This window comes from Durio zibethinus, chromosome 14 (assembly GCF_047325235.1).
Source record: "Durio zibethinus cultivar Kanyao isolate XHJ-2024 chromosome 14, ASM4732523v1, whole genome shotgun sequence".
In the NCBI taxonomy this organism is placed as follows: domain Eukaryota; kingdom Viridiplantae; phylum Streptophyta; class Magnoliopsida; order Malvales; family Malvaceae; genus Durio; species Durio zibethinus.
Window position 1 is genome coordinate 6,560,024 of NC_143175.1, and position 56,288 is coordinate 6,616,311.

At 32.3% G+C, this 56,288-nt stretch overlaps 3 protein-coding genes and 2 pseudogenes across 7 annotated transcripts; 2 read left to right on the plus strand and 3 right to left on the minus strand.

The window, feature by feature from the left end:
* Positions 1–9,112: 9,112 nt before the first annotated feature.
* On the minus strand, positions 9,113–9,872 carry LOC111294741 (germin-like protein subfamily 1 member 7 pseudogene; annotated as a pseudogene).
* A 4,613-nt stretch (positions 9,873–14,485) lies between these two features.
* Positions 14,486–16,451, minus strand: LOC111295187 (polygalacturonase-like). Its single transcript, XM_022888577.2, has 4 exons — positions 15,719–16,451; positions 15,270–15,559; positions 14,945–15,173; positions 14,486–14,858 (listed from the first exon to the last, which is right to left on the minus strand). The coding sequence occupies exons 1-4, from the start codon at positions 16,175–16,177 to the stop codon at positions 14,640–14,642; spliced, it is 1,197 nt and encodes a 398-aa protein (XP_022744312.2). The 5' UTR covers positions 16,178–16,451; the 3' UTR covers positions 14,486–14,639.
* Positions 16,452–27,476: 11,025 nt separating this feature from the next.
* On the plus strand, positions 27,477–29,084 carry LOC111293896 (protein ELC-like pseudogene; annotated as a pseudogene). Its single transcript, XR_016327465.1, has one exon. The product of XR_016327465.1 is annotated as a protein ELC-like pseudogene (transcript).
* Positions 29,085–36,278: 7,194 nt separating this feature from the next.
* Positions 36,279–41,842, plus strand: LOC111294010 (uncharacterized). 4 transcript variants are annotated; one of them, XM_022887131.2, is made up of 4 exons: positions 36,305–36,579; positions 40,008–40,063; positions 40,480–40,835; positions 40,965–41,842. In XM_022887131.2, the coding sequence occupies exons 3-4, from the start codon at positions 40,482–40,484 to the stop codon at positions 41,538–41,540; spliced, it is 930 nt and encodes a 309-aa protein (XP_022742866.1). In that variant the 5' UTR covers positions 36,305–36,579; positions 40,008–40,063; positions 40,480–40,481; the 3' UTR covers positions 41,541–41,842. The 4 variants fall into 4 exon arrangements, with proteins under 4 accessions (XP_022742865.1, XP_022742866.1, XP_089599474.1 ...); XM_089743349.1 differs by having other exon boundaries at positions 36,448–36,579; positions 40,923–41,767; XM_022887130.2 differs by lacking the exon at positions 40,008–40,063 and having other exon boundaries at positions 36,279–36,579.
* Positions 41,843–45,397: 3,555 nt separating this feature from the next.
* LOC111293944 (ubiquitin-ribosomal protein eL40 fusion protein) lies at positions 45,398–46,928 on the minus strand. Its single transcript, XM_022887020.2, has 5 exons — positions 46,790–46,928; positions 46,605–46,691; positions 46,071–46,173; positions 45,786–45,852; positions 45,398–45,639 (listed from the first exon to the last, which is right to left on the minus strand). Exons 1-5 carry the CDS (start codon positions 46,890–46,892, stop codon positions 45,613–45,615), a joined length of 387 nt encoding a protein of 128 aa, XP_022742755.2. The 5' UTR covers positions 46,893–46,928; the 3' UTR covers positions 45,398–45,612.
* Between the last annotated feature and the right edge of the window lie 9,360 nt (positions 46,929–56,288).

The window sequence follows — 56,288 nt, forward strand, 5'->3', positions numbered from 1 at the left end:
AGATAGAACCTTGCCACCTTCTTATAGAGAATACCAAAGTCCAAAACATATAGGAATAAAAGTTGTGTATAATATAAAAATAAAACAAAACAAAAAAAATCTCAAAATTTTTTTTATCTCAAACCACCTCTTCACATTAACTCAATTTTGTTTTGTTTTTCTTTTTACATTAATCATATCATACAGTTCTGCATGAAGGTATTTGCTTTAAGATATCTTTCTCTCGAGAAGTCTTCATGGATCTTATAGAACTATAGACTTGCTCAAATCTCATGAAAAATTTCTAGTATTGAAATTTATCCAAAAGTAAATATCTCCCACTTGCATTCATGCATCATGTACACCATTTTTATTTTTTAAAAAAATAAAAAATAAAAAATAAAATTTTGAACACATGGCATTTTAATTTAAAAATAATTTTTTTTTGGTGATGAAGGTTCAAGAGTAGCTCATCCACCAAAAATTTTTTACTCAACCTATTTACTATTCATATAATACCAGAGCTCAAACAAGAATCATGAAATAACAACAAGTCAGTTGATTTGAAAGGATTGAGAAAGCTTAAGAAAGACTAAAAGAGGATCTGTATAGGATAATGGACATGCTCAAGAATCCGAATAAAAGAAAAGTAATGGAAGAAAATCTTAGCCTCCAAGAACAATCGCCAGACATGGTAGATCTTACATACCCTTCAGGGTTTGAACCACGACCAACTCAACATTCTCAAGAGTCAAAATTCAAATTCTTACCCCCGAAAGATATGCTGATCCTTATCCAGGGATGCCATCCACGCTTGTTTCAAGATAATTCTAAAATTTTACTAATCCTGTCATGGTAGAAAAATCATCTGAGCCAATCTTGATTTCATACTAGGATGATTCCAAGGAGAGAGAAAATCTAGAGATAGAGACATTTAAAAAAGTAGAAGATACCAGTGCTCAATAAAAGATAGAATTATTAAAAAAAAAACTTAGGGCCATAGAGGGAATGCATTTTTATGGCTTCATAGATGCAACTGAGCTTTGTTTGATTTCAGATGTGGTCATTTCACCTAAATTCAAAGTCCTTGAGTTTAAAAAATATGATGGCACAAAATGTTTAATGACTCATATCATCATGTATTATCGCAAGATGGTGGCACATATTCATGATGAGAAGTTGTTGATGCATGTATTTTAGGACAGCCTTACAGGATTTGTAGTCAGATTATATGTTCAACTAAACATGACTCATATTCGTTCCTAGTAAGAGCTCTCAAGGGCATTTATTACACAATACTAGTATGTCATAGATTTAGCTCCAGATCATGTATCTCTACAGAACATGAAAAAAAGGTAACCGAAAGCTTTAAAGAGTATGCACAGAGATGAAAAGATATAGCTACACAAGTTTAACCTCTTTTTACTAAGAAAGAGACAATTGTCTTATTTGTGAACACCTTGAAAGCATCGTACTATAAAATATTGATAAGCAATGCCACTAAAAACTTTATAGATATGGTGATATTTGGTGAAATTATTAAAAATACCATAAAAAATGGCAAGCTCAATGCAGGAGAGACAAGCAAAGCAAAGATAGGCATAGCCTAAAAAAAAATGAAGCCCAAACAGCGAACTATGTGGGGTAACAGTTTATAAGTTTCACTCTATACCCTACACCAGTATACCAAACCCATTACCTTCCTATAAATAATGTTACATCCATTCCTTATCCTTGTCAACCGTATCAGCCACTACAATAACCAATTTATTCACTCCATTTTTAACTATCTTTTCAGACACTCAGCTATTCATACAACCATTCTGTTGTACCTACCAGATCAGAACAAAGATCCTATCCAAGTAGAGGTCTGAAAGCCTAAAAAATACTAAAAAAGGAACCACTTTTGACCCTATTCCTATATTTTACACAGAATTGTTACCCCAACTTATCCAGAATCGACTTTTAGAACTTGTGCATCTAAAACCCCTTTAACTCCCTTACCCAAAATGGTACGATCCTAATGCAAAATGTAATTATCATAATGAAAATCAGGGTCACTCAACAAAGAACTATCCTGCACTGAAATACAAGGTTAGAAATCTCATTAAAGCTGAAAAAATAAAATTAAAAACTAACAGTGATCATCATGTTGTTGAAAACTATCTACCTTGATATATTAAAAAAGAGATGAACCAAAAGTGTTAAAGCATTGATTTGATAGACAAATGAGGAATTGAAGAATGATTCTATGGCTTTTCTCAAGAAATGATGGATACTTCATTTGGTGTTGCAAAGAGGTGGATTGATTTAAAATAAAAAGTGTGCCTTTTTTGTTTTCTTTTTCACTTTTGTATTAGACATGTGTATGAACTTCATGACTTGTATGAAAGTTGAATCTGAATGCTAAGAGCCTTATTTTTTTTTTTTGTCTCAAGTTTAAGAAAAAATTTTTTTTTTATAATAAAAAGTCTTAAAAAATTTGGTGGTCGTTATTATGAATCTACCCGGATAAAATATTTTGATGTTCTTTTATGTCCCAAAATCACTTAAAAGAGAACCTTAATACTCTGAAAGATACAAGTTTAAACTTTGTGATGTTATCTCAAAGCAACAAACACTGAAATGATCAATCTAAAAAAAAACTTTTAAATTCATTAAAAATCAGGTAGATATGTGCTTTTTTATCTAGATGTTGGTGATTTGATAGGTGTTAAGACTATGTTTCAAACAAAAAGTCATCTAGATAGCTATGAATACACAAACACACCATTTTTTTTTCGTTTAGGGGGCATATTGACAGAAAAACATGATTTTTAGTTGCCCTTAATATTACCTAGTTTAGGGTACTAGATAATTTCATGATGATGTACACAATTGAGATCCAAATAAACCCTTTCAACATGATTTCCATTGTCATATAAACCTTGTTGACTTATCAAAATAGGACAAAGATTGGTTGTGATGTGAGTTATGAAAACAAGAAGAAAAAAAATATTGATGGCTACATCGTGCACTCTAGATATTCAAACGATCCCAAAAGGAAAAAGAGAGGTGATAAAAATAAAATTTTAATTTTTCAAGGAATCACTCTTCAGTACAAGTGACCAGATTTGATATGACAAATGATCATCTTTTCTTATCTTTTCACAAATAAAAAATTATCCATTTGCTACCCATTTGAACCTAGTGAATTCTTTCTAAATGAATCTTGATTAATGATTACCCTTTACATTAGGAAAAAAATATAAAGAAAGATTTATTTGATGAAGTCATGAAAGAATACCTTAAGTTGCAAGGGCAAATGTTAAACAAATTAAGTTTAGAAATTTTGAACATATTTCAGCAAATGTTGAAATATGCAAGAAAGAACAAAAGTGAAAACATAAAAAAAAAAGAGAAAAAATAGATGATTGGATGTCACGACTGAAGAAATAAAAGGGATAAGTGGCAAAAAAAAGTCCTGCAAAATGATCATTGGTTTGATCACCTTCAAACATATGTTTTGAGCTTATTTATCCATTCTTTCAGAACCTCGAACCCTAACCTATGTTACATACCCTGAAAAGTCTATTTTGATCAAACATGGATGCTTGAACTGAAGAGTTTGTTTCTTGTAGAATCCTTCATGAACAACTTTGCTTTTGTCTTTTTTTTTTTCACAAGAATACTTGAGTGCATGATGAAATCATAAAAAAAAACAATAAAAAAAAACAAAAAAGGCAAAAAAAAGAAAAATAAAAGAATGAAGCTCTAGGGTAAAAATCCAAAAATGGGCTATCTAGAGCAAGAATGGGATTGCAAAATAAAAACTCATCACAACTAATGATTGAGATGTATGTAAGGGTTATCATAAAAAATCTTGGCCTTGCCTAATATGATCTTGAATTAACTACAGCTGGTCTTGACATCTATTAAAATATCACATTGTGATACTAAAAAAGGGTGTCAAATCTGATTTAACCACAAAAGACCTTTCAAAAGAATTTGTTGTTAAGCCTAGATAAAAATTCAATTTTTTCATGCAGACCTTAGTTTGACAATTGATCATCCCAGCCTTTTGAAAAGATAGAATTGCCATGTGCATAATAATGATCACCTTTTTTTAGAAACTTAAGAGTCACATTATTTTATAGAAGATGACTAAGGCAATTTTTTTTTCATTAAAATAAAATGTTTTTAGAGATGAAAAATAAAATTTTGAAAATTTTTTTGAGAAAAATAAAAAGGCAATATAGGAATACAAAAGTATGTTTAATAAGTTGAGTTTTACCACCATTCGATAGCTCATTTTCTTTAATTCCCTTTCATCAAGTTTGAATTGGTTAGATGCATGTTTGATTTGAAGATGAAAAAATGGAAAGAAAAGTCGAGAAATCCAAATTGTGAAGAAAAAAAGCAAAATTGATGAAAAATTAACAGCAAAGAAAGGATTTGGAATTGAGATGGAAGATTCAGGATTGAATCAAATAAAACTTTGAAGAAAAAAAGATTTTGGGTAGTAGCATATCTTGACCTTTTTAAAAAAAAATTGAGCATTTGAACCTTTTAACATTGATTTGCATCATTAGCTTGTCATTGATTGATAAAGCATGTGTGTATTGGTATTTTTTTTAAAAGATATTTGCATTTCATGTGCATCATTTTAAGAAAAGACATTTTTATTTCATGTGCATCATTTTAGGAAAAGATATTTGTATTTGCATCCTTATTTTAAGAGAAGACATTTGCATCATAATGGTGTTCACCAATTTTGGAAACATTAATGAAGAAAAAAAAAAGAGGGCAAAAACATACTTAAAAGATCAAGATGAGATGGCATAAGATGAGAGCTTTAAGCCTAATCTAGCTGGCAAAAAAGTTATTAACCCCAGTGAAATCGAGATCAATCAAAGAAAATATTACGATAAATTATTTTCAAAGTTCTTAGTAGTGATATCCGAGTATTAAAGTATGAGTTACATTTTTTTGGTGGTGATATCCAAGACATTTTCAAAATCACTCGGTGGTGATATCCGAGTTTAAAGTTTGAATTTGCACTTGCATTCTCTTGGTGGTGAAATTCAAGACATTTTTAAAATCACTAGGTGGTGATATTCGAGTATTAAAAAAGTCATTTGTATTTTTTTGGTGGTGATATCCGAGTATTAAGATTTTAATTGCATATTCTCGGTGGTGATATTCGAGTGTAAATTTTGAATTTACATTTTTTTAGTGGTGATATCTGAATATTAAAGCTTGAATTGCATTTTCTTGGTGATATTCGAGTTTTCTTTGGTGACAATATCCGAAGTCATTTGCATCTTCTTGGTGGTGATATCCAAGTTTACAGTTTGAATTTACATTTGTATTCTTTCGATGGTGATATTCGAGTTTTTTTTTGTGACGATATCCAAAGACATTTGTATATTCTCGGTGGTGATATCCGAGTTTAAAGTTTGAATTTACATTTGCATTCTCTCAGTGGTGATATCGAGTATTAAAGCTTGAATTACATTTTCTCGATGGTGATATTCGAGTTCCCTTCGATGGCGATATCCGAAGACATTTGCATCTTCCCAGTGGTGATATCCGAGTTTAAAGTTTAAATTTGCATTTGTATTCTCTCGATGGTGATATCCGAGTATTAAAGCTTGAATTACGTTTTTTCGATGGTGATATCCGAGTATTAAAATTTGAATTACATATTCTCGATGGTGATATCCGAGTTTAAATTTTGAATTTACATTTTTTCGATGGTGATATCGAGTATTAAAACTTGAATTGTATTTTCTTGATGGTGATATTCGAGTTTCCTCCAGTGGTAATATTCGAAGTCATTTGCATTTTCTCAGTGGTGATATCCAAGTTTAAAGTTTGAATTTGCATTTGCATTCTCTTGATGGTGATATTCGAGTTTCCTTTGGTGATGATATCCAAAGTCATTGGTATATTCTCGATGGTGATAGCTGAGTTTAAAGTTTGAATTTGCATTTGCATTCTTTCAGTGGTGATATATGAGTATTAAAGCTTGAATTATATTTTTTCAATGGTGATATTTGAGTTTCCTTCGGTGGGAAAATCCGAAGACATTTGCATTTTCTCGGTGGTGATATCCGAGTTTAAAGTTTAAATTTCCATATGCATTTTCTCGGTGGTGATATCTAAGTATTAAAGCTTAATTTACATTTTCTCAATGGTGATATTCGAGTTTCCTTTAATGGCAATATCTGAAGTCATTTGCATCTTTTCGATGGTGATATTCGAGATTATTTATCCTTCGATGGTGATATTCGAAGTTATTTTTTTAATAGTTTAATTTAAAGTTATTGAGCCTCTGCTATTTTTTTCAAGATAAGATTTTAAAGTTGTTGAGCATTTGCTGAGAGAAGCCCTTTTTCAGATGAGAATATTTAAAGTTGTTGAGCCTTTGCTGAGAGGAGCTTTTATCAATATAAGATTTTAAAGTTGTTAAGTCTCTATTGAGAAGAGTCATTTTTCAGATGAGAATTTTTAAAGTTGTTGAGCCTCTACTGAGAGGCGCATTTTTCAAATTCTAAATTTTCAAAAGTTGTCGAGCCTCGAGTAAGATGGGCATTTTCGATTTGATGAGAAAAGCTTTCTGATTAGTTTAAGTATATAAAAAAAAACTTTTTCGAACAAAATTGATGTCTTTGTCTTTACACTATTCCTAATTCTCAGCAATATACAAAGAGGGGTAACTGTAGACATCAAATTTATCCGAGCCTTTGAGTAGACCTTGATTCTAAAATCGGGTCTAAATTTGTCATTTTTATTTTATTTTTATTAAATAATATATATTAATAAGATAATAATATTATTATTAAATATAATAATAATACAAAAAATAGAAAAAACGAAAAAAAAATAAAAGGGTCGGTGGCAATGGGTGCCGTGCACGGCACCACTGTCACCCTCTGTTCACCCTTGCATACACTGTCACCCCTGTTTACCCCATGTTCACCCCTGCATACACTGCCACCCCCATGTTCCCCCCTGCATACATTGTCACATCTCTGTTCATCCATGTGCCTTTGTTCACCAAAGGTTTATAAAGCATTAGCATTTATGCCCCATAGAAGGAGGATCCGTGCCCTTCCCAGTCACAGCCACCGCACATCTTTTTTTTTTTTACAAAAGAAAAATCAAAACAGAACCAAAAAGTTTGCCAGAAACAAAAAAAATAAAAAAAACACAGTCTTCCCAGTAGGGAGAACCATCAGCGCTAAGCCCCTGCAACAAAAAAAAACCAAAAGAGTTAGTTTTAGTTTATAAAAAAAAAAAAAAAAAGAGATCGAAACTTTAAGCCCCAATCTATGCCAATCGAGGTTGTTCCTAGTGAAAAGGAGATCGGATCCAGAAAGAATGCGTCGAGGAGAATATTTTGGTGTATTTTAAGATTTTTCGGCACTGATGCTGGCGGTGGCGATAGGCAACCGGTGGCCAACGTGACGAACGGTGATCGGTCTAGAGAAAGGGGGTTTGAAAGTGTAGAGAGAGAGGAAAAAAAATAAGAGATTTTTTGGCTTTTATAGAAGGTTGAGATTTAAAATGACGTCATCTAAGAAAATGGCTGAAACAATGTCGTTTTACTGAATGAGAGGATCCACGTGTGGACCAGGCTCTGACCCGGGATTCGCGCAAACTGACCCATTAACCCGACTCCCCTTAACCCCAAGCCTGACTGGTCCAACGAACTAAAATCGAACTGTTGAACCTGATTCGGACTGAACCTGAGTCGGACTGGCCCCAAATCACTGAACACGATTAGACCACCAGATCAATGTTGATCGGACCGTTGACCGGTCTGGTTCAGGTAAAAAAATTTATTTTTTTTAAATTTTTTGATTTTTTAAAAATATTATTTTTGTTACTTGAAATTTTATTATTAATATTTATGCATGTTAAAATGTTTAAAATTGCTATAATAAATTTTTATTATTTTATAATATTGTTAAAATTTTTATAATTATGTTATTTTTAAAAATAAACCTAATAATAATACAAAATTTAAAAAAATGTATGAAAAAGAAATTTTTATCCGATGATGATATTTCAAAGATATTTTGAGTAGTGATACCTATAAAATCTTTAGATGAGAAGATTTTTTTTAAAATACTACCAGTGTATTGGAGTATTTATAAAATTTTTTTAATATAATAAATTTTTTTTTGGTTATAAAATAGTAAATAATAATTAATTAATAAATTAAGAATAAGTAATAAAAAATAAGGAAAAAAATTTTATCCGATGATGAAATTTTAAAAGTATTTCAAGTAGAGATATTTTAAGAAATCCTAGGTGAGAAATTTTTTAAAAATATTACCAGTGTATTAGAATATTTATAAAAAATCTTTAATATAATAAAAATTCATCTTTTTTCTTTTTTTTTTAATAAAAATATTAATAAAAATTAAATTTCTAAATAATAAAAATAAAATGTGTGCGTTAACATATTATCATTTGAATCGCATGCACATCATAAATTTTTTACGAAAAGTAAATTTGAGCCTCCGAAGATGAGATTTTATGGTATTCCAAGAAGCAATACCTAAAAAATCTCTAGATGAGAAATAGTTCTTTCAATGTTACCAATGTATTGAAACATTTTAAGAATTATTTCAATAAAAAGATTCAAATTTATTTTTCTCGAATAAAATTTGAATAATAAACCTTTTATAAAAAATAATTCCCAATAAATGAAAAAATCAAAGAAACTATTTTTTAAATATCGAAAATAAGACTATTTTCATTAAAATCATAAGATAACATGTTAAATAAGTGGTATCATTTTTAAACGGGCACCGTGAGAGTGCTAATATTTTCTCACATGTAACCGACTCCCAAACTTAGACTATTTCGTAAACTATAAAATTATTTTTTTAATAAATTTTAATTAATTTTAAAATCTTATTAAAATGATAAATTTTAATAAGTAATCAATCACACATAATAAAAAAAAATTGATGATGACTTTATTTTTTTTATTTTTATTTTTAAATTCGTTGGGCGGCTCGTAAACCGTTACAACACTAACACATATCAGATCCCAAAAAAGGTATTTTATAACCCGAACTTTCATTTTTGCACCAATCACTGAGATTCAGACACACCTTGACTTATTGATCCAAAGTTTTGAAACATAATGCAATATTATTCTAATGAAGCTTAAACATATAGAGAGGCTTACATAAGCAGAATAACATCAGCAATCCATTTATTTGTAAAATTCAACAAGAATTGTTAAATAATGAGGGAAACATGTCCAATAATATCCGCATTAAGCTACAACTTGAAGTGTCTTGAAAATAATGCTCTAATTGCTATCCCACCAGAATTGTGACTGAAGGTAATTCACCACATTCTTGTCTAGCTGGAAGGCCTTGACAAGAATATCAGGATTAATCGCTGGATTGGATCCAAAGACTGCGTTTGCTATTGTTATGACACCAGGGTTTTGGCTACTTAAACCAGCAAAGGCAACAGCATTAGTTTTCCTCCCATTGAATAGGAAGTGAATGAGACCAACTGGGAAAACAAAAACATCTCCAGGGTTGAGGACTTTGGTGATGAGATGGTTCTCTGATGTAACAAAACCAACATAGAGTGCACCCTCCATGACGACTAGGATCCCAGTGGCACGACGATGAGTGAGGAAGGTTTAAACCGCCATAAGGTGCAAAGTCAATTCGAACCAGAGATATGCCAAGAGTGTTAAGTCCTGGTATATGTTCAACATTGACAGGGTTAACTTTTGATCCTATTTGATTCGATGTGTTTCCTGGCATGTTGAGTCCTGAAAAGAAGAAGTCTTCTGCTTTGGCAAGTTTAGTCCTTGAGAACTTCCCATTAACAAACACCGCAGGATTGAAAAATATGCTAGTTGCTACCATACTAGTAAAAAATATGTAAAATTTCGTAACTGATAAAAAAATATTATATATATTTATATAACTTTGCTACTTGCAGAGTTGCTTAATTTTAGGCACATATTTGAAGCATAAGTTTAAGAAATAATTAAAGAGAAAAACAAAACATACCACCATCCTTGGGCTCATTGATGGCTATGCGGAAGTCCTAGAGAGGGCCAGGATCATATGCATAAGCAAATGAGGAAACCAGAGCCAACAGAGAAAATGCTAGGAGGAGATGAGCACCTTTCATTATGATAATTTGACTTCTAGCTTATATTCTTCCAAGTTTCATTTGCTTGGAAGGGATGAGAAACTTTACCGGAGAACATGCCTATTTATAGAATGGGGTCTTTGAACTAGTTTATGCCCTATCATTTTCAAGAAGAACTAAGTCTGCTGCAATTTCTTTTTTCCTTTTAAATTTCTGATGAATTGTGCTTCATCTACTACCCATGTCTCTTCTCTTCACCGAGTTGCCTCTTCCCAGGCTTGCATCAGTCGTTTTCTCATGGAAACAGTCATTTCTGTCATTAAACTATGTCTTTTATGCTACTTAATACAACTTGAGCCATCTTGTGGACTTTAGCACAAATAGAAGGTTGCCAATTAAGGCTGCGGGCACTCCAGGTCATATAAGATACAATTAAAAATAAAGTTGACAATAATCCTTGTTAAAAGCCTTTGTCCGTACCTTAATAAATGTTATTAATAGTATCTACTACACTTGACTGTACCGGCTCTATCATCTTTGAAGTTTAATGACAGTATAGGTGCTTTGTGATATTTATCTGATCAGGGCCAATTAAATTTTTATTTAAAATGTTAAAGAGACTTTCATTGTGGTTTTATCTTCTTTTTTTTTTTTTAAATAATTATAATTCAGGAATAAAGGAAGAAGTTGCAGTTGTTGAAATTTAAACTCTTGTCTATTGATTAACATCTTTTAAAAATAAGTATATGAACTAACTGATCTTAGCTTCGGTTTCATTGTGAGTTTATCGCCACTTTCATTTCAGAGTGATTAATACTGAAACTTGTTCTCTTTCTTTTTTTTTTCCTTCATTTCTTCTCCTTTTGTTATTCTTATTATTCACTATTTTAATTATAAAAATAATGATTTCGAGGAGTTGATGCTGCAGGCCGGCTAATGAACCTCTCCCGGAAATTAATTAATGAATTCAAAAAAATAGCATGCATGACTTAAGAAGTAGTCATGCAAGAACGATTCAGTCAGATTTTTTATTTGGTAAATGTTATCTGTTTTCTTTTTTTTTTTTCTCTCTCTCAAAAGAATAATTAAAGAATGACAATTGAATAGACCTGTTCAATGAGTGATGTCTATAAAATGGCATGCTCTTGAAAAGAAGAAAATGATAATTTTAGTGTAATAATTTGTGTTTTATAACGAGACTTAAAGTTTATTTATACTTAGATAAAATATTATAAAATAAAAAATATAATAAATAGAAATAATAATTAAATTAATTTTTATAATCAATTAAATTAATATTTAATATTTTTTAAATTAATATCAAATCAATATCTAATATTTTTCAAATCAATATCAAATCAATTTAAATATTACTATAATAATATTATCAATTTAAAATATTATCAAAATATTACTAGAATATCATTAACATCCCCGTAAACTCAAGATGGTATGAGAAAAAGTCTTATCATCATTTAACAAGTTATGAAACTTAATTTTTGTATATTCAGTCATATTGTTAGACCTGAAGATTTTATTTTTCTAGAAAATTGAGTTTGTATCATATTATTGAATTCACGAAAAATTCATAAAAATTTAATTCTTTGTATGAATAAATATATCCAAGTTTAATGAGAAAAATCATCAATAAATATAACAAAGTAACGTGAACCTCTTAAGATAAATGTGGGAGTTGGACATCAAATATCATAATGGACTAAATAAAAAAGAGCAGATAAAATAGAATCATTTTTATTAAATGGTAAAGCACTTTGCTTTCCAATTGACAAGATAAACAATCAAAAATATTATGAGAAACACTAGTAGAAGCAAGTGACTTTATTCGAGAAATAGATGCATGTTATAGCCTAAAATGCCATAAATCTAAAGAAATTGAAGAGTTAGTTGTTTGAGATGTAGCAGTAGTAATCAAATGTTGTGAAATTTTCAAAGTTTCAAACTCAAATAGTGTTGCAACCTTACGCCCTATCCCAATTTTCTGATATGTTTGAGGATCTTGCACAATACAACTATATCGTTGTCACAAAATTGGACAATAGAAAGAAAATTTAAGGTAAAATTAAGAACAAGGTAAGTGTAAAATATACATAATTTTGAGGTTTCAATATTACCAATGTAGCTAGCTTTTAAAATAGATCCATTTGTTGTTTTAATGATTGGACCATTAGGTACAGGTATCTTGCTTTTGAACAAAGAAAGATCAGCAGTTATATGATTTTCACAGATAGTATCAAATAACCTAACATTACCTGATGTAGTAGCAAGCATGGTAAGAACATGAGATCGAGATAATACTTAATTGAGCAAAGTTTAAAAATCAGTGGTGGAGATTGTAATGATCTCAGAAGAAAACTCAGAAGTGTTTGATTCAGTAGTTGTTATCGTAACAATCTTGTTGGTTCGAGAATCATGAATTAGACTACTATTACAATGATATTTAGCTCTACATTTCTAAATGAGATGATTAGTCCTCTCACATTGTGAACAAAACTTGTGAAAAGTAGAGTTAGTACTTTTTTGAGAAGCAACAACAATAATTGTATCAGCACTATGAATCTGACTCACACCCAACTGAGTTTCCTCAGATATCAATTCCATAAAGATATTATCCATAGTTGGTAAGGGATATTGACACAAAAATGAAAATATGAAATTCTCAAATTCATCTCAAAATGACATTAAAAATTGAATAAGACAAATTTGATTTCGATAAGTAATAAAATTACCAACATCACTTTCATCATTGTATTCCGGCTTAGAATTTTTAAGTATATCCCATAAATATTGCATTTTAGAATAAAAATCATCAATTGACTAACTTGGATCTTAACGAAGACAAGATAAAGTGATCAAAATATTATATTGATGAGCAAGGGTAATATAACTGTATCGTATGGCAATAAAATTATAAACATCTTTAACAAGTTCAAATCACCCAAAATGTAAATTGATAGAAGAAATAATGGTGTTAGTGAACCAAGACAAAATTTGGCGATACTTACTTTTCCATTCCTTTAGATGATCTGCAAATTTATCATCGGATTCTTTTTTTTTTTTTTTTTTTGATGCTTTGCATTCTCCAATAACAATAAGTCATAATTTCATTTCTCTTAGATAACTATGTATAGTCGTAGCCCACTTATTGTAGTTATTTCCATCAAGGATAATTGAAATTAATTGTATATTTTTTCATTGAATACCTACCATTAAGCTCTTGAAGAAAAAAATGAAATGGAAATGTGAGAAGTTATGAATATTGACATAAAAGATTAATCTTAAAGATAAGAAGAGAAACAAAAAAAAATTGAAGTGTGAAAGCAAAAATTAATTTAAAAATGAAAATTAAGTAAAGATGAGAACAAGCTAATATTAGTTATTACAAGGTGATTCACCTTCAGAATGAATCATGAAATCGCTTTGATACCATGAAAAGAAGAAAATTATGAAAATTTTATTGTAATGACTTGTGTTTTATAATGAGGTTTAAAGTTTATTTATATAAAAGTAAAATATTACAAAATAAAAAATACAATAAATAGAAATAATAACTAAATTAATTCTTATAATTAACTAAATCAATATCTAATATTCTTTAAATCAATATTAAATCAATTTAGAATATTACTAAAATATTACTAAATAATATCATCAATCTAAATTATTAATCAAAATATTATTAAAATATCATTAACAGTTCTCACAAGCCAGATTTCTCACTCGTCACCATGCAACAAAACATAGAACAATTTAATCAAGAAAGCTGCTTTACAACAATAAAAGGTGTTCATTTCCAGTGTAGCGTTTGTCCTGTTGGCTCTGCCTTACAACAATAAAGGTTTGCTTTTTCTAATTTCTCAGGATCATGCTTGCTAGTTGCTGTTTGCTTGCCAAGAAAATGGTACAAGGAAAAAGATCTTTAGATTCTTGCATATATTCTGTACCGATGGTAATGAATTTAGGGGGATATAGAGAAGAAACAAACTTCAGAAATTTTGACTAATTGAGATGATTGGTTTTTATCTATTTAGCTTGCATTTTGATAGTGATGTTAACATGTCAAGTTTGTTGTTATATGATGACGGTGAGGATTCATTGCTTGTGGTCTTCCATAAATTATAAAGACAGGATCATTTTGTTATAATTATTTTTATTATAATTTTACAATTATTCAATCACAAAAAAAAAATTAAATAGAATCAATCACTTATAAATACAACTTTCAAAAAATATTTTGATTTCCTACATAATTTTAAAATTTGATTGATTAATTATAGTATAATTATTATAAATAATACACATAGACTGAACAAAAATTTTAAAAAAATAAAGATTTAATATCAAAAGACATGCATGTCAAGCACATTGTTTAATTTAGGATTCCCTTTAGAATCAAAATCAATAAAAAAGAATACATAATTTAGATCCAATCAATCGCTGGTTAACAAATTAAGGAAAAGAAATTAAAGGGGAAATCTCATTTGTCCCCTATACCTATTCATCTCCATGATGATTAATTACAAACAACTATTGGGTCGAACTAAATCAAATGCTTTCCCAACCACATTGCTACAAGATGATTGAGCAGCTTTGTTCAAGTATGTCAAATTCACATTTTGCAATTTTATTCCGGTGCATGGATTTTTGACACTACAATCAAATTTTATAGCAATTGGTGTGGATGATGTTCCTCGAATATCTTCATATATGATATCTTTAATTTTTATTCCCGATACCTACATTTGTTGAAAGGAAAAAAGAACATTAATTAAAGATAATAAGCAAATATAATCCAATCAAAAATTATAAAAAAAATTTATACCTGATCGGGACAATTAAGGTTGTGAGGGCAATAATTCTGGTCAATTACAATGGGATTTTGCACATTTCTCATCACGGAGTTTATAAACCGAACCCCTTGAACAAATCCACTACTAGGCCTAGCCCATGACTTGATCCTCAGCCCATTTTGGGTACCTGAAAATGTTGTCTTCCACACTGTGACATTTTGGACCCCTTTCTCTTTCAAATCCTTGCCTAAACTTCCAATGCTGGAAAGTGCAAATCAACCAAAATCAGTAACAAAATCATGGTTTCAAAAATCAGAAAAAATAACGCATGGCATTTATTAAAACCATATGTGGAACCTAATGCCATGACCAGGGCCGCAAGTGACTTGTTCGATCCATAAATTCTGGGTATCAGGGCCAATTGAGATGCAGTCATCTCCAGTTTTGATGGAGCATTTTATGATTTTCACATTTCTGGATAACTGGACATGGATGCCATCGGTGTTGGGGCTATTACCCGCCGCAATGATCTTAACCCCCTGGACGTGCACATTTTCGCAGCCATTGATCACAATGTGAAACAATTGGCTGTTTAATGACATTAATCCACGGATCTTGATGTTGTTGGAGTTGGTAAAACTCAACGTCTGCTCTCACACACAAATGAAAATTACCCAAGTCAATTTACAAAACATTCATAATTATGATATACGATGATAAAGGGTGTTTTTTTTTTTTTATTGTGTAGTTCAAAATCAAAAGCCAAAAAGAGCTTGCCATTGAAAAATGAATATTGAAACAAGTACCGTGGCTCCGGAAGGACAGTTGCTGTGGGAAGCTTTGCAATCCCAGAGGGATGGTCCTTTGGCATCAAGTGCACCACCGATGATAGAAACATCGCTTACTCCTTCAAAGCTAAGCCAATTGGTAGATTTGCCTAGTACTTGATAATCTACAGGTGCCACCAGGTTGCCATCAATTCTTATAGTGATTTGAGGGCTTTTGCAGTCTCCTTGGAATGCCACAGAACCAAGCAAATATCGCCCTTTTGGTACATATATCATGGTTGAGTCTGCTGAGCCACAGGCTGCGTCCCATGCTTTCAGAAAAGCATTGGTGGAGTCTGTTTTGCCATTTGGTTTAGCCCCAAAGTTTAACACATTATAATTTGTTGTTGCAGATGTTGAATTCACTATGCCTAAAATGACAAAGAGAATCAGAATAATTCCATGAAGAGGACTAGTAAGCTTCATCATTTTCAACATTTTTTGCTCCAGAGAAAATTGAAAAATGGAATTATAGAGAAAATTGAATGAGCAAGCTGAAACTGAAGCTGTATTGTCAATTAGCTGATTGGATATTTATACTTGTAGATGTTGAGGAAGAACAGGAAAGTTGTGGTTTTGGAATTTAGATAAAGACTATAAAAAGAGTGTAATTGTCAAAGTGTAGGATTAAAGAAAGCAGCGATGGCAGAAACCAAAGCATCTTTCTATGTTTGTATGAAATACAGTGTACTCTGCGCAGCTTGCTTGGCTCCAACTTCACAGGCAATTAAACACATACATGCAAACCCATTTGTGTTGAATGCAAGTACAAATTTCATATATCTGAGACATTCTAATTCTTTATTGTGGAGCAGTCAATTCATGGTAATTACTTGCATACAAATTAAACAAATTAGTTTTTATAGAAATTAAGGGATTTCTCACAGCTATGCCTATGTATGCCATGTTCCATGGATTCCAGAATATGCCATGTTTTTTTTATATTTTTTCACATTACTTTTGAAGATACAGGCATTCATACCGGTTTGATCATAATGAGGTGTGCATAAAGTATGAAACAATTAGGAAACATAATAAAGTAGTTAAAACTGAAGGTTGATGGTAGAAATTAGATACAGTAATTTATGTAATTTAATATCAAATATATATAATATAAAAATTATTATATCAAATTTGTATTGATAGTCAAATTTTAAAAATATTTTTTAATTTTTATCAAATTCATGCATTTTAAAAATTTTAAATAGTATAATTTTTATATATTTTTTATTGTTTATGTATTATATAACCGTTGTATGATGCTTAAAATTACACGAGACACTGAAAATCGACAGTGAAAACAATTAGAAAGGGTTGACAGCACTCTTTTGAAGTGAACACTCATGATGAATCAATTATTACTGCTATATAACATATGGAAAAGCCTAAATTTCAGGTAGTAAACAAAAGTAGCAATAAATCACCGACAAGAATGATGCATTACCCAATAACAAAATGATTGCTCCAAATTTTCATGATATGATGACATACAGACGAAAAGGATATAAAGAAAACTACAATCAAATAACACAATGTTCAGAATTTTCCATTTCGTTTTTCTTTTCTAACAAAAATTATCAAAATCATCTCCAGATGTACCATTATTAAATTTTGAAATAAATGGAGTGAGATTTATTTAATAGAAGAAGGGTTTTTTTTTTTTTTTTCGGATTTGTAATTCAATTTTTTTTTTTTATATTTGAAATTGTTAAAAATTAAATTTAATCACTAGAGTTTAAAATTTTTAAAAATATATAATCAAAATCTGCAATTACAGGATGATCTGGGGTTTTATCTACCAACAACTAATTTTTTTTTCTCAAAAACTGGATATAAATTTTATAAAAAAAAATGTGATTATCATAAATCAAAAGGTAGTTTATTTAATTGGTATCATTTATCGAGTAAATAAAAATGATTGTGAAGAATAAAAAAAGAAATGAGAGTAAAGGCAGGCCGTTAACTTCATGTTGAATCAATGTGAAGCCTGTTTTAATTTGCTTCAATATGCATGCTAGCTTTGTACTCTAAATATTCCTGCTGTTGGCAGCTTAGAAATTTGCCTTCATTCTCACGGATTCATTTCTTTTTCCTCCTCACCATTTTCTTCTTATATTTTTGTATCCAAATGTTTATTTTCCAATGAAAAGTAATATATACCAAAAAAAAAAAATGAAATGAATTAAACATTCTGTTAACATGGGGATAAATGTCATATACAATTTAATTTGTTATCATTATTATTTTTTCAGAAAATTTATTTTTTTTTCTTTTCTGAAAAAAAAAATTATTGGTTAACATTTTAAACCATGCATTTGGACTTTCAAGTGATAAATGTTAAGTAAAATTTGAGTAAAAATATTTAAGTTCTAACTAATTCATTTATATAAAAAAATCACTAACTACATAAACAAATGGGATGGTATTTTTATAAAATTACTTTTAAAATATTGTATAAAACAGTTATTGTACGTTAGTATATATCTCTTTCATTATCGAATCATGTTACATAATTATATTATTAAAAAAATTATTTATTTATTACATATTGCATGTTATAATAAAATAATAATATTTATTTTAATAAATTTATATATAATGTGTAATATATAATTAATTGTTTTAAATATTAATATAATTATTAAATGACATAATTCAAATAAAAATAATATATATTAACTTCTATGACCATTTCATACAATTTTTTCCCAATCACCTTAATCATTTATCTAACTCTCGAACTTAACGCCTTAAATTAAGAATAAAAGCAACCATAGAACCACGGCACGAAGGACATAACTCAACAATTTTTCCATGCGGCGGATTATCATATCTTGCTAAACAAAAATGGCGGAATTTCTTACTTTAGGGGGATGGTGGAATCTTTGACTATGAAGGTTGATTACTTTAGGTTTTTCCAATTACTTTTGAGGGTCAACAATTTGTTTAATCATTACTGTAATTCATCAATTAAGATGTAAATTACTCATAGTGATCAACTTCCTTAATCGTGACGGATCCTTTTTTTTTTTTTTTTGTGTGTTCATTTATATAATAAATATAAAAGATTACGGAATAAATACTAATTCTGTTAACAGAAAAATATTCAAAATTTTTTTAAGGTATTCAAGAGAAAATTTTTTTTTTTTTTAATTTTTTAATTCTTGGGTGTCAATAAATACCCCAATGATGTACATGCATCCGCCCTGCTCTTTGATGGATTATTTATGAGATAACAAAATGTATTAAGCCCTTAAATTCCGTACCACACCTGCGTGTACTTTGTTAATGAACTTGCAAAGATTATGGTACCTTCTTCCTTAAAAATATATAGCTTGAAGCAAAATTAAGTAAATCAATACTTGCTTCGACCCACCCATCTCAACTGCTTGCATTTAGATTTTAGAATACAAGCTAAAGTTTGTTTGTTTAGTCCACTTTAGTGTTTGATTTCTTATACTTATAATCATATTAATCATCAAAATTGAATCGAATAATGATTCGTTCAAGACTTAAGGTTTCGAATAGAATAGTTCAGTTGTTGAATGATTAAAATCTAAGTTAAGTTAATAAAAATACTTTTAAAATATTATAAATAACATTATAGATTTATAAATATTTTATGTAAATATACATATATTTTTTCTATATATATATATATATATATATATAAAAGAGATCTATTTATATCAATATAAGTGTTACATTTTTTTTTACTCTTAAATCTAAATAATTAGTTGTAAGTGTTAAAATTTAATTTTGATTAGGGTCACTTTGATTAAAATAGTTAAATGTAAGTGTTATGGATTTAATTTTGATTTAAAAATATATAAAAAATGTAACTCTTACATTAATATAAGTGGATTCTTACCATATATATATGTATATATCATTAATTCTTTTTCTTGTTTGATTTTAGTTGCATATAATATGGTGTTCAAAATGAAGAAATATCAAGTTATATAAGATAATTTTTTCTAGGAAAAATTATAACTAGGGGAGGGGTACTTTAAGTCTTGGTCAAGATTAATTTTTGTTATAGTTTTGGGAAAAGTCATTTTAGCGTGGAGTGGATCGCTGCAATTATTCACAATTTCATGGCTTGTATTTTAAGGGGGAGTCAATCACATGACCAAACTTCTAATATGCAGTTTCCACCAAAATTTCCTGACTTTAACTCAATGAAGAAAACATTCACTGAGAACCAGCAACAAGTCTTTAGATATTTGTAAAAGCTTCAATCATGTCCACACAACAATTATACCATTACTACTTGGAAAAATTAGTCTTTGGTCAAGATTTTGAATGTAAAATTAATAGGACAAACCATTTAATATGCTCCTCACGTGATAGAAGATTTGGAAGGGAAACGGGGGTGGGTCCATGTTTTTAGAAAATAAAAAATTTTTAATTTTCTCTTGGACATCTCCAAAAAAAAAAAAATTTAAGACATCTCCAAAATTTTAATCTGTACACTACTAAATCATAAAAAAGAATGAGAAGAATGTATATGGAAAAAAAAAAAAGTATTTGTTAGTATTAAGAATGATGCAAGTAAGTTTTTTTTTTAAATATGAAAACTCATCGTGGATAATGCTAATAATATAGCATTATATTATTTTAAATTTTTTATTTTAAACTTTTTAAATTATAAGCGAGTATTTTTGAAAAAAAAAATCTAAACCCTTCATTGAAAAAATGAAGGGAAAAGAAAGGGAGGGGAAAGGAGAAACTCAATGCTATATAATACTTAAACAAAGTACAAAAACCATATCAAGGAAAAGATAAATGGAGTTTATAAGCAGTATTATTCAATAAGTCCTTGAATGTTATAAACTTAATACTATATTCTTATATATGGAAAAGAAATTCTTTGAAGACATTAAAAAACTACAATCAGTAACGAAGGATCTCAAGTAGTAGGAACCTCTGTTCTCTAGAACAATTCAACACAATTAATCCAAATGAGCTCAAATAAATTAGGACATTGTTTCCAAGGAAATAGCCTACAACGTTAAAATTTGAGATTTACAACTTAGAAATGTTGAGTTTGAATCTTTAGAAGAATGAGGTAAGCAAAGACTACTTTTTATCAAGCATATAATCAGAGGAGGTAAATGGGTAGGTTTGATTATGATTGGATTAGGTCATTTTAGATTAGATTATTTCAACTTAAAAAATTGATTTATTTCGATAATTTTGAGTTTGGATTATTTCGTGTTCAATTCATTTTATATCTTAATCTTTTGAGTTTGATATTAGAATTATTCAGATTCAAATAATTGGATTTGAGTTATTTCAATTTTTGAAGTATTGACTTCTAAAGCTAAATCAATATAATATTAGATTATTTCAAATTAATCTTTCGTATCATTTAAATTTAGATTATTTTAATTTTGAATTAATTTAGATTTGAATTGTTTTGAATTCGAGTTAGATAAGGTTGTGTTATTAATCTTTTTATTAAATTAAATTAGATCGGATTTAAATTTGGATGATTTGGACAAAATTTTTAGATTAAGATCAACTTTGACAACTTTACACAGGTAACCCAAAATCATGCATACCAAAAAAAATATATAGAAAATGTGCAAGGTCATTAATTTCTACGGTAAGTGACAAAGGAGAGAGCATGAGACACGTTTATATTGATTCTAACTTCCCCAAAAATCAAAGCTGGAAAGCTTGACCTCGAAGAAGACTCGGAGAGAGTCGTGACTCTCCGTGGTTACTTGGCCATACCCCCACAATGATGATCATGAGCCACTTTCTTGATTTGATAGTCTTATATGACTCTACTGCTCCAACTAGCCGGAAAGTTTAATTATTATACGTATCAATAAATTTAATATATTAGTTCAATTGGACAATGAGACTTGGAAAATATTGGAATTACCGACGACACAAGATTTTGATGATCACTGACATCATATAAGTTGAACATTTCTTGATCACTGGTCATTATTAGAGGCTAAATATTTCAGATAAATTTGATAATATAAAATATGATACGATAATATAATATGAAAAAAATATAAAAATTAAAACTTTAATAAAATTATATAAACGTTTGATAAAATAAAAAATATATATTTTATATTAATACGAATTATAACATGTAATTTTTATAATATTATATAAAATACATAAATTATAAATAATTTATATGATACAAATACATAAATTATTAAATCCAATTCCAAATCACCTTTTAAATTATTCTTTAGTGGTCCACATCAAGAGTAAGAAGAAGCTATGTTCAAGTTAAACTAAATTTAATTCAATGATTCACACTTCTGTCTACAAGTTAAAATTTTTCCAATGATTTCATCGATTCCATTTGATAGGAAGGAAAAAGTTATACCATATTGGTTGAATCATAATTTTTTCCTTCCTTAATGTTTTTTTTTTTCTTTTTATCCAACAAAAATATATAAGAGCGAGAGGAATATAAATATTTACTGATCATTGAGAAGTTTAGGGAGACATGAGGATTCCAATACAATGGACGCGGCTAACCTCTTCATAATGCTTGGTAGTTTAATTGAACACCAAAAAGTCTCGATCCCGAATTCAAATTTTAATATAATTAATTTATATAATCATATTTAAGAAATGATATTCAATAAGTCTAAATTACAAATCCCAATATTTCAATCCTTTTTTTCTAGATTCCTAACCGACCTCCTTAATTATCTAAATATGTTTATTTCATGTTATGACTTCCTATTGGAGGCTTTTGCATCAACATCATATAGAATAATTAGCTGTTTAAAAAAAAAAAAAAAGCAATAGCAAATGCTCCCTTGCTATTACTTGTATTGAAAGCTTTAGCTATTTTCTTGTCTCAACAATTTGTCTGGTGGCAAGGAATTAGAAAAATATAATGCAGGGAGAAGAAAAGGGTGAGGAAGGAAGTTTCTATTTGTTTTATCATGTTTAATGTAAAGAATGGAAAATAAAAGGAAAGAAAAAAGCAGTTGAGAGTAGAAATATTGTAAATAAAATGAATTTTAATTAGTTTGAATGAGTAATTTCTTCCTGCTTATGAATAAATTAAATTAGATTTTGAAAGAATGGAAAGTGGAAATCTATACAATTTCCTTTCATCTTCCATTTCTTTCTTATACCATTTCCCTTTCACACGATTTTTCATTCTTAATTACCATACAGTGTAAAAACGTAAGAGTTTCCTCGGTAGTTTCAATAATTTTTATTTTTAAATTGAAAGACTGGTTGAACATCTAGAAATGACCCTAAAAAATAGACATCTCCATCATTTGATTAATTATACTTAGTCAATTCGTCATCGACTATAGGACCCTTTCAGAGAAGTAGCCTTCATAATATAATTTCCCAACTAACCCACCCTTTGGGCTAAATTTGATTGGCACTGGCAAACTAAATTACAAAGAGAAAGACTTGTTGACTTGGACTTGGAAAAATAGAAGCATCCATCCATAGGACTATCTCTGTTTTACACACAATTTCAATTATCACTGGAATAGACACAGCACGTTTTTTTTTTTTTTTTTTGTGATTGCATTTCGCTACAAGTTAACCATATATATATATACATGTAATCGCTACCTGATTTCGTGGACCGAATTCTATACGTGAATTTGGAAACTTCAAGGAAATTAGGGGAAGGAGAGGAAATGGAGCTAAAGGAGAAAGGAGGTGGTAAGGTGGGAAAGGAAGGAAAAGGAATATTGTACTTTACCTACATATAATTAATTAGATTAATCATATAGGGAGACCGAAATAGAAAAAAAAAAAAATTCATACCTTATCATTTTATTTTACATTATGTTCTTTATATGTTGAAATGGAATATTAAAATTAATACATGTAATTTATTCTATATGAAACAAAGTTTTTATTAAGTAACTTAAATTCCTTCCTCTATATGTCAACCTAGAGGGCTTTAAAAAGATTGAAAATTTGAAGGCCTTCCAAATCCCTTCTTAATTTTTTCGTTAAAAGAGTCCCTCTCTTCCCTTCATTCCTCTTATTATCTAAACAAAATATAAGAGTAATTATTTTACACATCCAACATGTGTAGTATTACATACAACTTGTTTCAAATATTCGTATCTGTGTAATTCCAAAGTCAACCATCTTATTCTTCATTAAAAAGAATGGAAAAGTGCCACCTATCGAGTAGTTTTCCTTTTGAAATTAAAAATATAAAAATTATAATTCAAATATATATGTACATAAAAACATGCAAGACTTTGATTAGACTTGGGAGCTTATAAATATACATGCTTGCCTCTCGGCTTTCTCATCACCCCCACCCTCTCCTTGATATAGAAATATGGGGTGCTTGCTTACTGATGGTCTATCAGTTTCATTCTTTTTGGCCCTTCTCTTTCCTTTTATTTTGCTCAACAAAGCCCCATAATATATTAAGATCAATCCACTGTGTCAACTAAGTTTGGTTGGTTTTTCAATTCTTTGGTGCACTTTATCGGATATGAGTCTAGTTTCTCTCTTCCTCGCTGTTTAGTCGGTTTCTCAATTTTGTGAGACTATATATGTCATCGATGGAAAGGGAGAGCTAGACTCATACCCGGTAAAGTGTTACCTGGCTATGTCGTCTCATGTTAAGAATATTTTTGATATAAGTCGTCTTTTTTCCGGTTCAATGGTAAGTACATATATTCTCGTACTTAAAGAGCAGCTGGTTTGGCCAACTGAGCTATAGCTCGGATGGCATGATGTCAGCTGCAATTGGAAGGTTACCAGGGTTTGAGGCATAAGGCCTTCTCTGCAGGTAAGTCAGCTAAGTAGAATAGATGGATTAAGAGGTTCCTAAACAAAAAAGAACAACTGGTTTGAAATCTTTCTTTCTCAAATCAAAAGATACAAGGATAATGAAATAGTAAACTTACCATTATATTCTAACCTAGTCATTTAATGTTGAACTTTATCATTATGCTTTAACTGTGTTGAATTTTGACACCTTTCATTTTAATTGATTTTGTAGAATCTCATATTTATTCTAACCTGAACTTTCCGGTTGTTCTACCATTGGATGGAACCACTCAGTTCTCAAAAATGATTGCAAATTCTTGGAAAGATATCTGCTCTGCATGATCTCAAATGGGATCATTAACCTCCTGAAAGCTAAGAAGATTTCTATTAAAAGTGGCAACAGGGTCACGCAGCTGGTGATGCTCGGAGAAATATACCCATTATGGGATGGGGTGTTGTTTGTTAACAAAGGTCCCTGCTCTCATCCTTATGTAAATAGTTAACGGCCCGTTGAGTAATTATTGATTCTGTTAGAAAAGAGGAAAGAGAGCTGTAGCACTCTCTCTAACAAAATCTCCTGCAAAATTCTCTTCTTCTTCAAACAGGTCCATGGAAGACCAGAATAAGGACATCCTCCACCAGCCACCATTGCCAGTGGATTCGATGGCACTCTTCTTCCCACAATCCGATGGGTTTCGATTCCTACCCAAGCCAAGGTCAGTTTTAGTGTTTTTGTTGCTTGTTCTAGCGATTTGATTGTTGCTTTCATGCTCCTACATTTGAAATTGGTAAGTTGAAGAAAAAAGCTGAGTGTGCAAGTCTCTTAATTGACATATACTGTAGTGCAAAGGCGTTAAAATAGATTGAATCCTGATTATCGAAATTAAAAATTTAATATTTTATTAACAGACATAATAATTTTATTTATCCATTTATATATATACATGTTTGTTTTGAAATTCATTGTCATATTTATTATATTGCCTTTTATGGTCATTCCTTAATATGGCTAATGTTTGTATCGAAAGCTTTAGCTATTTTCTTGCCTTACCCTTTGTCTGGTCGCAAGGAAGCAAAATATAGTGAAGGGAAAAGAAAAGGGCGAGGAAGGAAAGGAAGATATGTAATTTTTGTTTCTTTTCTCATTTTAGTATAAATTAGATGGAAAATAAAAGAAAAGAAAATTTAAGAGTAGAATTTGTAAATAAAATGAATTTTAATTAGTTTGAATGAGTAAATCTTCTTGCTTATGGATGAATTAGGGTTTAGAAGAATGGAAAAGTAGTAGAAGTCTATATATTTTCCTTCCATTTTTTTATAAAAAATGTTTTCATAGAGAAAATTATTATAAATGTTAATATTAAAATTTTAAATCTGTTAAATATAATTTTTTTAAAAATAATTATATTTTAATTCTTTCTTATCAAATATATATATATAAGGATTTTTTTTTTACATAAAATGGATATAATTCAAAAAATAAATATAGATTTGAAACTTAAATTTTTATACTTCATTTGTCCCATTTTTATCCTTTTTTTTAATATCTTAAAATTATGTCTTTTTTTTAACAGTTAAAATTCTAAATTTTTTATATTTTAAAATTATTTTTATATTTTTTAATTTTTTGATATTAAAAATCATGTTTTTTTACTTTTTAACATTAAAAATATAAAATTTTAATTCAAAAAATTTTAAATTTTAGTATTAAATGCATTAAAATTAAAAATTTTTAAATTTAATAAAAATCAATACATAACAAATATTTTAAAATAAAAAAAATATCATTTTAAAAATCTCATCACTAAATAAAAAAGTCGAATACAGTTTTTTTTTTTTTTGTCATTTCGCATTACTTGGCATCAAACACAGTATAACAATGTTACTTGTGAGAGAAGCCTCGCAGGGGTTTCTTTTTTTTTTTTTTGTTAATAATGGATTGTTGAACGTCACTGAAATGTAGGCTACATCCCTCCACCGTCCAATTATAGTTTAGTCAAGTCTTCAACTATAGGACTTGCAGCATGGGATTTTTCTAGCTGAAAAATCCCTTTTGGAAAAAGAAGCCTTTGTAGTTTCCTAAAGATTAAATTGACTTTAATGAATTAAATTTGAGAAAAACAAAAAAAAAAAAGGAAATAATTGGTTAACATACATCCATATGTATATTTTACAATCAGATTCAATAATCATAAGAATAGCTTATCATTTTGTCGATGCATTTACTACAAGTTAATTATATATATATATATATGAGTATGATCTACTTAAAAAATTTATCTCGAAGCAGATTTCATAGTCGAACCCTATGTTTGGAATCAGAAGCAATGAAAAATCAAGAAGAGGGAAAAAGGGACGGGTAAGGTTCCTTAATTTGTTTGGTGGATTAAAAATAAAGCAGGGGAGCTGGATGTGTATAATTTTTTTTTTTTATATCCTGAAGTAAATATTCGAATGTAATTTTTGTTTTTTTCATTATTATTATTTAAAGTTTCACGTTATCTGATAATTCATGTATTAAAAAATAATTATGTCAGATAAAAAAAAAGAAAAAATGATATACACTGACCCCTCCTCGATTAAACAAAAACATGTCAAGATTTTAAATTCACTAAAAAATTTTTTTTATTGTTTTATTTTTTTCCATTTCCATGTGATTGGGAATATCCTTACATTGTATACAAAAAAAAAAAAAAAATTTTTTTTTTCTTACTTGCTATTCGTGACTTATTGATTATAATATTACATGTATTAATATAGATAATTCGTTTTTTTACCCTTTTTTGTCATAAAATCATATTTAAGGAAAAGTTTGATAGTTTTATAATTTATATTTAAAATTATTTTTCTTTTTTTATATTAAAAGCCAAGAAATTATAAATTTTATTAAAAAATAAAATTTTAATATATAATAAATAAAAATTAACTTTTTAAAACTCCTTAAAAATATAATATGCAATAATTAAATTTTCAATCAAAGTTATGATGTCTTTATTTGAAAAAAATTATAATCTCCGTCGCGCAGAACACCTCTGGGAAGCAAGCAATCCTAAAGCACGATATCTATCATTTTCCTCTCTTTCTCCTGTCCTTTTCTCTCCAAATCCTTCCTCAACCAAAACACTCCACCGCCCAATGGTTCCACCACCGCCGAATGCCCAACAAATCGAACAATTGCTGTCCTCCGTCCTCTCTCAACGCGGCCCTTCCTCCCTCCCTTACACTGAAGAAACTAAATGGCTAATCCGCCAAAACCTCATTGCCATCGCTTACCACTACCCTTCCCTCCAACCCAAAACCGCCACTTTCACTCACAACGACGGTCGATCCGTTAACCTCCTCCAAGCCGACGGCACCATCCCCATGCCTTTCCAGGGTGTCACTTACAACATCCCGATCATAATCTGGCTTATGGAATCTTACCCTCGCCACCCGCCTGTTGTCTACGTGAATCCCACGCGCGATATGATCATCAAACGTCCGCATCCTTGCGTTACTCCGTCGGGGTTAGTTTCAATCCCTTATTTGCAAAATTGGATTTATCCAAGTTCTAATCTTGTCGATTTGGTCCTTAATTTAAGCTCTGCATTTTCCCGTGATCCCCCGCTTTATTCCCAACGTCGACCATATACTAACCCAAACCCTAATCCGAGCCCTAGCCCTTCGATGAATTCCTCCATGACGTCTAGTTATGGGCATCCTCCACCACGGCCAAGGGTTGCTGCTGCGGCGGCGGGGTATCCGCCTTCACCTTATGGGAGGATACAGGTGCCACAGCCGTCGCAACCTCCTACTTCACAGACGGATGATGCGGCAGAGGTTCATAAGAGTAATGCGGTGAATAAGTTGGTGGAGATGGTTCATGGTGATATAAATGGGATGAGTAAAGCAAGAGAGGTTGAAATGGAAGGGTTGTTTTCAGCTCAGGCAGTGTTAAGAAGGCGAGAGGAAGAGATTAATAAAAGGTTGAAAGAGATGCAAGATGAAAAAGAAGGGTTAGAACAGCAGTTACAGGTTGTTTTGATGAACACTGATGTGTTGGACGGTTGGGGTAGAAATAATGAAGGGAAAACGAAGAAGCTAGGGAAGAATAGTGTGGATATTGATGAGGCGTTTCATTGCGGTGACGTGCATTCTAAGCAAATGTTGGATTGCACAGCTGCTGATTTAGCCATTGAGGATGTGGTTTATTCATTGGATAACGCAGTGCAAGAAGGGGCTGTGCCAATTGATCAATATTTGAGGAATGTGAGGTTGTTGTCAAGGGAGCAGTTCTTTCATAGGGCTACTTCTGTGAAAGTTAGGGCGGCTCAAATGCAGGCTCAGGTTGATAGTATGGCTGCTAGAGCACCATATTATGTCACATGACTGGTTATTGTTTTGTTTTGGGATCTGTCTATAAAAGGATCATGTTATGGAAGTTAGCTTCTAGCCAATATTTGATATTATCATGATATAGCTGCCTTTTTTGTTTACATAATTAAATTTATGTTTCTTATTATAGATATGTATTATTCATATAAAAAAAATAGCACTTTGATGTTAATAATGTGCTCATGTTTTTGGTTCATACCCTTTTCTCTTATTTCTGTTGTTTTTTTTTTTTTTTTTTATAATGAATTTGGGTTCTTTGGCACAGTCGCATTGTTGAAAAAGCTGAAATAGAATTGTCTACTATATCTGTTGGTATTTTGTTTCTTGTCATTGAGAAGTCGTTCATAATGTAGGAAAGGTCATGTGTAATACTCAGGATGCCTGTTTATTTTGAAGGTTCAACAAGTGAAGAGTAGAGTTGTGGGCAGATCTAATAATGATTGCAATAACTTTTATCTGTTTCTTTTGTCTGACAAGAATTTAAATCGGCACTAGCATGTCAATTCTTTCCGCTCAATTGCCTGTACTGATTTGCCAGTTTTTCCTCTTGATAAGTGACTTTTTTTTTACTTGCATTTAGGTTATCTAATGTATTATGTGGACAACAGATATTTCTCCTTGGATCCTTTGCTTTCTATCAATGATCTACTATCTAACTAATATATCTATCACCATAGTACTTCTTACCTCCCCATCTATAATGGAAGCCCAAGACCTATTCCTGAATGCTGCATTCTTAAGAATGCTAAAAGAAGCTTTTACCTTTTTGATTTCGTATGTTTTCTCACCCTTTGACATCATTATTTATTACGTAAATGAATGAATCCGTTATTTAATCTACCATTGGTTATTCAACTGATCAGCAAAGTCCTTCAAACTATTTCATGCTGAATGGATCCTTATTCTTGGGGGCTAAACTTTTAACCATTTATCACCTCTTATTTCTATGAGCTTTATGAGATACACCAGTAATTTTCATTCCCTAGGCATTTTTCATTCGAGTAAAGATATTAAATAGACCTATTTAATGATTGAGCTAGGTTTGAAAATCCATCCATATTTTTTAAAGGATTTGTACAAAAAATTAAAATTTATTAAACGAATTTTGATAAAATTTTAAAATTCATTTAAATTTTGAATAGGCCTCAACATAAGAATTACAGCTAGGTTCGATTCGAATCATATAAATATAATTAAATTATTATAATTATATATGTAAATTTTTATTTTAATATTTTTTTAAAAAAATATATTTTTATTTTTTATTATATAAATTGAGCTTAATGAATAGATTTAGATTTTAGATTTTTTAATATGAATTGGGTTTAGAAAAAATTTTAGACTCAAATTATCGAATCAAACTGAGTCTAAATAAATATATAAATTATTAATATTAAACACAGGTTTAGCTCGAACCCGGCCTATGAATTTCTCTAGTATCAAATAATTTTTTTTGTTTTTTAAACCAAAATTAAACATGAACTCAAAAGTAAAAAAATAAAAAATAAAAAATGAAAACCCAATGGAAATCAAACATTACCATGCAATTACCAAAACAAGTGGCAAGAAGATTTAATCAGAATTGACCATTAATTCTTGAAAATTTTAAAAGTGAAACTTTGAGTGCATGAGACAAATTTTTTTTACAGGTGAAAAAAAAAGCATATGAAAGAAAAACTTTCTATTATCATATTTTTTTGTTTAAAAAATAAAAACTATGACATGACAATGATGTGTCAAAAAACTAATAATCAGGAAATAAGTTTAAAACTACAATAATGTGAGAAATAAGTTTTCAAAATACAATACTTAGTAAAAATCTCCAGAGTTATTCCACACTATATATGGAAAAATCAAATTCATTATTAAATGATAACTTTGTCTTTTATTCTTAATAATAAAAAAGTTAAATTCTTTAAGAAACATTCAATTTTTTTCAGTTTTTTCCATCCATTAACTTTTTGAAAAAGAAAAATTTTCGAATGTATCCCTTTCATACGTTTTAACTTTTAACCTATTTCTAAGAAAAAATAACATTTTAAAGATTTTTTAAAAATGTAATTACATAAGTCTTTGTCTCATGGACCAAGACTTAAGTTTTTAGCTTGCACGACTTCAAGATATGGGAATAAATTTTTTAACGTCTCAAATCAATCTAATACAAAAAATAGTACACAGACACTCTAGATTACAAAGCTTGGTCGTTCAGTACATTGCAAAATGAAATGACACAACAAGTGCTGAAAAAAAGACTAACAAAAGAATAACAAAAAGTTTAAAGTAATAGTAAGGATGTTATTACTTAATGGTTATGGTCTATGTGTACAATGAGGGTGGGGGACTCTCTATTTATAATTGAGTCCCCTTTACAATTAGTGCCTTTAATACATTCCTAAACTCTAGAAATTATATTGGTTTGAATCCCTTGATTTTAGAAGATGAAATACAATCCCTAATTCTAGGGAATTTGTTGTTGTTGCACAATATTTGACTTGTTGAAATCATTTAAGCATTGGGCCTTCTAGAAGTCCCCAAATCTAATTTTCTTAAGACTTGTTCAGGCTTGCCCACATTTGGGCTTGATCGTGCACTTGCGCCTTGTTCATCAGTGCCCTCGCTTGGGTTCAACTGGGTGCTTGCGAATTGTTCATCAGCGTTTGCCCCTAAGCTTGGCTCAATCCTACCAAACCTAAACATTTTCCCTGAGCCTTTAGAGTCTTGATCACTATCCGTCCTATTGTTCTGGGCTAGTTCTTCACGACCTGGACCTCCAATGCTTTTAGGGCTTCGTACATTTGGCTGTTAGACTCTATCCTGCTAGAACTTAAACTATTTTTCGACTTGGAGAGAACCTTTAGGCCTGGACCAGTTCGTGGACCATGATATTTTTTCGTACTTATTCTAGCAATGCCCTTATTGCTAAAGGGATAATACGTTCACCTTTTATGCTGGGTTTGACTTTTACCTCGTGAACCAATTTTTCAACATTTAGATCTCATACTCGAACATGTACTCTGCTAGCTTTCGCTATTCTTGATCTTATATTTTTCAATACTTTACGGCAATGGTCATTTCCACCCGCATTGCCAACACTTCCTTTGAGTTGCCCGTAATACACATTTTTAAGATAAATATGGTTACATTTGAGGACTTATGTTGTGGCACTCTGCTGCCACTATTTTCCCCTCATTAGTCCTCAAGAGGTCTCAACCCCTAAGTAATCTCAGCTAGTAGTTGGTTGCTCCTCATTGGGCTTATTTTAGTGCTACTTACCCTTAACATTCTTACCTTTTAATAGCCCTTCTATCCACTTGATAGCTAAAAGCTTCAGACACTCCCTAACCTGATGTGGATCGGTACAAAAATAATAACTCAAGGGCCTTTTGCCCCTACTGGCGGCTCTATCGATTTTGTAAAATTTAGGCTTCCCCATAGCCTTTTTTTCCTTAAAAAAACTAACATCGATGTTTCCCCTAATTTGGTCTTTTTCCCTTTGACCTTGGAAACTTAGTGCACTCAATTTGAGTCATTGATTCCATAACAACTTTGACCTAGCTTAACTTTTGTACACCTTTATTGTAGCTTGGTCTTTATCCCTAAGTTTACTTCATTAATGAAATGCTTAGGCGCCTCTATTCTTGGTCCCAAGTCTACATCAACAACCATGATAGTTTGTAATACAGTATGATCAACCTTGAACCTAGCTAGCTTTTCTTATAATGTTGACACCACGGACTCTAACATCTCATTACATTACATAATCTTTTCCATTACCTTATTTGAAGATCCCTCAATGTTTTTGAACCGATTTGTTATATGTAAAATGGCTTTTTCACACTTTGCTAATCAAGTGCTTGTTGATACATATCTTGTTAAAGCCTTCCCTCACTTGTCTTTAAGTGGGCGCACCTTATTTTGGCCCTCTTTTTGGTTTTTCCTAGCCATACCATAGCTCAAAACATACAAACTGTTAAACCATAAATGCACAAACTAAAAGATTACCTTAACTCTAGTATGCACTCAAGCAATCCGATTCTGGTACCCGTAAACCAGCACACCAATCTATTAGCATGGCACATCTGCACAGTTCACATTGTTAGGCATTAATCTACACCATGGTTCAGCATACCAGCTTTTCTATCAAGTACTAGTTTGCACACTTACACACCCATATAGCACATCTAGCACATTTACAGCACACAACAATAATTTGTTGATCACCTATCCTACATTCCAACATGTTTACACCTAGCACACTAAGAGCATTTCAATAACACATGAGTACAATAGCCTTTTTAAAATGTCCACACCAAGTAGCAAGTTGCTTGCACACCACACAGTCAAATGTTAGTATACACAATAAAATACCTGCACAACTTACCATAATACCCATATATCATATCAAGATGCTTGTAAGTAAAGCCCTCGACCTACACCGACTCCAACTCTAGCTCTTACGACAACTCTGGCTCTTTTTGTCACGAGTAGGGATTTGTTGCACACTTCAAACCAAGGCTCTGGTCATCACCTTTGGTCTGATTCAAGCTCCAATACCTTTTGGTATTTAGTTTTGCTTCCTACTCCTACCTCTTTTGAATCAGGTTATGATACCACTTGTCACGAGCTGAAACTCAAGCTCTGAACTTGTGCGACTCCAAGACATAGGAATGGTCTTTTTCGTAACCCAATTAGCCAAACACAAAAAGTGATGCATAGACATTTTAGACTAAGAGGCTTGGTTGCCCAGTTCACTACAAAATAAAAAGGTCATGGTTTATGTATGCAATGAGGGTAGAGGACTCTTTATTTATAATTGAGTCCTCCTTATAATTAGTGCCTAAGATACATTCCTAAACTCTAAATATTTCATTGGTTTGAATCTCTTGATTTTAGGAGATGAGATACAATCCCTGATTCTAGGAGATTTGGTGCTATTGCACAATCTTTGAATTGCTAAAATTATGTTGAGCACTGGGCCTTCTAGAAACCCCTAAATCTAAACCTTTTAGGATTGTGTTCAGGTATACCTACACTTGGGCTCGACCGTGCACCTGTACCTTAATCATCAATATCTCTACTTGGGTTTAACTGGGTGCCTGTGTCACGGATCGAGATTTAAGCTCCAAACTCGTGTGGCTCCGAGATCATGGCATTCACCCTTTCGACGTCTCAGATCAGCTTACCTATCACAGTTCACACTCTTGTGAGAAATTATCCGTTCTGGCCCTTTGGCCTCACGATTTTATCCTACAAAAAGTGCTTCACAAGAAAGAGATGTGTGAACCCTTATATACCCCAGTGATCTTCTTATTATGTTCGATGTGAGATTCATGACTCTTCCTTAGGTCCGTGACATTTTCCCGCACTCAACCTCGTGACGCCCTCGTTACAGAGGCTGGCCACCCTGCCTACCTCCCTCGAGGCGCTCGACGTGGATAGAACAGTATAGGACTGGCTCTGATACCACTTATCACGGGTTGAGACTTAAGCTTTAAACCCGCGCGACTCTGAAATTTGGGCATTCGCCCTTTCGACGTCTCAGATCAGCCTACCTGTCACGGTTCACACCCTTGTGAAGTATTATCCGCTTTGGCTCCCTTGACCTCACGGTTTTATCCGACAAAAGGTGCCTCACAAGGAAGAGATGGTGTGAACCCTTATATACCTCAGTGATCTTCCTATTATGTTCGATATGAGATTCAGGACTCTTCCTTAGGTCCGTGATACCTGCGCATACCTCTAGTGTGCCTCAGGGCTTGGTTTACTTAGACTATTAGACTTTATCTCACTAAAACTTGAATTGTTTCTCGATTTTGAGAAAACTTTTAGACTTGGACCAACTTGCGAACTATGACATTTGTACTTATTCTTTACAAATTCATTTTTAATATCTTTTAATTTGAGAGCCTTTGAATTGCTTAAGTAGTAGATTAATCTAAAGCCTTCAAAAAAACTTTATTTTGAAGTCCAAAATCAAAAAACAAAAAGGATTAAAGCCACTATTAAGGTATTAGCGTTGAACACAAGAAAGAAGAAACAATCAAGTCTTTTAGGGTAAAAGTGAAAAAATATATCTTTCAAGTTTAACTTATTTATAAAAGTTTAACTCATATATCTTTCAAGTTTAACTCATTTAGGTTAAAAAAAGACGAACAAAAAAATTCAACCAAAAATTCAATTAATCCAACAAATCAATTAAAAATATTACAAGAAATAAAATGGATAAAAAAATATATTTAGAGCATCTATCAAGTAACTTAGCTTCCTGCAACTTGTCAATCTCTTTCATCCACAACCCAGCATGGATTCTTTGTATCTTCAACCTATAATCTTTCTTCAAATTCTCCAAAACATATAATCCATTATCTTTCTTTTTTGCTTCTTTTTTCTGTTTATATTTATGTTACTTTCATCTCTCATTTTAATTCCCAGTCATGTTTTCGTCGAGCACCTTAATTTCTACATTAAGGTTCAATCATAAAAAAGAAATTAACTTCAACATCCCAAAGAGCTTTGTGCTTGGGATAAATGTCATTAAAGAGCTAAATTGTTTCCCAAGTGTTGTTCCAAGAGTCATCTTTGTAATTTTAGGGTGGTTTAATGGAATTTTAACTAATTTTGTGTGAATTATGTTGATCTATGGCTTGGTAAATGATTTGACAATCCTAGTAAATGAGTGCATATTTTTTAGTTTTATGAAACTACACAATGAAGTAATTAAGGAAAAAAAATAAAAATGAAAAGAAAAGATAAAAGGGTCAAAAACAAGTTTTCAAACAAAAATTTAATAACTATCTAAATTTTTATTATTTTATTACATTTAATTAAATCATCAAATACTTATTTTCATCAATTAAACTTTCATTAAACAAAAATTAGTTAACTGATAATATTTATTTTCATCAAATTAAAGATTCAATTATAATAAAAATAAATATTTAAGAGTTTAATTGAAATAAAAATAAATATTTAAAATTTCAATTGATTTAAATAAAAAATAAATATTATATTGATTATAATAAAATATCAAAACTTAAATGATTATCAAAAATTTTTGAAGAACTTTTTCTTATTAAAAAAATTAGAGTGAGCAAAAAAGTCAAACAATTATGTAATAACTAAATAATTACAAGAAAAAAATCCTATTTTAAAAAATAAGAATAAAAGTTTTTCATTTTAAGAGTAAAAAAAATGATTGCAAAAAAGAATAAATTTTTAAAACTCGTAAAATTCTGGCTGGGCCAAATAAAAAAAATGTAAAATTCTACTAAATTTCTCTTTTTCTTTCATTGCGAAAAAAGCAAGAAGGAAAGTTGGAAAACCGTGTTGCCAAATTTGGGCTGACGTGGAAGATTTTGAAAGGACCTTCACATTCTTCTTTACTTCAGCCAAAATATACCAATCTGAACTTTTCCCTACACGCGTTTGGTCATCGAGAAAGTGCCTACCTCGAGAAAAATTTTACCCCATTTCCTTCTATTTTTTCCCGCAAGAAATAATTAAAAAAAAAAAAAAAACAGCTAAAAGTTCAAAAAGAAAACCCTAACAAAAAGAAGTTGCTGCCCTAATGCATCTCAAGTTTACTTAGCGAGCGCGTATAGCATCTCACTGACGACGTCGTTTTTATCTCTCACGCCGATCCGATCAGGCTTTTCACCGGCCCGAGATTGTTGCTTTTATCTGCAACTCTTTATCAGGATTCCCAGGTTCCTTTCTCTCTTTCTCTCTCTCTCTCATAAGTACTTTTATTTCTTTGTTTGTTTGTTTGTATGAAGTGTAAATCATTATATGATTTAACTTTTTGTTTGAGTTTTTTGGTGGATTGTTTTGTGTTTATTAGCTTGTTGGTTGCTTATTTGTAATGGGAGGAGCAATGGGTTTGTTTTATTTTGGTAAATTTTACTAAAGAAGCTGAGGTTTCGATACTCTTAGTGTAGACTTCTTTAGAGTAATTTAGGAATGGCGTAGCTGAAATCAGTGCAAAAATGTTTATGTCTAAATGCCTGTCTTTGTCTGAAAGTTAGGTGCCGAACTTGGTTAGTATGGGATTTGGCCATGCCGATTTTATTGGTGCGAATGAATGGAAAGTTTGAGAAGTGGTTATCTTGTTTTTTATAAGCTTATATGTTGGAATGGGGTTGTTACCTCTTACTAGTTAGCACAGTTCCAATACAAATGTCTTGCTGAGCATTGGGATAAATAAACTTAGTCTTTGCAGAGATGGTGCTCAAGTTTATCAAAATTATGTCATCATGGATCTTTGGTTACGGGCAACTGCATGACCTAGGAAAATTCCTGATTGTTCTTAAAGTCAGTTCTTATGTTCTGCAAAGCTGGTATTGGATAACATCCATGACATAGCTTTCAAAGAATGACTGAGCATTGGTTTCAAAGTGTTGTAAAGCAACTAAACTTCTTACTTCTAGTTGGTTATTTTCTTCCCTCTTTCTTTTTCCCACCTCTTAGTTTTTTTGGTTTCCAGTATGATATGAACATAGTGTGCTGATGGTGATTACTGTACACCCTTGGAAACCCATGGCTATTTGTGGAAATGCTTTTTGCATCAAATATGGTGTAGGGCAGTGCTCTACCAAAACCTGTTTGTGGTTGAATTGAGTGTATCTGATGTGTTAATGTATATTTGCATTTTTTTTTCCTTTTTAATCTGAATCTTTGCAAGTATGTTTTGGTGTAATTATGTTCTCATTATGTTCCAAGCATGTATGGAATTTGGAGCCCAGATGCCGATATAGACCAAGAGTTTGCCTTCTGCAGCAATTGGCATATAAATCTGGCATAATGGTTAAGCTAAAATAATTTAACACTTTTCATACTACTGCTTCCAAAATCTGGAATGTCTCTATCTTGTTAAGTTTTATGTTCTTGTAACACGGGGTGGCTGTTCTATCTGTAAGAATCCAATCATTAAGAGCTTGTAATTACTATGGTCTTAAAAGTATTTCTGTAGTTTTGATGAGTTTTATTGAAGATTATTGTTGCCAGCAGTTTTAGATCTTATGTGAGTGTAGTCATTTTTGGAGGTTGGGCAGGTCAGGGATTGGTGAGGAACTCCCTCCAACCCGTTTAAGTCCTACCACCATCCACCATGAACCCTCGACCACTTAGAACTCTAGCCTTTTCATCACCATGAACATAGGAATCAAAGAAGAGACAATTAAGCAAATATGAAATGAGGTAAGAGAGAGGGCATTGTGGTGTAGCATTGATCAGTGATCACTAACTACTCACTTGTTGACAGAGAAATGGTATGCATGATAACTCATATATGTTAAAAGGAAAACAAAAGAATTCCACCCTCATAGCCTTGAAGATCATAAATAGGAAAAGGCAAAAAGAAAAATTATGGAATTTAAGAAATATCTTTTATGTTTTACCTAGGATGGAGATTAATACATAGGTTCTCCCCCCCCCCCCCCCCCTCCCAGTGTGGATATTTTATTTAAATGAGATAAACTAAAAGTGTGAGGCATTTAAGGGCTTTCTTTTTAATTGAGCAGATATGATTAAGGAGTTTAATGTTATTGGATGGTGGTTACGAAATTCATTAAGCAAGCAGAACAGTTAAAATGCTGGGGAATGAGTTGGATTTGTGTATGAGCTTTTGTTGCTGGTGAGTGTGTTATCAGTTCGGTTGGTATATTGGCCCCTTGATTGGTCTGATCTTACAGTTGAACATTTACATCTATATACATTTTTGAAAGCCTTTAAGTTCTCAAACATTTACATCTATATACATACAGAAGGATATAAGTATGACTACTCAATTCAAAATAACAACAATGATCGGGAGAGTAATTTGGGCTTCTTCTGTATGGCATGTTATGGTCTTTCAGCTTATTGGATTTAAATGGAGAAAATCCAGCCGTATCATATTTATTTTAAGAAGAATGATTGAATATGTCTTCTCTTATCTTTTATCATTTCATAAGAATAAATCTGTTTACTTGTAAGAGTAGTGGATCATAATCAATTCCTTGCATTCATTTACTAAATGGTTAATGTCAGTGTTCATATCTATGATTGGAGCCAAGCCTATGTTTAGTCCTGCCTTCCAATGCTTTAACCACCGGATTTGTACAGAATAGCACTGGTCATCCTTATCATTAATTGGAGCCACTGTTATGCCCCACCTTCTTATGCCTGACTAACCTATTTTGCACAGGGTTCTAGGTGCTGATATTTTACTCCCAAAACATCATTCTTTTCTGTTTGATTGGAAGGGTTGGGTTTTTGCATTTGCATGTGCTTTTCTCGTGTTTTACAGATTACAAGTACTGTTAGAATCTTTGCATTTATGGTTAAACAAATATGGCTGTTTGACCATGAGTCTTTCTTGTTATAGGGTATAGGGAGCCATAAATCTTATTATTTGATTTTGAATTTTCAATCTATGATTAGAAAGACATGTAATTGTGTCTTTGGTGTTCCTATCTTCTAGTGCTGGAAATATTGAGGGGAGATAAAGAAATGAAGTTTGAATAGATGGAGCATTGTGGATAATCATATGCAACAAGGGGATGGGATGGGGGCATGATGGGTAATGTCATGATTAAACAGTTTTGTCAGATGATATCATTGGCCCTTCTTTTCGATATTCTTTTTCCTTTTGTGATCACTTTTTTACTTTTACTGAGCAACTGTATAATCCTGAGTGACTCTGTCAATTTGGCCTTTTGGTTGATTGGAACATGGTAAAATTTCCTTCTCTATGATATATTCTGAAACTTGCAAGAAGCAAGGGTAATATATAAAACTTGAGAGCTTATTAATTGGCACTGTGCCCGCAATGAAACAAAACAAATTGGAGGACAAGGAATTAGTTTGGTAATATCAATATATAGTTAGAAGTAAATAATGAAATAATAGTCTTTTAGAATCGCATTAAAAACATTTCACGGAGAATCTCAAACTTTGAAGGCTGCATTTAACTGACTTAATTTAAGTGAAGTTTGACTGAGGATTTTTCTTTCATTCTGAAGCTGATTTAGTTTTCAAGTAGTAAGAGTTAGCATATGTCAGAGAACTACTTCCCTTTATGATTTTCTTTTTCAATGATAGTACTGAATGCTCTGTTAAAATGTCTGATATTAAGAACATTATACATCGATTGCAGGCCAAGAAAGGGTAAAAAGGGGGCACATCTTAAGTTGCATGATCCATAGGTTATAGGTTTGTGACTTGTCATATTTGTTGAATCTTTAATTGAATTATTGTTTTCATGAAATTGCTTTCCTGGCACTTCATTTCAATTGTTATTTTACAAATTAATGTTTGTTGACCTGCCACTTTGCCATCTCTTCAGGTCATCACCGTTTTATATATTAGATAATCGGAACATAATGTGACTCTCCTCTTGGCCTTTGTTGTGTCCTTTATTATCCCTTAACATGGCAAAACAACATAAATATTACTATTTTCTAACTTGAGTCAAAATGTGTTTAGATAATCATTCTTTTTCAAATTTTTTTAGATGATAGTGGCATCATTTAGTCCTCAATTTGACTTATATTTAATTTCCTTTGAGCAATGTTTTATATTGCACCTTAACATGACAATTCCATTCGTTTTTCTTTTTACCGGATTAGGAATGGACCACTATGACCCGCCGGCACAGAGAAGGGAGATGAAGCATAAAGGAAGAAATGTAGTATGGTCGATTGCCATGGACAAGTGTCTAATTGAAGCTTTGGCCATTCAGGCTAAAAATGGGAATAAAATTGATAAATGCTTTAATGAAAATGCATATACTGCTGCCTGTATTGCCGTGAATTCTCACTTTAATTTAAACTTGAATAATCAAAAAGTTATTAATCGTCTTAAGACAATTAAGAAAAGGTACAAGGTAATGAGGGATATGCTAAGTCAAGATGGATTCAGGTGGAATCCAAATACGAAGATGATCGAATGTGACAGTGAAGATCTTTGGAAAAGATATATAGCGGTAAGTGTGTTCTGCATTCTCTTCATTTTGTTTTCTTTTTATAGTACATATATTTAATATTACTTGACATGGACTGCTTTTTTAAAGGAAAAAATGTTTCTATTGCTAAGCTACAATTATACCAAGCAGGCACATCCTGATGCAAGAGGATTTCGAGGAAAACAGATTGAAATGTATGATGAACTAAAGATTGTTTGCGGAAATTACCAAGCCCCTAGCCGTTGGGCTAAGATGAAGGATGGAAGTCTTCCAACTGGGAATAAAAATTTTGAAGAAGATTCTGCTTCTTTCTTATCACAAAGTTCAGACGACCTAAGTGATACAGATGGAACAGAGTCATACACGGGGGCACCTGAGTACTTGCAAGATGGTAGTCAAGATCCTCCCCTAATGGATCCTCCTCTAATGGAGCCTCTCAGACAACTTCCAAAGCGACCCCGTGGCTCAAATGCTCTTCAGGAGGCAATGTTGGCTGTGGCTTCCAGCATTCGGCGGTTGGCTGATGCAATGGAGCAGAGTAAAACTGCAATCAATACCTCAGAATTGCTAGGCGCTGTTATGGAGATTGATGGTCTGGAAGAAGCTAAACAGATGTATGCATTCGAGTATTTGAATGCTGACCCTATTAAAGCTAGGGCCTTCATGACGTATAATGTTAGGATGAGGAAGACATATTTGTTCAGACAGTTTTGGTGGTGGAAATGACTGGTATCCAATTTCGAACCTTTTGGTATATTATCTACAGTACTGCAGGAATATTTAAGGATGTTGGCACATTAAACCTTATTCCATTGATCCTTCCTTGGAGGTGAATGCACAGATTTCAGATGTTCACAGGTTAAACATATATGGCTTTAAGCCAATACTGTAAAGAAACAAACAGGGCGCTTATGCCCCTCTTCTTTGAATGAAGCTAAGCTTTAGGTGTAAAATCTACACTTTTGACGCTCCTAAGGAGATGTAGTGTCGTTTTTATGAAGATGGATATAGCTTCTCTTTGTTTCTTCTGTTCCTTTTTTCGGTTTCTGGTCGGAGTGGTACGTTTCAGACTGCTGAATCCAATGAGAGAGAAATGTAGCCGTAGTTGCTCAAAAATTCGTTGATTTCGGGGTTTTTGTACTCTGATCGTTGAACCTAAAATTACAGTGTTTTATCAACAAACACCACACAGCATGTTGACTTACGAGTTACAGCTTTCCATCTACCAAAGTTGGAAGGGGTGCTTAGAATCATTAGATGAGCTTCAATGGCTCACCTAATTTCCAATCCAACTATTTCTTACAACTGTGTAAAGCTCAATGTTGGCGGCAAGTTCTTTGAAACCACAGTCTCCACCCTCCGATCCACCGATCCCGATTCCCTCCTCGCCGCCTTTTTCAACCCTCTAATTCTGGATAAAGTGGAGGATACAGAGAGAGTGATGGGGGATGATAAAGAGAATTGAAGGAGGTGGGGGGGGGGGGGGGGGGGAGAGATTGCTTGAGCAGAGAACATGCGGAGGGGATTGAGATTTGGGAGAGTTACAATTATTCAGGAGCAGTTTCTGTTTCCTACTAAAGCGTAAAATGGACATTCAATCAGTCGATTCTTTTCTATTTGGTATGGAGAATTGGGTCTCTGAAGCGAGGCTTTCTATTCTTTTTCTTGTTGTATTAGTTTTGATTTTTGTTATCAACTTATAATGACTTATTAATTTGTCTGAAAATCATATCACTCACAATAACATAATAAAATATTTTGTAACTTCAATTCAATCGATTCGTATAATCATTTTTAATCATTTTTAAAAATTAATTTTTTATAAATGTCATGCGATCGTTATTCACTCTCCAAAAATTTAACTTACTAGAGTGTGAAGCATCAATGTTTATATATCTAAGGATTGTCTCTTTTTTATCTGACGTGAGATTGAAATATTTTGCTTATTTTTTTAAAATGCTTCGCATGATATTCTTCTCCGTTCAATCTGGCGATGTCCCTGTAAAGGCTTTCACCCTTTCTAATCCCTTTTAGAGGGCTTTGACATAATCAAATTCTGTCACCGTACTTTACCCTATCACGTTTTTAAGTGTTTGGAGCGCTTTGATGTGATCAACTTCTGCCTTTGTGCTTTATCCCAGTACATTGTTAAGCGGCCAAAGCGGATCACTTTATCTACCTCTTTGGGGTGCTTTGCATGGAATCAGATGAGTCGACACTTTGTTGGCTGCCGTGAAATATGAAGAACCGAGGGAGAAAGAGACTGATACCCTCTTGGAGGTGCTAGAAGTGCTGGAGACCATTAGCGATGTGATGTCCGCAAAGCTGCCTAGCAAGCTGCCACTCAAGAGGGAGGTGGACCATAAAAACGAGTTGGTGCCGAGGCCAAGCCACCAGCCAAGGTCCCTTACAGGATGTCATCCGGAGAAGCTGAGGAAGCAGCTCGGGGAGTTGATTGATGCAGGTTATATCAGGCCATCGAAGAGCCCATGTGGTGCCCCAGTGTTGTTCCAACGCAAGCATGATGGGTCCTTGTAGTTGTGTGTGGATTACAAGGCACTGAACAATCTGATCATCAAGAGCAAGTATCCTATCCCATTCATTGCAGATTCGTTCAACCAACTTGCAAGCGCAAGGTGATTCACCAAGTTAGATTTGAGATCAAGTTATTAACAGATCAAGATCGCATAGGAAGATAAGCTTAAGACAACGTGTGTCACTTATTATGATTCTTATGAGTTTTTAATTATGCCATTTGAACTTATCAATGCCCCACTAACATTTTGCACACTCATAAATAAGATAAGAAATAATTATGATATCATTTGTTACATTATTATTATTTTTTTTTGTAAAATCAACTTATTGAAATGTGTAACACCAACACTTATATCCAACAACCTTTTGTTTTTTATCTAATGTAAAATTAAAACATTTTATTTGCATTTTTGAAATGTTTGACATTATTTAAATTCAATATTCAAAATTTAATATATACCACTCTTTTTTATTTTTATGTTGTGGCTTTTTTGTTTAAAAAAAAAAACTTTAATTTTCAAAATACTAATATATCTTTAGACAGTACGGTGTTTTTAATTTAGGTATCAGCTTCAATTTTGACTGGCAGGCAATGGTCTCCGTTGTGCTTTTTCCTCCAAGGCACAGTGATGGATCGATAGTGAATTAATGGAACGAAATGCAGCAATGAGGTTGGTCATGAAACATCTTTCAGGGGCAGGGTTTTTTGTTGCATTATCTTTGTTCACTACTTCAGTCAAGGAATTTCCTTTGCCGTTCCCTTAAAAGGAATATGTCTTCATCCCTTGTTTCTCTTACTACAAACCTATCTATCTCACTCTTCAAATTTTGTTTTTGTTACAAAAAATGTTGTAACCTGAATATAAAAGAAAAAACAAGTGCTAAAATTTTAATCTTATAAAAATAATTATATGAATCAACCGAACTAAATTTAAATTTAATATAAATTTAAATACAAAAACACGTTTTTTTTTTTTTTTTTTATCATGTTCTAATTGATAGTTACCCCTACAAATTTTCTTTTCTTTTCTTAATCTTGAATTGTTGATTAATAAGTAATGACAAAGTGTTAAAGTTGTGTAGAAAATGTTATTCCATTTAGCATAGTCAGTTTGCACAGTTATTATGTGTTTGTCTTTCAAAAGGTCTCTTGAGAGAATTTTTCATGTTCTGATTCTTATTGTTGCTGCTGTTATTTGGTGAAGCCGATACCTGATTCTTTTTCCTCGTCATTTTTTACTGCTACTTTTCTTCTAATATGATGATGCAACAGCCATGACGGCTGCCAACAGGAATGTTGTTCCTCGTAGAAACTTAAGAGGTTTAACTTTTTAATGCTTTTAAAATCTAAGCTTGCCTGCAGCATAGTGCAATTCTTCCCCTTACATATTTCTTTTCTTTTCTTTTGCATCATAGAAAAGTTTGTTTCTATAGTTGGTGATATCTTTTCAAATGCTCTCTTCTATAGAATCAAAGCTTCTCCAGCTCCTGAAGTAGTTTTACTTATAGGGCATTAGTAACTGAAATCTAAGCCGTTAAAACAGTGAACCAAGCTGAGGAAAATTTGGTTGCTGTCTGCGGTTGGCACCAAAAGTTCACATTAGTTGCTTTAGTTAGACGGATGATCCAAAACATTTTCCAAAGTCAAAAGTTACAACTACAGCAATCAAATTGATAATATGGTGCGTTTACTCTCTAGAGTCTGCATTCTCATCCGAGAAACAAATGATATCTTGACAAAATGCAAAAGCAACCCTGAAGAAACAGAACAATTATAAAGGCATAAACCACAGAAATTGCTGATTAATGGAGGATTGGAGCAATCTGTGGCAAATTTTTAAGTTAACATGCAGGAAAATGCATGAATTGTACACGTAAAAATCATTGTAAATGATTCACAAGAGTTGCAAGGTTGCTCCTAGGCACAATTTTCAGAAATGGACAGACTCAGAATTTCTCTTTTCAATTTTCAGCTGGTGATGGTATTTATTTATGCAAAAAACCATAAAATTCTAGGATGAACACCCCCAACTTAAGCAAAGTAACTAAACATAACGAGAGTACACCATCATATATATAAAAAATGAAGAACTTACTGTCAAAGACAAACAGATCACATACACCACAAAAGGTTCAAGCTGAATGAAATTAAAACTAATTTTAAGATAGTCAAGTTGTCTGTTATTATAACACTACCGTCCAAACAAAACATCCAGAAACCTAACAGTAAATATAGAATTCCTCCCGCAAGATTTGCAATCTACTTGATCTTCTTCTTGGGCCTCAACTGCCAACACAAAGAAATACTCGAGTGTAAACTTGGTGCAGGGGAAAAGCACAAGTTCAGACGAGGTTTACAGGCTAAATCTTGTGTAAGTCATGGGCTCACACATATTTAATGGAATAATAATACGATTACTATAGCTGATTTACCTGATTGCTGTGTCCACACTTCTTTTTTCTGCAGTTTACAGCACGGGGGTGCAGACGAGCATAACACCTATAGCCAAGATATCAACGGTATGATTTCCAGTATGAGAATAGATAACAGAAAGATTTCAGTACTAAATGCAAGCCCATTTTATAAAGGAAAAGAAAAAGAAAGATATTTCATTTACATCTTATGGCATACTTTGGGACTCATAAAACAATTTGGAAACTTCAAAAGAGAAGGGTTAAAAAAATGCAATCAAAGAAGACTCAATAAGGGGAACATACTTGCGGCAAATCATCTTATCCTGGTTGTATTTCCTAGCCAATGCCATCAAAGAAGGCTCAATAATGCCACCACGAAGCCTCAGAACCAGATGCAAGGTTGATTCTGCACAATTCCACACAAACATTCAAATCAAACTAAAATAAACACCTGATCAGAAACAAAAAGGTCCAGAATTTAAATTCAAAATCCCAGTCCTAATTTCAGTACTTAAACAATAAAAAAATTCAGGGATAACATGAATACAGTTTAGCTCTCATCATTGAGATCCTACAAGATTATGGAGTATTGATCGATAAGGTGGAGAATGCTATTCAAGAGCTAATTGAAGTAGTTCTAATGATTCCTATAAATTTCTTCTCACCCACTTGTCTCATTTTCCCAATAAGAAAAACATTACTTAAACATGTTCATGGCTTTGACTCACAGGTCAGTACGGAAACATATAAATTAAAAATAATTTTAAAATCTTTTGTCTAAATTTGTGACGAATTTTTCTCAAGAATCAAACAGGGTCTATGATCAGCAATATTTACCTTTCTGGATGTTATAGTCAGCAAGAGTACGGCCGTCCTCAAGCTGCTTTCCGGCGAAGATCAATCTCTGCTGGTCCGGTGGGATACCTGACAAAATTTACACGGAAAATCCAAACCGTCAAATCCTAGAAAAAAAGGCAGTGGAAATGAAAGGAAAAAGAGAAGGAAAAGAAAGAGGAGTATACCTTCCTTGTCCTGGATCTTGGCCTTAACATTGTCGATAGTGTCGCTGGATTCGACCTCTAGGGTTATGGTCTTCCCTGTCAGGGTTTTCACGAAGATCTGCATTCTCTTTAACCGTGCTTCTGCTTCCCTATTCTTGTCAGGCTTTTTTTTCCATTATCAGTTCATTTATATGTGTCGGTTTTAGGGATTAGGGTTTTTGGCTGTTGTTTGGTTACACGGTTAATTTATTTGATGACAAATTTCAAGGAACGGGAATAGGGAGAGCACCATCCGGGTTATTGTTTGTATTCTCCCTTCACTCACCGACTTATCCTTTTTTATTTTTAATTTTTTTTCCTTTAGGCCAAAAAAAAAAAGTTATCATTTACGAAATTTACAATTTTAATTTGCATGTACCTATGTTTATTAAAATTCTTAGAAAAACAAAATTTAACTATCACTACAAATTATTTAAAAGAATTAATCCAACTTCCAAAATGATGGTTTTTGTTTTATGCTTATCATGAGGTTATTGAAAAAAATAATGGAAAGAGATGAAAAAAACCTTAAATCTTATGATTAAAATTTATAAACACTTTTTTTTTCTTTATCTTAATTATTATATTAACAAATTTTTTATTTTTACTGTCATAACATCTAGATCCGGGGATCTATCGCTAGATATTGACTTTAGGGTGTCGCCATCAATCTTTTTTATCTAGGTGCGATTGACCACCTAAGGAATCTGTCATTTTAGGGAACACCTAAGTTTTAAGGGTCCCTAAAAGAATAGGTTCAGGTCTGCTAACCAGAACAGAGTTCGGGAGTTCGGTTACGTGTGAGGAAGGTTATAGCACCCTCACAACGCCCATCAAAAGATGGTACCAGCATAATTTTGTGTTGCCCAAAAGCCTTAAAATTTTATCAAGTAATTAATTATTGAAAATTATTCTCAATTGACTCTAATACTTTTAGCAGAAAATTGAGAAAATTCCCTCACCTCAAGAGTATGCAAGAAAAACTACTGTTTTACTTGCAGAGGCTCCGTCGTCGGATTATTTAAAGAAAAAAATAAAATCAAAATTAAGATAGAAAGGAAGGAAAGAATGATTGTTTTTGTGTGGGAAAATTGATACTTTCAACTTTTCCCTAAAAATATTTTTTGGAAATTTATTCTTAAGGAAAATTGATACTTTCAACTTTTCCCTAAAAATATTTTTTTTGAAATTTATTTCTGAGGAAAATTGATACTTTCAACTTTTTTCCAAAAATATTTTTTGAAAATTTATTTCTAAGGAAAATTGATACTTTCAACTTTTCCTCAAAAATATTTTTTTTTAAAACTTTGATCTTAAGGAAAATTGATACTTTCAACTTTTCCTCAAAAATCTCTTTTTTGAAAATGTATTTCTAAGGAAAATTGATACTTTCAACTTTTCCCTAAAAATATTTTTTTTTGGAAAATTTGATTTTTATTTGAAAAAAATAAAATAATAAATAAATATAAATAAATAATAAAAAATAAAGAAAAGTAAAACAAAAATAAAAATAAAACTGAGATAAAAAGAATATTAAATAAACCTAATATAATAAATAAAATAAATAAATAGACAAATAAAAAACATTCAAAGAAAAAAAGAAAAAAAAAAAAAACCTGAAGCGGCTCTGATCGCGGCTCGGCTCGGCTCGGCTCAAGGCAGGGAAACGGCTCGGGGGGGAGCGGCTTGGCGGCTTGGCGCGGCTCGGCTTGGCTCGGAGGGGACAGGCACGCGCGGGTCAGAATCGGGTCGACGCTCGGGTCGGGTCGGGTTCGACAAAACGCGCGGATACTCTGGTTACTTAAGGCCAAAACGACGTCGTTTTGGAAGGGTATAAAAGGTAATCCCCTTCATCTTTTCGGCAGAACGCTCTTCCCTCTCTCTCTCTTCTTCTCTTTTTCTCTCCCTTCTCTCTAAAAACTGAAGAACACCGGTACCGGATTCTGGAAAATGTCGCCAGAATCTGGAAATTTCGCCCGAAGATCGCCGATTTCTGGGATTCTTCGTCGAAAACTGGGCAGGTCGCCGAAAACTTCAATGTTCGCCGGAATTGTTGCCGAAAAATTCAAATTTCGTCGGAATTTTTGCCGGAATCTGGAAATTTCCCAGAAATTTTCAGAAAAATTTTTTCGCCAAAAATTTCTAAAAATTTTTTCTCACTCCCAGAACACTCCTAAACTTTTCCTAGCTTCCTATACGCCTCCTTTTCTCTCAAATCAGTAGCTTTGCTTACTGTTTTCTGTGTATCTTGCATTCTGTTCCAGAGTCCCTTTTAAAGGGATTGATCAGGAGTTCCTGATCAATCCCAATTCCTCCTTGGACGGGAATTCAATCTTTGAATCCCACTGGACTCTTCTGATTGAATTCCCATTTTCAATGGAATTATTCCACTTTCAATCCTAGCCCTCCAAAAAAAAAATACTAGATAATTAGAAAAGATAAAAAAAAAATATTATGGGATAAATAAAAAGAATAATATCAGATATATAAAAATACGAAAATAAATAAAATAAAAGATAAAAATATATATATTAGTAATAATAAGTAAATAATAAATATATAGGATATACATAAAATAAAAAATAAAATAATAATAACCAAGATACAATTGGACTTACCCCTTTGGGCCAGGCCCAATTGATCCGGGCCTGGACCAAATTGGGTGTCTACAGCTGCCCCTCTTTGCACATTTTCTGTGAAACAGAAATTGCGCAAAGACGTAGACACCCAATCAAGACTCAACTCAACATTTTCATTTTTTTTATTTTTTTTGTTTTTCTTTTGTGTGTGTTTTTTTTTTACCAAAGCTCCTTTAAACAGAGACTCAACAACTCTAAAAAACATGAATAAAGCTCCTCTAAATAGAGGCAACTTTTTCTTTTGTTTTCTTTTTTTTTTTACTTTTTTTTTTGCTCTTTTTTTTTAAAAAAAAAAAGATCAAAGCTTCTCTAAATAGAGGTTCAATGACTTTGAGAAACGAAGCTCCTCTAAATAGAGGCAACTTTTTTGTTCTTTTTTTGTTTTGTTTTTTTTTATTTTTTTGTTTTTTTGTTTTTACCAAAGCTCCTCTAAACAGAGGCTCAACGACTTTGAGAAATATAAATTGCTCCTCTAAACAGAGGCACCACGACTTTTGGAAAGTAAATTGCTCCTCTAAACAGAGGCACCACGACTTTGAAAAAATAAATTGCTCCTCTAAACAGAGGCAACGAACTTTGAAAAGTAAATTGCTCCTCTAAACAGAGGTACCACGACTTTAGAAAAGTAAATTGCTCCTCTAAACAGAGACAACGAACTTCGAAAAGTAAATTGCTCCTCTAAACAGAGGTACCACGACTTTGAAAAAGTAAATTACTCCTCTAAACAGAGGCAACAAACTTTGAAAAGTAAATTGCTCCTCTAAACAGAGGCAACGAACTTTGAAAAGGTAAAAAGGTAAATTGCTCCTCTAAACAGAGGCAACGAACTTTGAAAAGTAAATTGCTCCTTGACAATCATGTCCAAAGGAGTTGAAAGTTGTGTTTGAAGGGATTTCAAGAGATTATGCCCAAAGGTCTTATAAATCAACCCTGATACCAAGAGACATCCTATTTCAAGGATTAGGAACTTACCTGACAAGTTTCTTCTCAAACTTGCAAAGTCTTTTCATATCTGTCTTTTTCATGTGGGATGTTGGAACACCCCTGCTTCTTGAATTTGTACACTATACTTTCCTGAAAGTAGTGTATGCTATGCAAATGCATATGAATTTCAATGCATGCTATGCAAATGTTGGTCAATCAATTCCTGTTCAATGTATGGTACTCAAGTTTCTCAAGCTCTTTCCTTTCTTGGGTGTCAAGCCCTTTGATTCCTCAAGGATCCAATTACACTGCTTTTCTAGGATCGAACCAGTGTAGCTCTTAATTGTCTCTTCCGCTCAGATTCTTCCTTGTTCTGTTTTTCAATACTTTGGAATAAACTTCATCAATCGATCATCACTTGACCATCATTTAATGAATTTCTCAGCACTAACAAATTTTAAAACAAGTTTCATCCACCATCACTAGGTCATTACTCATAGGTGTCTCAGCATTAACCTTTCCAAAACATATTTTGTCTTCATCATTCAATCACAACTTGTAAGTCATATCGACCAATTCATCCTCGTACTCATCACTTGATTGTATCACTGCCCCATTTTTTCATTTGATCACATCATATATCCTTCTAAATCATCTCCTCTAGGTTTCTACCATTTTTTCATTTTGTCTCCACCATCATCTTAGATTTCTTTTCAAATGAATGCAAGACTCTTTTAAGCACATATTCATTCATTCATTATCATTTCAAATCCTGACAAATACAATGCAATCAAGCATTTTCTCAATTCATTCTAGGGGTGTAATGATAAGAGAACACAAAGTGAATTATGGTAAAGATAAATAATGAAGATCTGTTTTAGTACAAAATAAATGGGAAACGAAATAAATTGGATACATGTCATTGGGGTGAATGGTATGTCCAAATGATGAATATTCAGATAATTTTCAACATTAATCTAGGATTCTTTTTCAAAAACTCATTCCATTTACTGTTGAAGTCAACTTGAGCTTGGCGAACTTTGCCCCAGTCTTTGAGGGTTCTTCAGATGTCTTTGATCTTTCATTCATGTGAGCCATTTGACCTAGATCTTTTTTTTGGTACCAAAATCACCCTTTTAGGTTTTCAATTTGAATCTCTTTTTTTTTTTTCTCTTTTCTCATTTTTCATCCATATCTTTCATGTAGCATGATTCCATTGCTTCATCATGAGCATGTCTTTGCTCAACCTATGATCATTCAAGTTGAGTATTCACATTTGATCCAAATGAACTTTTCAAGGTTGTAATGTAGGCCAAGGTGAAGGGTCATAAAAAAAAAGATATAATAGGCTCAAAACATGTATTAAAAATGTTCAAAACCAAAGGATCATTTGATGCAGCTTGGCATTTTGCCCCCACATCATTTCACTACTTTTCTCTTTCCTCACACAAAGGATTCTCATTACTTTGCCCCAAGTCATGTGTGGCATTTATTTATTTTTTTTTTCTTTTTTTTTTTGAGATCTTTTGTGGTGTTTTTTTTCTTTTTTTTTTTTTCAAAATTTACCCTCCAGTGTAGAGGGTGATCCTTGGTTGGGGTTCTTCCAAAAAAAAAATGATAAGCTTAAAGGGGTAACAATAAATGGTTTTTCAAATGGTAAAAGAAAGATGGCCATTTTTCATCTCAATTGTGAATACCTTTCTTGAACATCATCTATTGAAAAAGCTCATGAACTTGTATAAAAGATTGCACACCTTCAAGATATATCTTTTTCATCTCTGGTAATGGCTTACCCTCTTTATTTTTGCTCAAATCATCTCCTCTGTAAATGAGTTCTCAAAATTAAATTCCAAAATTATTGTTATCATTGTCTAAATATTCATCATCTGAAATTTAAGAATGGAAATGTGAAGTTATGAAAGGTAACAAAGCATGGAGTAATGGTCAAGTGAAAGAAAAAAATGTAATGAAATGCATTGACTTGCCTTTATTAAAATGATAACAAGTGAAGTCATATTGCAAAAAAAATCTAACATTGTTTGAAAAGAAATCCCAAAATGATAGAAGAAACCTTCAACCAGCCTTATCTCCATTGACATCTTGCCCCTCAATTCATTGTGAATCTCCGAATCCTTTCTGTTCTTGACTTTCGCTCAGTACACTAACATTAGGTGCTGTTGCTTTTCCTTGATCAAAACTTATCATTCCATCATTGATCAACCGTTGCACCTTATACTTTAAAGCAGTGCAATTTTTAGTAGAATGGCCAATAATTCCATAGTGGTAGTCGCAGTGGGCTGTAGGATCATACCACTTTGGATATGGTGGTTTAAACGGTTCCACATGGCTGGAGGCAATCAAATGGCTATTATAGAGTTCTCGATATAACTCTGTATAAGTCATAGGAATTGTATCAAATACAGGTTTTTCTCGAGTAGTCCGTTGTTCTCGTGAGCCACTTGCTGGGTTAATAGGGCGAATTTGGGTTCTCGCAGGAGCTTGAATGTTGAGGTGGTAAGTGGATGAATAAGATGGTTATGAAGCTAGCTGGTATGGGTAGAATGAGGTATTATTCACAGCAGGATAGTATGGAGAGTAACCTTAGGATGGATAGGGTTGATAACCCCCGAATTATTGTCTATCAAAGCTCACAGCTTGAGCTTCAGCTTCTTTCTTTTCTGATGTCTTCTTGGTTTCTCCTCCTCTCAACTTGCCATTTTTTATGGCATTTTCAATAATTTCTCCAGAGATTACTATGTCAGCAAAATTTTTTATTGTATTCCCTATCATCTTTTCATAATATGGAGGCTTTAAAGTGCTAACAAATAGCACTGTGGTCTCTTTCTCTGTCAGTGAAGGTTGTACCTGTGAAGCTATATCCCTCCATCTCTGCGCGTATTCTTTAAAAGACTCATTTGACTTTTTCTCCAGATTTTGCAAAGATAAACGATCAGGGGCCAAATCGATGATGTGTCGATATTGGCTGATGAAGTCATGAGCCATATCGCTCCAAGAGCGAATGTGGGTCCTATCCAACTGAACATACCACCTGGCAGCAGAACCAGTAAGACTATCCTGGAAGACATGCATCAAGAGTTTTTCATCATGTGCATGAGTTGCCATCTTTCTGCAATACATGGTGATGTGAGTTTTAGGGCACTTTGTACCGTCATATTTTTCAAATTTCGGTATTTTGAATTTATAGGGGATAACCACATCAGGAACTAGACAGAGTCCCGCAGCATCAACTGACCCATAAAAGCTAAATCCTTCTACAGCCCGTAGCCTCTGCTCTAGCATGCTAATTTTAGAGCTTTCCTCAGCTTCCACCCTTATCTTTTCCTTCTCCTTCTCTTCTAGATCAAGAATTGGTTCTGCTGCCTTTTCAGTGAAGATAAGATTTATATAGCTATTATACTACCCTGGGTTGAAAGCTGATGGCATTCCAGGATATGTTGAATATGCAAAATGTTGTGGTGGGACCTCTTGGGCAGACTGGGCTTGAGGTGGACCAAAACTTGAAGGGTACAAAAGGTCAGCCACTTCTTGCTGGCTTGTACTTCCTTCAACTCTTTTTCCTTTATTCATGTTATTAAGGGCCTCCAGAATCTTGCTTAATTCACTTTCAATCTTCTCCTGAGATTTTTCTAGCTTTTCAAATCTATGAGAACTTTTCTCTTCCATTTACCTTGTTCTGGATCTTGTGTTGTATGGATGAGCAGGGTTTTCGCTAGATGGAGCTATCCTCGGACCTTGAATACCATACTTATGATTAGAAATGTTATGTTGTGCCTTATGTATGATGCTTTGATACACAAATGAAATGTACATTTTTTGAATGAAATCTAGTATGAAATGAATGCAAATGATTGTGTTGAAACATGATCATGAAAAGAATATAGATGCATACAATCAGACAAACAACATAGTTAGTTCCGTGGATGAAACGTAAGTGATGTTGATGCATAATGTTACATACGATAAAAATAATACCCAAAGTTAAGCAATCAAAATGATTAGATAAACACCCTTTTTGTGTCCTAATTTTAGGGCATATCTATCATTGGGTAGAAAGAGCTCTATCCTAAGTGTAGGCACTCTTAAAGTTCACTACATGCGGTTTTAAGGTCAGAGTCTAAAGGTCTTCAAATTGCTCCTTACATCCTTGTCCATTACAGACTAGTAAGGCACCCTAATCCTCACCCATTACAGGCTACAAGCGAAAAAGGTTCAATTTGAGTGAGAGTATTTCGCTAGCCACTGCGGAGGCATTAGACCTCACGAAAGCAATAGGTACTTTACTCCCTCCTAGAGGGACGGATCTCGGGTGTAAAGCTCATGTTATGCACATGCACATGAATGACATAATTAACAAGGTAACTAAAACATGAATGAATAACAACACATATATACAACAAGGTTCAATTTCATTTGGCTTTTGGACAACACAAATTATTTGCTGGCCTGACTCTCAAGGTCCCCAGTGGAGTCGCCAAGCTGTCATAACATCTAGATCCGGGGATCTATCGCTAGACATTGACTTTAGGGAGTCGCCACCAATCTTTTTTATCTAGGTGCGATTGGTCACCTAAGGAATCTGTCCTTTTAGGGAACACCTAAGTTTTAAGGGTCCCTAAAAGAATAGGTTCAGGTCTACTAACCAGAACAGAGTTCGGAAGTTCGGTTACGTGTGAGGAAGGTTATAGCACCCTCACAACGCCCATCAAAAGATGGTACCAGCATAATTTTGTGTTGTCCAAAAGCCTTAAAATTTTATCAAGTAATTAATTATTGAAAATTATTCTCAATTGACTCTAATACTTTTAGCAGAAAATTGAGAAAATTCCCTCACCTCAAGAGTATGCAAGAAAAACTACTGTTTCACTTGCAGAGGTTCCGTCGTCGGATTATTTAAAGAAAAAAATAAAATCAAAATTAAGATAGAAAGGAAGGAAAGAATGATTGTTTTTGTGTGGGAAAATTGATACTTTCAACTTTTCCCTAAAAATATTTTTTGAAAATTTATTCTTAAGGAAAATTGATACTTTCAACTTTTCCCTAAAAATATTTTTTTTGAAATTTATTTCTGAGGAAAATTGATACTTTCAACTTTTCCCCAAAAAAATTTTTTTTGGAAAATTTATTTCTAAGGAAAATTGATACTTTCAACTTTTCCTCAAAAATATTTTTTTTTAAAACTTTGATCTTAAGGAAAATTGATACTTTCAACTTTTTCTCAAAAATCTCTTTTTTGAAAATGTATTTCTAAGGAAAATTGATACTTTCAACTTTTCCCTAAAAATATTTTTTTTTGGAAAATTTGATTTTTATTTGAAAAAAATAGAATAATAAAAAAATATAAATAAATAATAAAAAATAAAGAAAAGTAAAACAAAAATAAAAATAAAACTGAGATAAAAAGAATATTAAATAAACCTAATATAATAAATTAAAAAAATAAATAGACAAATAAAAAACATTCAAAGAAAAAAAAAAAATCTGGAGCAGCTCGAATCGCGGCTCGGCTCGGCTCGGCTCAAGGCAGGGAAACGGCTCGGAGGGGAGCGGCTTGGCGGCTTGGCGCGGCTCGGCTCGGCTCGGAGGGGGCAGGCACGCGCGGGTCAGAATCGGGTCGACGCTCGGGTCGGGTCAGGTTCGGCAAAACGCGCGGATCCTCTGGTTACTTAAGGCCAAAACGACGTCATTTTAGGAGGGTATAAAAGGCAATCCCCTTCGTTTTTTCGATAGAACGCTCCTCCCTCTCTCTCTCTTCTTCCCTTTTTCTCTCCCTTCTCTCTAAAAACTGAAGAACACCGGTGCCGGATTCTGGAAAATGTCACCGGAATCTGGAAATTTCACCGGAAGTTGGCCGGAAGATCGTCGGTTTCTGGGATTCTTCGTCGGAAACTGGGCAGGTC

Coding starts and splice junctions, on each gene's coding strand:
- LOC111293944 (XM_022887020.2), bottom strand. CDS start 46,892: ATGCAGATCTTCGTGAAAACCCTGACAGGGAAGACCATAACCCTAGAG. Junction 46,174..46,604: donor TGACTATAACATCCAGAAAG/GTAAATATTGCT, acceptor GGAATTGTGCAG/AATCAACCTTGCATCTGGTT. Junction 45,853..46,070: donor GATAAGATGATTTGCCGCAA/GTATGTTCCCCT, acceptor TCTTGGCTATAG/GTGTTATGCTCGTCTGCACC.
- LOC111295187 (XM_022888577.2), bottom strand. CDS start 16,177: ATGTTGAAAATGATGAAGCTTACTAGTCCTCTTCATGGAATTATTCTG. Junction 15,560..15,718: donor ACTGTCCTTCCGGAGCCACG/GTACTTGTTTCA, acceptor GTGTGAGAGCAG/ACGTTGAGTTTTACCAACTC. Junction 15,174..15,269: donor GGCCCTGGTCATGGCATTAG/GTTCCACATATG, acceptor TGCACTTTCCAG/CATTGGAAGTTTAGGCAAGG.
- LOC111294010 (XM_089743348.1), top strand. CDS start 40,482: ATGGACCACTATGACCCGCCGGCACAGAGAAGGGAGATGAAGCATAAA. Junction 40,836..40,922: donor TTTGGAAAAGATATATAGCG/GTAAGTGTGTTC, acceptor GCTTTTTTAAAG/GAAAAAATGTTTCTATTGCT.